General features: G+C 35.6%; 3 protein-coding genes across 3 annotated transcripts; all 3 read left to right on the top strand.

Moving 5' to 3' along the window:
* The first annotated feature begins 19,572 nt into the window (after window positions 1–19,572).
* Window positions 19,573–27,949, top strand: LOC129271414 (intraflagellar transport protein 25 homolog). Its single transcript, XM_054908775.2, has 4 exons — window positions 19,573–19,866; window positions 22,822–22,928; window positions 24,127–24,239; window positions 24,748–27,949. Exons 1-4 carry the CDS (start codon window positions 19,775–19,777, stop codon window positions 24,853–24,855), a joined length of 420 nt encoding a protein of 139 aa, XP_054764750.1. The 5' UTR covers window positions 19,573–19,774; the 3' UTR covers window positions 24,856–27,949.
* Window positions 27,950–29,928: 1,979 nt separating this feature from the next.
* On the top strand, window positions 29,929–39,233 carry LOC129271416 (recQ-mediated genome instability protein 2-like). The gene is made up of 4 exons (XM_064106533.1): window positions 29,929–30,067; window positions 31,303–31,445; window positions 32,360–32,500; window positions 34,363–39,233. Exons 2-4 carry the CDS (start codon window positions 31,355–31,357, stop codon window positions 34,578–34,580), a joined length of 450 nt encoding a protein of 149 aa, XP_063962603.1. The 5' UTR covers window positions 29,929–30,067; window positions 31,303–31,354; the 3' UTR covers window positions 34,581–39,233.
* Window positions 39,234–41,965: 2,732 nt separating this feature from the next.
* LOC135155974 (uncharacterized) lies at window positions 41,966–46,727 on the top strand. Its single transcript, XM_064106619.1, has 4 exons — window positions 41,966–42,382; window positions 43,085–43,386; window positions 46,166–46,236; window positions 46,637–46,727. Exons 2-4 carry the CDS (start codon window positions 43,117–43,119, stop codon window positions 46,710–46,712), a joined length of 417 nt encoding a protein of 138 aa, XP_063962689.1. The 5' UTR covers window positions 41,966–42,382; window positions 43,085–43,116; the 3' UTR covers window positions 46,713–46,727.
* The last annotated feature ends 13,277 nt before the right edge of the window (window positions 46,728–60,004 follow it).

Below are 60,004 nucleotides of genomic sequence, written 5' to 3'. Positions count from 1 at the left end.
TCCTGCTTCGTGAACCAACACTAGTTTCAATTTCTTCAAAATAACAACATTTTTAGTTTCTTTATTGGTAATTGAACAATATACAGGTACCTTTTCCTAACAATACAAACTGTACATATACATGTACTGTACTTTAATACTGAGCAGATGACATACTAATTTCACATTCAAACAAGAGTACAATAACTTCAAAAAGTAACAAACTTAACAAAATATACAGAGTCCTATTTATTATTTTTTTATCATCATTATTTTTGTTCTTTATTTTTGCTGCTTATTATTTTTTTTTTACATGTATGCTGATTTGTTGTTTGTAAACCTTTGAAAATTAATAAAACATATTAAAAATATACACTGTATATATATTCTTACATGTATAATATCACATTTGTCTATTAACATCCATCAAGGATTTTGTAAGGGTAGATATTTCATTAAAGAAAAAAAGCAATTATACAATTTTTTATTCATGACAAAAATTGAAGACTCACTGCATCTACATGTACAGCTGATAGGGATGATATAAGAAATTCATTGAGATGTTACACAGCCTTTTCTTTAATCAGAGTACACTAATATCAAAAAGTAAACAAACTGAACAAAATATACAGAGTGGTACAGTACAATAAGAACTAATAGGCCTACATGAGGAAGAAGAAAAAAACAATCCTAGACAAATTAGACAGTATGTTAAATCTGAAAATAAAGGTTCAAAAGCATATTCATCATAATTCCTAGTACTGTAAATATACCAATACAGTATTGTGTATTAACATCCATCAAGGATTTTGTACTAAATAGGGGTAGGTATTTCATTGAAGAAAAACAAATCAATTCCTGATAAAAATTGAAGACTCGCTGCACGATTAACAGATGATAGGGATGATCTAAGAAATTCATTGAGATGTTACACAGCCTTTTCTTTATACATGTAGTCCACACTAATTCGTATTCAGGGGGTCTATCTGTAAAATAGAAAACGGAAATGCTCTTGGCAGGGGACGAACACATGGACTCATTGGTGTGTCACAAACCATCAAACACTTCTTCTTGCTCACATACAGAATAATTGGAATGCCTCTGCGATTAGTTTGAAATATGGATAATAACAGATGACAGGAAATTGAATGTGGGATGCTGTCATACTCCTGAACTGTCACATCGACCATGGGAATATCAATGCATCAACAGTCTACATGTACATGTATGGCTTTTTGGCAAAGGTGTTCTGTAACAAACCAATTGTATTAACTTGATTATTTCAATTTTGAATTTCAATTTACCTTTATTCTATTCTCAAAAAATGTACATAATACAAGATATTAAAAACTATATTTACAAGCAAAAGTAAAAATGAAAGTGAAATGGGGAATTTTGTGCAGGAATAAAGCCAAGGGTCCCTGTAAAAGCACAGTTCCCAGAATCTTGAAACAAATATCCATTGATAGTAATTTATTACATGTACAATGTGAATGACTTGGTAATTTTTTCGCAAGCATTGTCACTAATGACCAATATTATAAGCCAAATTCATTTCCTGAAGCAGAAAACCTTCAAAATCTACCACACATAATGATAAACAAAGCGTTGTATCCCTTTGAAGATCCATGATGAATGATGACCGAAAACAACAAAAAAAGAGGTTTTTCCTATGGCTTCCTGTTTGTGTAAGGTTTCATTATAAAGGCCAATAGTTCTTCTACATGTACATGTATTTGGACATCATTTTCAAGCTCTAAGAGCTTGGTGACAATATAGTCTCATACTGATTCTTTGAATTCATCTAAACTATGTTGGAAAATCTTACATGATCTGTAATGTTCATACTAATACTACACACACACAAAATAGAAAAATCCCTAAAATCAAATCAAGATTTTAGGTTGATAAAAAATATATAAATTTATTTCATACTAAGATCTAGCCTTTTTATTGTATGTCTATAGGTAGGCCTACATTGAAGTGCATTCAAGCATAATAGAGAGCATTGTTATTAAAGACATTGACAAATTTGTGCAAATCATGGGGTAATATTTACATGTACCATCACTGCCAGGCACTAGTTACATGTAATAAAAAAAAAATCCATAAAAGCAAATCAAATCAAAATTTCAGCAATACAAATAAAGTTGATCTCAAACGCAAGATCTATCAATTTTTACTGTAGATAGGCCTACATTGAAGTGCATTCTAGCATAGGGAAGGCGGGGTAAGTTGAGCCTATGGGCCCGGGGGGGGGGGGGGGGACCACTTCCATTGACGAGTGGATACCATGCGCGACCATGGGGTTTCGAAAAGCACCCTAAACAAGTATTTTCCATATTTTGAAAATGCACCCCTTAACAAGTATTGGCGTGTGAAACCCGATACCCTTGGCAAGTATTCCCTGAATTGAACCCCTACACAAGTACAGCGATATTTTAATTGTCATATGTCAGGGACGTCGGTTTTTACCTTTACCTACATCATTGGGTTTAGTATGGCCCCACCTCCCACAAATCGGACTCAAAACACGTAGTGTTGACTGTTGGGGCAAAAAGTACATCCTTTATAGAACATTTTAGTCTTTATACCCTCGCAAATGTGACCCTAAACATGGACCTTTCCTAGCGAAATAGATACACTTTTTTCGTTATTTTAGTGTTTTTGACACCCTTATTACGTTACGTACGTAACGTGCCCTATCTTGAAAAAGACATCCTTTCTACGTGTTGTTTTGGTCCCGCATGGTTTCCACTCGTCAATGTAAGTGGCCCCCAGAAGGGACCAAATTCATTGACAGTTGTTATACTTTTAGAGGATGTTATATTATAATTATAGTATAATTAGTATAATTATAGAGAGTTAGCAAGTTAAATTGATTATATTGTACTTGTTTAATTCACGTTCTGTTTAAATTGTAAAGCGCTTAGAAACTGTCGCGCTATATAAAAGCTCCATATTATTATTATTATTAAAAGACTTTTGAATAAAAAGTTGTCATGCTGGTTCTTGCCCTATAATAGCTTTTGTGGCTCAACTTACCCCAGAAGGTGGCTCAACTTACCCCATGGGTGGGGCAAGTTGAGCCATTTGACATCTTTTGTTTCAAAGGTGACAGTGACTTTCAGCGTGGGGATAGGAAGTTTCATATAGGTTAAAAAAATCCCCAAGAATCAAATGTTATTATAAGGCAAGGTACATACCAGACCAGTACTTATTTCTACAATATTATCAGTCATATCAGTCCTACATGCAAAAAGTAAAAAAATGGCTCATCTCACCCCGCCTTCCCCTGATAGAGCGTTGTTATTAGGCCAACGGTATATAAAGACATTGACAAATTAATGCAAGTCATGGGGTAATACAGTAGGCTACATGTGCCATCACTGCCAGGCACTACCATATATCGAAATGAACTTGATGAATTGAGGTTTGAATTTTTCTATACAAACCTGAAACATGACTCATGATTTACATTTGTCGACTTGCAAAAGCGCAAAAAAAAACATGAATCATGATTTACATTTGTGTGGGCTTGCAAAAGCAAATTCATATATTTTGTGATTCTGCAGATTTCTAGCTTTTCTTTATCAGCGTTTTATAGTTTGTCTGATTTAGAGGTCAAGCAAGGGTCAAATTTTCATACACATATGTTCCAATAGAGGTCTGTCAGAGGCAGGCATTGATTGAGTACATTGAAATTGAGATCATAATTCAGACAAAATTGTGGTTTGAAATTCATTTTCATGTTTGCATTCTCCATCATTTTTAGTTTTTTCTTTTCTAATGTGACAAGATTCAATAGTGCATTGATTTCTTTTCCAGCCAAAATCAGTATGCTTAAAGGGGAATCCAGCCTTGGCCATAAAATATTGTGATGGGAAGGAGAAAAATAAATTAAACAGAATGGTGAAAGTTTGAAAGAAATCGGACAAGTAATAAGAAAGTTATAGCTGCTTTAAAATTGAGATCACTAATACTATGTAGATTTCAAATTGGCAACTGGGTAAGTAAATTATGACAAGGGGCAAGGACAACTTCCCCATAGGCCATGTACTTTATTATAAGGGATTTGTGGTTTTCTCCTAAGTACCCATTCCCCTGGGGCAGTAATCTAAATATAACACAGGTAGTATATTGTTTTATGTCCTCATGAAAGAAAAATATAATTTGAAATAAAACTTTTGGGGAAAATGACATTCTAGCCATAATATGTATTGGAGTACATGGAAGAGTAGACCTTGCCTTACATCACTATGACATCCCATATGCGGCCAATTTGAAGTCTCCATGGGTATAGTGATTACCAATATTTACAACTTTTCAAAATTCATAACTTTCTTGTTGTTTGTCCAATATTGTTCAAACTTTCACCTATCAACTTGGCTGATTTTTCTTTTCCTTATAAAAACAAGTTTTTATTTGGGTTGGATTCCCCTTTAAAAGTAAAGTACCAAATATCAATACATTTCATTTTCAGTCAAGCAAGATCAATTAAAGGGATGGTCCAGGCTGGAGATATTTATATCTCAATAAATAGAGTAAAATTCACAGATAAAAATGCTGAAAATTTGATCAAAATTGGGTAACACAATAACGAAGTTGTCAAATTTTACAGATTTGCATTATTCCGGTGAAACAGTTCTAGGTATGTCTTTATGAATATTCATTAAGTGGGCTGAGTGATGATGTCATATCCCCACTTGTTCTTTTGTATTTTATCATATGAAATTAGGTTTATTCAATTTTTCTACCAAGAACTAAAACAATTAGATTGAAAACTGATTAAGTACATTATTTATTTATTGCTGTAACTTATTTTATCATAATAGAGACAAATCATTTTAATGTATGAAAAATGAAACATGATTTTATGTAGGATGTGACATCATCAGCCCACCTAATGAATATTCATGACCATGTGCATATAACTGTTTTCACAAAATATTGATAAATTTTAAACTTTAAAATTCAATAACTTCGTTATTTGTTATCCGATTTTGATGAAATTTTCAGCATTTCGCTCTGTGAATTTTACTCTATTTTATTCAGCCCGAACCATCCCTTTAATTGAAAATAGGTTCTAGGGAAGTGCCTTTGCAAGGGATCATTTTTCATATTGTTGACTTTAATATAATGATATAAAATTTCAGATTTCAATTGCGTTAGATGTAATAGATGATTCAATCATGGTGAAATGTTCTCAAAGTCAAACCATGCATGACATTAAAGAAATATTTCATAGTTTTCATAAATAACAAATTACAAAATGTAAAAAAAAAATGTGAATTCATGTGTGATGTCAATCAGTTCCCCCATCCAGTCAATTGCAAACTGCCTGGAGCACCTGCATTTAACTATTTTGTCAAACTATAAAAAAAAATGAAATGTCATGAGACTTCTATTTTCTAGATAGATCTGGGTTTAAAGAAATTTTCAACACTTTGCTTGTTTTATTTCTTTCTTTATACAAATCAATACATTCTTCGGGCAGACTTGGCTAGGCCTTAAACCAGATCTTACAGTATATTTGCGAAGCTACAGTAGGGCAACTCCATAAAATAATCAACCTTTTTGTACATAAACGTCCGACGGTACCCCCATGTTTCTCATGTTGAACTTCACTTCATAAACTGACCAAGTCATGGTCGTTTGAGAGCATTACAGACTATCAAAAGAACAAAAAATCAGAGACAGAAAATTTCATGAAGGTCCACATAGAGGGTCGGATGTACATAATTTATGGAATTGCCCAGTAGTGTACAGAGTACATGAACAGTAATAACATTCGGGAGTAATCTGCCAATTATAACAATTTGAGAGTATCTCTGCCTGGCACTAACCAAACCAAATCAAACATTCTCAAGTGTGTATGATGCACAATGGTTTTGTTGACATACATGAAAATATCTGAGATGTGCTTATGTTTGAAATGACAAGACAAACACAGTGGTCCTCGAACGTCTGTGAACCCCACCAGAAAAAATAACATTAAAAAAGTGTTCAAGTTCTGTCATATTTTAATTGTGAGGTCAAGTGATTAAATATTACATGTACAATGTACATTCAGTAAGGTTTCTTTCTCTGGGCTTGCCGAAAATTGTAGTGTTATTGTTTACATTCAACACTCGGCATGAAGGAGTGCATGTTGTGGTGGGGTTCACAAACTTTTGAGCACGACTGTACATGTGATCAAGTGCATGATCATCACTCGTGTGACTTTTGAGATTTTGTTTGAAATACATTGATGATACTGGGTGTGTTTCAAATAAAGGGGAACAAAACTTTTGGGACAAGTAGGCTTGTGTCGAAACATAAAAATCAAAGAATAAGATCAAAGAAAGTTTGAGAAAAATCGGACAAATAATGAGAAAGTTATGAGCATTCGAATTTTGCAATCACTAATGCCATGGAGATCCTCCCATTGGCAATGCGACAAGGATGTGTGATGTCACATGTGAACAACTTTCCCTTTAATGGACTATAAAATACCCCCAAATTGTATCTTTTTGCTTTTTCTTATGGTGATACAAACTCTTTATCCATGATGTATTCTTTAAAAATCTGTTTTACATGCCCTCCTATAGAAAGAACACACAATCTACTGGTAGATGTGATAAAAGAGGCATTTTAAGTGAAATATATACTAAAGTAATGGGGAGAGTTGTTCACAAGTGACATCACACATCTTTGTCGCATTGCCAATGTACATGTACAGTACAACATGTATTTAAGATGACCCAGTATAAACACAAAAGTTAGTGATTAATCATACATGTATGCTTGATTTTTACGATTGATTGTACATTGTAGTCAATGGAATCAATCGTACAAAAATGTTCTACGATGATTGTTAAGCTTTGTGATACCGGCCACAGTATACTTTGATCTGCATAAGAATTCTATTTTTAAAATACATGTATATATGGCTTTTAATAGACAGAATAGATGTAGGGACACGTGGCCAGTATTCTATAAATTGTTAGATTAAAGATTAAACTTTTCTAAAGTACACGTACATGTATGTACATGTATGTGGCTAAAAATCATTTTCAATTCATTATACAGATGTATGGTTAATTCTAAAGGATATGTGCAGGACATGAATAATGCTGACTCATGAGGCAGTCTCTCTCAATGTTATCTTTTTCCTACCAAAGTTCATCCATATCTACGGGCATGGGCACAGATTGATTCCCCCCATTAAATTAGTTGCTTTCCTTGCATTGTTATTAAGTAATGAAATACAAATTTATGCTCCCCTCATCTACCACCATGCAAAACTTGCCAGTTGATGTTACATAATTGCTAATTACTGGTAAATGAAGTAATCTCAGGTATTTCTTTTTCTTTCAAGTAATTGGTATAAAGATTCCCTTTGATGTGATACCAAATATACCCATGTAGCACATATGTATATCAAGTTTTATACCATTAATCATTTCTGTGCTTGTCGCGCAAATGTAACGATACCACATATTTGCGGGCCCAACATAAAACGCATGGCCATGTATAAGGGTGAATTTAAATCACACATTATTACACTGTATTTTTTTCAATGCACTACATGTACCTGCCTACATTCACATACATACATGGCTAGATAAATACAGAAGAATGCATGAACATGAAATAAATGAATAAATATGTAATACCCAGTACTTGGAATCCAAACCATTGTTCAAGGTTTCATTGGATATGAGGTGACACAACTGATACTGAAATTAACCAAATTAAAACAAACAGAGCAAATCCAAATATATGTACTTACCAAATCAAATAAATTTTCTAACAATACAACTGACCTTCAATGGTAAGGAAATCAATGATGGTTGTGAGAAAAAAAAAAAGATGAATAGAATTTCTTAACAATAACAGACAACTGGGCAGCCATAAGGGTGGTACATGTACAGTAAAATGAGGTCAGTCACTAACAACATAAAGTGGGTGTGTCCACTTCACTCATCTTAAATTTACACTGTCTCTCCACAACTAACTTGGAGCTAAATAGTAATCCTCTGTGCAAATAGCAAACAAATCATGCTTTTGTTTAACAGAAAGCACAGCTCTCAACTGTGCACACACAACGGTGTACCAAGAAGGGAATGGTTCAATATGTATGGTCTGGACTGTAAACGACTGGACACTTTTAATAGACAAGTAACTAAAAGTCATAAGGGCCCATATTCTGAACTCGGTTTTATTTGAAACACCAGTCTACAGTTGTGGGTTACATGGATTTGGTACATGTTCCATTTTATAATGCACAGATCATCTGTTGTATGTACAGAACTATCTGTGAATAACAACAGAAAATTTTAGTTTTCTTCCGCAATATAGCACAACGAAACATAAAGTGAACATACATTGTAATTTGTAAGAAACATGCAATGTTCACAAAATTTGACATTTTTGGCTTCCTAAAATGTTAGCAAAGAGTTTATATACCATGGCTTAACCTAAACCAGACTTCAGAATATGGGCCAAGGTAAAGAAAATGAAATGAAAGGGGTTAAGGTACACCAGAGAAGAGCAGGGGGGGGACTAAAGATCAAAGTTCCACATAGTAATTTTATCTTGTACCTGTACATGTAGATGTACTTAAAGGTCAAGTCCACCTCATGAAAATGTTAATTTGAATCAATAAAAAAAAATCAGACAAGCATAATGCTGAAAATTTCATCAAAATCGGATGTAAAATAAGAAAGTTATGACATTTTAAAGTTTCGCTTATTTTTCACAAAATAGTTATGTGCACAATTTAGTCGCATGCAAATGAGATAATCGATGATGTCCCTCACTCACTATTTCTTTTGTTTTTTATTGTTCGAATTATACATTATTTCAATTTTTGCAGATTTGACAATAAGGACCAACTTGACTGGACCATAAAATGTTAAGCAATGGTAATTCAACATGTTCAGGGAGAAATAATACTTTGTTTCACAGGACAATGAGGAGAAAATTAGAATAATTCATATTTCACATAATAAAATACAAAAGAAATAGTGAGTGAGTGATGTCATCAGTTCCCTCATTTGCATACCGACCAGGATGTGAATATAACTGTTTTGTGAAATTAAGCGAAACTTTAAAATGTCATAATTTTCTTATTTTACATCCGATTTTGATGAAATTTTCAGTGTTATGCTTGTTGGATTTTTCTCTTTTTATTCAAATCAAATTTTTGTTGGGGTGGACTTGTCCTTTAATGCAGTGTGAACAAAGAGTACACATTTGCTTTCATTTTTGCAAGTAACAAACATGGACGGAAATCCCAGGGAGAGGCGTCCCCCTTACCCAAAATAGTAGGGGGGACACAATATCAAATGTCCCCCCCCCCCTACTATTTTTGGTCTTCGACTATGATGGTAAGAAATACATCATTCAAACTCAAAATAAAACATGTATTTATTTTGGACGAGATGACCTTACTTTTGGGGTGATAGCCTTTTTTTTTTCTTTATCTTTTTTTCTTTGCTTGTCAATTTTTTTTTGGTGGAAATAACCTTACATTTTGGGTGATAACCTTTTTTTTGCTTGGATCAAATTTTCCAGCCCCTTGTCCCACCTACCTTTGGGGAGAGATTTCCGCCCTTGGTAACAAATACACTACATGCATTTCCACTTAATAAAGCTTTATGACAGCATGTTTGTTCTTTCTAAAAATAAAAAGAAGCTGCATCACTAGGCCTCAAGCATCAAAGCATTCTGCATTGCAAAAAAATTGTATATAATCAATCCACAAACACAAAAAGTTGATTAATACTGGCAACTGAAGATTGACTTGACCTTCTGAAGATTTTTTTTCCCTGCCAAGTATTTTCTGATCAGTAAATTTGCCACGATCTATAGTGTACCCCAAGAACAAATTCCAGGTAATTTTGGCAGTGTGAAAGTAAATTATGTGTGTATTAAATCTCCCCCCCCAAAAAAAAAAAAACACAAAAAAACCCACTAAATAGTAGATACTTGTCAAACTTGTGTGGGGATTTTTCCATGGTCGCAGGTATTTTGGCAGTGTGAAAGCAAATTACTGGAACTTCAAGCCAAGCGAGTAGTTGGGCGCGAGTGGCTGCTGAGCTTGCAATTTTGAATCTCACGCCTTGCTTGCTTATCAGATCATACTGCGCATGTTCTTACATGTAGAAACTTATCCCGAAGGGTGTTTGGGGGCAGTGTGAAAGCAATAATATATTTAGCCTGTAAAAGTTCTCGTAAATTAACAGGGATTCTTGTGATCGAGGTGCTTTGAAACCACCTTTTAAAGAATTGGTGTTAACATGCATACTGTATTGAAGTTGTGACTCCTGCATGTGCATACATGTAGGACCAACATTAGTGTCCCTTTCAATGCCACAGACAGAAAGTTTTCAAACCGCACCCACACTTGCACTGAATACAGCAGGGCGGGAAGGCACGCTTTGCACTTAATGCTACATGTGTCCTCAGCTATCGCATCGTCTTTTTTCACATCTTTCTGCACGAGTGGAACTTACTTCAACCAACCCACTATGTTGAGATCACATGATCTTATCTGAAACAGGCTCTCTTAAACTGACAGAGCTACGCTGTCTCTCTACCTGCACTTTCAATGATTATTCAAATTAAGTTTACATTTGTACAAATACAATATTAGAATTTTACTTTACATATTAGACTACGGAACAGAGTACAATTTGACAATGACTTTCATTCAAACCTGTGACAATCTTCTGAAAATCTGAATCTGTTGGGAGGTTATGATTTTATTTCAGTCTTTTTTATTCAAAACATTTTAAATAGCTTTAACATAGTTAAATTAATTCAAAACAGGTTTCATTTTAAAAAGTGTTACTGTGCGTCACGTGTGACTGGCCAAGGTTTTTCCCAAGCAAAACATATATTTCAATCAATTTTTGGCACACTTATTCATAAGAATAAAAGGAACATTATCAACTGAAAATTTTAGGGCAAAAATAATAAATAGTTCAATCTTAAAATTTAAATTTCAGGTGCGCAGCCTGGGCAGCGCAGCGCAGCTCAATCGCTATAGAGTATGGCAGCAGAGCACGGAGATCACTGGGTGTGAGTTGGTTGCTAGTTAACCCAGGGAGCGCCTGCCTTTCGCGGGCCGGCGCCCAGGAGCTCACCATGTATTTACCCATACTCACGGGACAAGGGTAGATTATGGTCAAAATATCTAGCAAGATAAATTGTGAAAACAGAAATTATGCACTTACCACAATTAATATAATATATGGATGAAGGTCTATCGAGTGGTAGAATCCTGACATCGAGGCACAGACTGGAACCTCAAAAAACGAAAAGTTCTCTCCTTCTACCCCAGTCTCGATCGGCCATTGTTGTTATGAATCATAACAAAATGGCCGATCGCGACTGGGGTAGAACTAGAACTTTGAAAATGAGTTAGAAGGAGAGAACTTTTCACTTTTCATTTTTTTGAGGTTCCAGTCTGTGCCTCGATGTCAGGATTCTACCACTCGATAGACCTTCATCCATATAATCGTGGTAAGTGCATAATTTCTGTTTTCACAATTTATCTTGCTAGATATTTTGACCATAATCTATCCTTGTCCCGTGAGTATGGGTAAATACACGGTGAGCTCCTGGGCGCCGGCCCGCTTCGCGGGCCGGCGCATCCTATTGCCCAGCGGCGTGAATGCGTTGCACTCGTATAAATTTATTAATCAATTAAAAACTTTCTAAAATTGTGAAATGAAAAAAAAGGACACAAACCTAAAACCAAATATAATGTTTTCCACAGCTTTCACTTCACACTGGAGAGGCGGCAGTACCAGAATTCTGTTGAGCTCAACCCGTCCGTGAGATCACAGTCACACTGCAGGCTCAAAATCCTCAAAGTCCAACTACTTCAATACTCAGATTTATAGCGCTGATATACGAGCTACACTGCTGCCACGAACGCGCGCAGGTAGTACGCGCAGTATCAAACGAGTTAGAAGTGTAAATTAGATCAAAGCACACACATCCGATTACAAAGCTTTTGCGCTAGTATATCTCACTCTCCTTCTTCCAATTCCACTCTCACGGTCGACCACGCCCATCAACCACAACTTCAGATCGAATTCGGATTGATTGATTGATTGATTGATTTTATTTGGCAAGTCACCATAACATATATACAGTAGCATTAAAACAACAGGCTTGCACAGGATGACCCACAAAAGCTCGAAAGCTTATTTCCAGTGGGGTCCTCGACATACAGAATTAAGATAATAAAATGGTAAAATTATACTATTTACATATTAAAAAGAGAAGAAAAAAAATCAGAATTTACTATTACCAATAAATAAGATATATCGATAATATTATTATATACAAGAATATAACGAAGAAGAAGAAGAAAAGAAGGAGAAGAAGGAGGAGGAATAGAAGAAGAAAGGGGAGGAGGAGGAGAAGGAGACGGAAGAAAAGGAAGAGGAAGAAAAATAATAAGGAGAAGAACAACAGCAAAAACGGCGACAACAATAACAACACGAAGAGGAGAATAGAAGGAAGAGATCAAAGAAATAGAAAGAATAGAAGAAAGGACATATCGAAGCTTCAATCAAACTATGTAAAATAAATAATAATACCTGGTAGAGAAGAGAAAAGAACGTGGTCAGTATTCAGGCTAAATCAACCGTATAACATATCATTTGCATCTTCTCTTTGACTCTCAAGTGAAAGATATTCTGTCAATTTCCTCTTAAAATGCAAAAAGTTTCCTATTTCCTTTATATCGTTGGGAAGGGAATTCCAATGTTTTATAGCATTGTAATAAAAGGAGTTACCAATACTACCTACCCTTTCTGGTAAGCAAAAGTTGAAATGGCTGTTTCTGGTATTATAGTTATGTAATTCGGTAACTAGATTAAAGTTTGATCCAATGTAATGATTCGATCTATTGTGATAGATTTTATGCACGTGGTTCAAAATAAGCTGTTTTGATCTTTTGTTGACTTCAAGAAAACCTGCTCCAGAGAGTTCGGTGTAGCCAACATGGGTTCTGGGACCAGAACAGTTAATGAATCTTACCATTTTATTCTGTATAATTTTCAACTTCTTTTTATCGAGTTCGCTTATGCCACTAAACCAAGCAGGGTTAGCATAGTCAAATAAACTCTGAATAAGAGCAAAACAGAGAATACGCCTTGCCTTTTGATCCATACAACTTTGATACCTGTACAGAAATTTCAAACGGGCATTCGCCTTTTTCACGATTGATTCTACTAAAGATGAAAATGAAAGGGATCTAGTCAATTCAATGCCTAAATACTTTACAGATTCTTTCCTCTGAATTATCTTATTATTGTATGATACTTCAAATTCAAATGAAGTATTATAATTACTTTTAGAACAAAACAGAATGCTCTCGGTTTTGCCTAAACGATAATCTATTACCAGTCATCCAATCGACACATGTAGACAGCTGTTCGCTAAGTGTTTCCTCAACAAATTTTGGGTTGGAATTTGAACAAAGTAGTACGCTATCATCTGCATACAATAATAATTTACAGTCAGCTTTTATACAAATAGACATGTCATTGATATAAGTTGAAAATAGAATTGGGCCTAAAATACTTCCCTGTGGAACTCCACACGTTATAGGCACTAGCGTACCTACGGGGGGGGCAGGGGGGCACTCTGCCCCCCCTGACGAGTCACAACCCATACAAAAACGTATCTTTGCCCCCCCTGACGGGCTTGAAAAACCTTTTTTGCCCCCCCTGACGAGCTTTAAGACCTCTAATGCCCCCCTGACGAGCTTGAAGACCTTTTTTTTTTTTTTTTTGCTTGTAAATTTTTTTTTCTGGAACGAAATCCTTCAAGACCTTTTTTTTTTTTTTTTTTTTTTTTTTTGCTTGTCAATTTTTTCCTGGAACGAAATCCTTTATTTGTGATCGAAGACCTTTTTTTTTTTTTTTTTTTTTTTTTTTTTTGCTTGTCAAATTTTTGGGCGGACGGTTTTGCCCCCCCTGTGGAAAATCCTAGGTACGCCACTGGTTATAGGCATAATTTTGGAACGAATATCGCGAATAGCTACTACTTGATGTCGACTCGACAAGTAGGATTTGAACCATGCTACAGTAGCCTGGTTAAAACCCATTATTTGTATTTTTTTCAATAAGATGCCATGATTAACTGTATCAAATGCTTTTTGAAGATATAGGATAGTTGATCCAACAAGTTTTTGAAGGATATTCGATCAACTCTCGCCCCTCTGCCATGGGCGGAAATCTGTATCCAAAGGTAGGGGGGACCAGCTAGAGGCTGTAAATTTCGGGGGAAATTTGACAACCAAAAAAAAAAAAAAGTTAGCACCCAAAATGTAAGGTCATTTTAACAAACAAAGATTAGACAAGCAAAAAAAAAAGGGGAAAAGAAAGGTTTTCACCAAAAATGCAATGTCACTTAGTCCACTAAGTCCAAAATACATGTATTATTTTGATTGTGAATGATGTGTTTTTCCCATAAAGACCAAAAATAGTAGGGGACATTTGATGTGTCCCCCTAAACTATTTTTGGTAGGGGGGACGCGTCCCCCTGTCCCCGCCCTCTGCCAATTCTATCAAGAAGTTATAAGCTAAAGCCTAGACGGCAGTGTTAATAAAGATTATTCAACAAATTAATGTTTTTGCTCACTGCTGACTGGATATAATTATAATTTTGTGGTTTTAGTGGTTAAACATGTACTAATTATAAGTAATACCAGTGGCGGATATCCAAGGGCGGGGAGCACTGTATAGGCCCATAATATATATAATATCATACATAATATATATTTTTAAGACGAGATCCGGTGCCCAAACCTTGACCGAAGTAGGTCCATGGTGGGAGGAAACAGTTAGCTAGGAAAAGGATCGACAGGGATAAAAGGAGAGCCTGAGAGGGGACCAGGAATTGCGTAATTTCGTCTTCTGGAAATAAAAATTTAAATTAAATTTCCATGCTTGATCGCTTTAAATTTATTCCCCTCCCCGTTTACCACAGTGGAAATAATCTGGGCCGCGCCGTGCATTAACACCATGCTGGACCTTTACATGCCAACAGGAACCTTTTTTGAATTTTCAATAATGCAGTGGCGTTATGAATAAACTTAAATTTCAAATTAATCATAAAATTCTTGATGACAAAAAATAAGTTTTCAGCTTCCCCTAGATTAAGTTCTGTATATTTCTTAAACATTGTAGGCCGGAGACCGGGGTGAACTGGGACGCGGGAGAAGTGGGACACCTCCTATATCTAGAAAAGTTTTCAACTAATCAGCTATCTGTTCTTATCCCCTGATAGACATTAGGTATTAGAGTAAAACCACATGGAAGCAACAGCGCAAGAACTCCCCTGCATGGTAAGTGTAATTTTAAATTTTATTTTTTCACACTTTTTTTGTAGTTTTTTGCAGTCAGTGTGAAGTACTTTTTGAATTTATTCTTATAGCTTTAGCAGACACTTAGCATGCTTTATCTAGGCCTTGTTAGTCCTAATAATTTGCATACTAAGTTTTTGCAAAAATGTGCAAATTTGAAAAGTTATCCGCCATTTAGATTTTTTGTGTTTGTTGGGATAAACTGGGACATGACTGTCCCACCTCTCCCTTTACTGTCCCACTTCTCCCAACTGTGTCCCACCTTACCCCATAGTCATACAATATGGTCCTCACACCAATGACATTCATATCACTTTAAATCAATATGGCATAATCATGTCGGTAGTAGTTCTTGAAGCTTGTGTTCATATAATTGTAGGCCTTGTATAAGTATGGCAAATTGATTCAAACACAATCTATTCAGGAACATGTAGTCTATCAATTAAATTAAAGCAGTAGGCCTACACTTTTACATCACCTTCATCAATACTCTGTTAGAGAACCTACTTGTCAAGTCATATGTTGTGGTACTGTCAACAGTTCATCCCATTTTTATACTTTTGCAGATAACATGCCAAGGAACTACAAACGAAAAACTCGCATGGGACTAACGTCCCATGCAGAAATGTTGGAGGCTGTTCAAGCAGTGGTGAGAGATGGGAAATCGATTCGAGATGCTGCCCAAGAAGCAGACGTAAAAAAGTCAACTCTCGGGAGATATGTTGCCAAGTTTCGCGCAAACCAAGATGCAAGACTAGCTCCTAAATATCAGCATTCCTTGGTGATCTCTCCAGAAAAACTAGAATGTTGAAAAAGTTGATCAAGTTTTGCACATATCTCAGTGTGAAGGATATTGCCCAAACTGTTATGGTTTAAGAATTTTTGTTTTACGTTGACAGGATTTTTACTGTAGCATGTGCAGATTAGGAATTTTCAGAAAATAGATGGGGAATATGTACCATATTTCATGAGTAAAAATACTCTACACAAAAGACTTTAAGGTATCGTGAAACAATATGAGCAACATTTGAAACATATCATCTGTTTTTTACGGTTGCAATATATGCTCAGTTTTAGACGGCTATTCCCATCTACACAATTTGTTGTTTCCCATATTGAATTAAGGAAACTTATGTTCGGTGTTTGTTATTTGCTTCCCCCATGCACAGTAGGTCTAATGTTTAGCGTTGACAGATTAGCTCAAAGCTTATGGCGGGATGGGCAAGTTGAATTAGATTTTAATAAATGTTCTAATTGTTGATGATAGAGTTACAGTTATAAAGTCTGACATTTTTTTCCTGAAACTACTTACACTAATTGTATGTGACAACATGTCCCCAGACCAATGAAAGGTATTAGCTTGTGGCCTTGTGCCACATCAGAGAATTATTGTAACTAATACTCTTGAAATATTTTAACTTCGTTTTTGAAAGGTACCCTAATTTTACATTTGAAAGAGCATCCAGTTTCAAAATCGCTTACAACAGTATAGCCTTACTTGTTACAAAATTTGAACTTCTAAAGGTTGATTATGATTTATTTCCCAAAATAATGACACCAAATTGGTGTGAAGTGTGGAAGGGAAGCATTCACCAACATACTTTTGGTGAAAACAAATTGCTTTGCTCAATTTAATGAACACCTGATCCTTCATTGTTAACTTAGACAAATATCTGCATATGAAGAAAGCAACAATCAACAATACCTGAAGGGCTGAAAATGCCAATACAGGGATATGTTGCCAACATTTGCATTTTCAGCCCTTCGGATATACTTTTATATCTTACTTGTAACTTGTACATGTAAGAGGATGTCACACAAATTTAAAGTACAAATATACATGTGTTTTTAAAAACAGCTGAAAAAAAATAAACCACAAATACATCTATTCATCCACAAGTTTTGATACTTATGAAGGAACAAAAAGGATGAACATCCCACAGCACTGTCAAGGAATGCCATAATTTTTATTGTATCAGTTTGAATTACAAATAATGTTGTTTTCAGCATTAAAAGTTAAAACCAGTTTACTTGAGGAGCATTTACATGTGTCTTGATCTAATGCATTATTTTCTCTGAGGTGTGTGCGTTGATCATGATTGATTTTTGATTGAGATTACAATGGCATTCATCAGCAATTAGGATTTTCTCATAAGTAATATGGTTTACATTGACTCTGATATAATAACTGGCTTTGGTGGATGGCTGATTCATGATTACGTCAAAGTAAGGGCATTGAATAACCTGACATTTATCGATAGTTACATTTTCTTTCGATATGTCTAAGATAACATATTAATAAAAGTATTCTGGGGGCATATCCATTTCATATCTGGTAAGTCATAAATACACATAAATACACACACACCCATTCACACTCACAGGCACGCACACATGAAAAGCACATATATATTCATAATATATATACATATATGCGCAATGTGATATTCTCAACCTTATTAGTAGGCCTATTTATTGTTTGTCTCACTTCTCCCTAGCCATCCCACTTTACCCCAGCCGATGTCCCAATTCTCCCAGAGGTGGCCCACTTCTCCCCGTTCAGAAGCTTTTTACTAATCAATGATTACACAAATATGAGACTTGCAGCAATATGAACCAACGTTCCATCATGTGGCCTAGCATCGGTTGTCTTAAGGTACAAAACACAAGTTCCCAATTCTGAATAAAAGAAAAGTTATAAGAGAAAATTCATCAACTTGTATTTTTTGTCCCACTTCACCCCGGTCTCCCCTATTGCTAAAAGTAATGATGGTAAATATAAATATTTTATGTGTAAATCAATTGTAAAAAGTCTATGGCTAGCTTTTTTGCAGTGACTCATGAATATGATACATATTTCACTAATCAAATAATGATTTAGGATGCAGGATGTGTATACCAAAAACAATTCGTGCTATGAGCTGATTACACTGACCTGTCAATGACTGTTTGCAGTGTCTCGTGATAGAAAAATCTCTCTTGACAACTGGCATACAGTGCTAAGCCCATTTCAGATTAAAGTAGGCCTACAAGAAATGTATCTCAAGGGATTTCAATATACAATTGTTACGAGCGCGAAGCGTGAGCTTATTTTTGTTTGCGACCTAAAACCGGGACATTCTAGTCAGCTACTGACGTTCGCATTGCGAAAAAAATATCTTGAAAATTTGCGAATAAAGATGGTGGAACTAAATGCCCTATTATTTCAGTCTAAATTGCGTACTGACAATGTGAAAGCAATTTACGGGAACTTTTAGCCCAGCGTGTCGTTGGGCGCGGGCGCTGTGGGTGGCTGCTGGGCTAGTGGTTTTGAATCTCGCGCCTTGCCTGCTTATTAGACCATACTGCCGCTGCGCGCGCATGCTCCTAACTTTAGGAATTTATCCCGAAGGGTATGTTTCGGGGCGATGTGAATGCAGGAATAATTAATGGGTATTTTTTAGCCTAAAAATGTTCTCGTAATTTAACGGGGATTCTTGTGATCGAGGCGGTTTGAAACCGCCTCTTTTTTCTCAACGGAAAACACGTACGTATATAAGACTCCGCATAACCTGCATCACACACAATGCATTACAAAGATAATGAAAGAAGTCGAGACGTTTGGAAAATATGCTGGGCCAAAAATCAATTGGACTAAATCAAATCTTATGAAAATGAATATAAACAACGGTGAAACTAACAATCTTTTTACTGAAGATCCTATAAAATGTCTTGGCAGACTTGGTGTCCTCCCCAAATAAAACTGAATTTTTTTTTCTATTTCCTTAAAAACGTCTTTTGGGACTATCATCAGGAAAGAAACATAGTTTAATTTTGAAAATGCATACACATTCAAAAGTTTTATTTTACCATAATATTGTAAGATCTCTTGCTTCCACCAACCAATAAGTCTTTTAATTTTACTCAAGATTTCCTTATAGTTCAAAATCATCTTTGACTTTAGAATCCCGTGCGAAATATACCCCTAAGATTTTAATATGTTGTAACCAATGTCCAAAAAGTGGTAAACTAGGTCTATCTCTTTCTTCTCCCAACCACAAAAAAGTTTGTTTTATTAATCTTCAATCCACTTAAATTTTTTTTACTCTATGGATCGAATCCATATCTTTTAGAAACAATGTAATGTCATCTGCATACAGAACTTCTTTTATTTCCCGTTTCCCAAATCCTATCCCTTTACTTTCATCATCTCTCCTGATATAATGAGCTAATAGTTCAATCGCTATGATAAATAAATGTGGAGAGAGTGGATCTCCCTGCCTTACTCCTCTATTAACTTCAAAATATCTCACTTCACTGCACTAAAAGTGAAGTGGAAGAACGCCATCTCGTGCTCAAACACCGTGGTTACGGGTGACGCATATTTTCTGGGATTAAATAAAAACACCTGATAAATTTCGGTAAATCATCACGGTCATCATGTTTGACGTAGCGCTAGCAGAAGCAGGGGCTCAAGTGCCTATTTCAACGTCAAGTGATGAAAATTTTCCTCCCGAGAATATAATTGATGGGTAAGATAGCCCTGATTGGGCTTGCACTATTCATTTTATTCTATACTTAGTCCCAGGTGTCCAATACCGTGTCAGTTTTACCCACTGAACTACAAGTTCAACTAAAAAAAAGAGTATTGCCGGACACCTTTAATTTTTTATTTCAGTGCTTTAAAAATGACAACTAGAGGAAATGCAATGAAGAAAATTTCGCACTTGCTGTGCCAAATATTATGAAAATTATGAATATGATGAAATTATTTAATATTTACCTAGGCCTACCATTTTCTTTGCATCGCACTTGCCGCAGGCCGCATTCGCATAGGCCTACCCCTCCACGGCCACGAAAAACAAATATTTTCGTGCGTGACAAATTACATCATGATTCCAGACGTGCGCCGGGCGGGTTAAGAATATATTCTTTGTTATAATGATGTAAAGAAGAATTGGTGTGATTTTGTTCTTAATATATCATATCATGAGTAAATTTGTTTGCTTTTTTTTATATCGAATCTGAGCAGATGTTGGAAATATAATTTGTGTTGCTAACTAATTTTATGTTTTCTTTTTAACTGCATATTCCAGGGCACTTTCCAATATTATGCTCGTTTGTATATCGTGATGCTCATCAAGTTCTATCGATGCGCTGCCGATCGTCGACTAAAATAAAGCTCTAGTCACGGTAAACCTTGCGCACGGGTACCTTGAGAACTAGCCGTCGACGATCACCCACAATACACCGCACCTCAACATTCGATCAAAGGAGCGGACGAGAAAGAAATTCGGCAAATCAGGCCTTATTTCTGTCAGAAAATATATCAATTGTTATTGCAAAACTATGTTATATGATATTTTAAGCATTTTCTGTCATTTTAGAGATAAATAAGGTAAACTAAAAGTTGGATTTTTTGCCTTGTTTTTGCAATCTTGTTCTATGTATTGCTCTGTGAAATTAAACTGCGGAAGTCTTACGGTACAAAATTGTTTTCGTACGTAGTAATATGCGCGTCCGGAATCATGATACTGTCCGGTAATACAATATGTGACTGTACAATAGTGGTTCTACCAAGTAACGTTTGACCTCTAACGCTACTACATGTTACGTTGGAGGGGTGGACATGGTGGAGGCACAAACAGGATGGGGGGGGGGTAGCCTGGAGGTAATTGGAGAGTAACTAAAACAAGTTGTAGTATATTGCTGTAGACTTATACAAGCTTAAATGGTAATGAATGCAATGCCTAACTGCCTAACATTAGCCCTAGCCTAGGGCCTAGCCACCAGCCTAGCCGCCATTGAATTCAAACAGTGCGCTAGTCGATGTCAACATAATATCAGGTTTCATAACAAGATTATTGCAAGTTGTGAAAAATAGACGGTGAACTGGGGGAAATTGAGGTCACTGAATCTATTTTTAGCACTCTCAAGCCTCGTAATTGCCGTCTCTATGTCCTGCAGTGGTATTAACCTGTCCCCATAAACAAGGATAGTCTCAATTCATCAAGACATGATTTGTCTTGGTTTATGATGATATCCTTATTTTCTGGGACAATCCCAATTTTTGGACCGGCGCCTCAGACTCTGAGGCACCAGTCCAAAAATTGGGATTGGGATGGGTTGAAAAAAATCTGGAAAAGGGGTGGGGGAAAAGAGGGAGAATTGTGACTGTGAGAAAATAAAAGAAAACATATTAAAAACAATTATTTATTACCCGTAGCAGTTGAAATAACAGCCCCCATCTAAAAAATAACTTGGCGCCATCCCTGATAAAATGCATCAGAGTGCAATCAAACGACCCCAAAAAATGTTAAATGTTGATATGTCACGCATTTTCTATCAATGCTGACGGTGGCGGGCGGTGTGCAAAGAAGATCATGCCTACGTAGGACATGTCTGGAGGTGTCTTTCCAAGGACCATTCTTCGTATCGCCCAAATCGGCTTTGTGAAACAGTTGAGTGATATCTCGTTCTACGTAGAACGGTTCTACCAAGACCATTTCCTGAAACAATCCCCAGGATTCCGTTCCAAGCTTGTGCTGTTACAGCAGTGCAGCATTAGAGACCTGGCCATGGGTAATTATTAGCCTTGAGGACTCCGTGATGATAATTATTTTTATATACTTTTTCATCAGGGAGCCTTGAAATGGTTGCCATATATGCATAAGCGAGACTTGTCAACAAGGATGGATTTCCCTAGGAAATCCATAATTAGAGGGTGAAATCAGTTTGTTTCTCTTGATTTTATTCATCTATGAACCTTCATACACCTAATGCGTACATGAAGGGATTAAAAATATTTTAGTATAAATACGAAAAAGGAGAGGTTTCTTACCAGACCGATCTTGTGTAGATCCCTCGATCCATTTGTAAACACCAAAAATACAATAGGCTTCACCCTTGAACCGCTTCGTTATGACGTAGCTTCGATAAGCGATGTTACAAAATGCCGTTTCAAAGAACAATTTATAGATGAAAATTATTATTTAACAAATAATAAAATTTGAAACTTGATTATAAATAACTATTATTAAATAAAATCAAGAGAAACAAACCGATTTCACCCTCTAATTATGGATTTCCTAGGGAAAGCCATCCTTGTTGACAAGTCTCGCTTATGCATATATGGCAACCATTTCAAGGCTCTGTGATGAAAAAGTGTATGTAAAAATATTTAAAAATATCATCATGGCTAGGTAATTATTGTTTTGTTACTGGGGTGCTGAGAATTGTCAGAGTACCCCAGTACAGAGTACCCCAGTAACAAAAGATAATCCTCCATTGCCAGGTAATTGTTGTGCAGAATAGAGCTTTAACACTTGACTTTGATTTGACTTTCAAGTATTCTACCATAGAATGAAAAGTTAATGGTAATTATAGGTTGACATTGCTAGATGTATGGGTAGTCTACTCATGTGTTTTTTACTTTTCAGTGCTATAATGTGAGAGCTTTTTTCCCTGTGTTTTACCTATTTCTCCAGCAAATCAGAGACATTCTGGGCCACCACGGGATTGTTCCCACAGGAGTTCATCATCTCATTTACGTCTTTGATGTCACTGGAACAGATTAAAATCAACTGTTATCAGGGTAGGTTGCATTGCACACTCCCTAGGGCCGTCTGCACCAGCCCGAGTTTTCAAATTAGCGTGCTATTTCTGATCCGGCAAATTATCCCGATCTGAACAATCTCGAGATTATTTGTAATGGAGACGCAATTATCGTGCTAGTTCGCAGGATTAATCTCGAGATTGCAATCCCAAGTCAACTTGGGAATATGTGCAAAATAGCGCGCTATTTTACAATTATCCCGCTAATTCGCAGGTTCAGATGCACTCGGGATTATTTATTCACGGCGTCAGACCATAATCCATCGATGCCTCGCTAAGGCAGGAATCACTCTTCTTGCGATGGTGGAGACGGGGTTTCTTGAATCTCGAGATTAATCGCGAAGAGGGCCGATCGGGCTAAAATCTCGAGATTGAGCAAACTCGGGCTGGTGCAGCACCGCCTCCTGACGTAATAGCACATTTTAACATTCATTTTGCAGACGCTTTCTGCACTTTCTGCAATGTTTAAAATCTATTGAAACTTCCTGTCAAATCATAAAGGACAGATTAGAGGTCATTGTCGAAAGTTGTTGGACCAGGACAGCACATCTTCTTAAAGATTACGGACCGGACAAAATATTGCAAGTATGTCGTTTGTTCAGAGTCCAGGACAACACTGCTGTTTTGATACACCGATTTTCGACAAAGACTGCTTTGTTATGAATGGCTCTTGGTAAAAGATTCTCTGTGTCATAGAAAGTGTCTGTGAAGTGCTTGCGAAAATGCTCTGATGTACCAACAAGGAAGCCATGGTACAAACACAAGAGCTTGTTTGTATTACTAATGATTCTTTTTTAGATAAAGCATAAGAGCCAAACTTTAAGATGTGATCTTTTTCTTTTCTGTCCATATGCCTTGCTAAATATTGAATCATGTTTTTGAATATTATCTACCACATGTATGCATATTGAATTAAAAGAAAGACTTGGCTGTGGCCACGTTCATAAAAGTATGGGGACTTTTGTCGTTTTGGTAATTACCAGTGTAACGGCTCAGCAGCCAATCCCAATCAAGTTTTCTGTGGTAGTTACAATACTTTCAGAGTTGCCATCTATAACTAGGAATAAAATGAAGGATGTTGAGTTTATAGACTATTGCAGCTACCTGCATGCACTGATTAGAAAATGTACTATGTGAAAAAGTGTGTAGTAACTCTCTTCTCTTTTCTTGATTCACAGTGAAAGGTTTAGCCATAGAACGCAGTGTGGAGAATGAACCTGTCAACTTTGAGCAGTTTTGTGAAAAAGATTTGGGTCCATCCGATGCTTCATTACAAACAGAGGAATTTCCTGTGAGTGGAATTTCTCAAAGTGACTTTAAACAATTATTGTCTGATTTTTATTGTGTTGATAAAGTGTTCTGATTTTCATGTACACAAGTTTTTGTTCTCTTCTTAAGTTGCAAAGTACAAGATCTGAGTGTTTCTCAGTCAATAACATTTATTATTTATTATTAATTATTTATATATCCTTTTATCTTATTGTTGATTGATTGATCAATTTATTTATTCATTTTTTATTGATTCATATTATTAATTTATTTATCTATTGAATAATTTAATATATGAATGTATTTATTCCTACATTTATTCAATATTATACATTTGTCATTCAACACTTATAAAAACACATGTTTAATGATATCAAATTACGTGTTTTCATATTTGAAAATAAAGAGTAATAAATAAATCAGTAAAGATATTCATCATAAAGCAAGATCAAATTAGCATCAATTATAGCAGCAAAAGGAAAATTTAAGTCAATTAACCACCATTTATTTATCCATCATTTCTCTTTCAGGGGGAGAATTCAAGTGCAAGGCACCTCAAGTTCGTTATTAAGTCTGGGTATGACCACTTTGTCTTTGTAAATAAAGTTTGTGTGAACGGCATGGCATCCAGGGAATAAATTGACTGTTTCGAATACTACAAGCTCCTTCAGACACGAGGAAAATGATGTGAGACCATCATGTCTCTCAGAGAGAGGGTGACATTACCATTTATCACTATAAGAATTCTTATACAAAACTGGGCCCCGTCTAACAAAGAGTTGAGATTGATCTGATGAATCACAACTATGGACGGCCAGCAACGTCAACATCTATTATGCATGTTTGTTCAAAATAATTTCAAACTATGATGTATATTCATGCATTTATTGTTTTCTTGAAAATTCACTGTGCTTCTCTTTGTTTACAAGCGACATTGTGCAAATTTTCTGTAGAAAAAATTATGACTCTGATGGATTTCCATAGTTACAATTGATTGGATCAATCGTAACTCTTTGTAAGACTGGGCCCAGGAATACCTTAACCCTAAACAGGCCAGGGGGGGTTGAATCAACCCTCCCTCAACATTTTCTGCAATCATTCCGCCGCACGAAATTTTTTGACCGCGCCACTCGCAGAGTTTATACTTGTAAGTCTCGCGCATCTTTTGAGACCAAATTTACGACGCCCGGGTACGCGGTTCTGAAATTACGCAACATTTTATAAGTGCATGTCAGACCAAAAATTGTTCCAAAACGTGATTTTGTGTACAAAGTCAATGCAAATTGAGTTTTCTCATCTTATTCATAAAGATATGATTATTTTTACTTTAAACAGCTGAAATCAATTGATTTTAGCATAATTTTCCTTAAAAAAGGTTATGCAATAAATCTGGTGAAAAAACAAAGAAAAACAAAAGGTTGAAAAACAAAGAAATACATAAGAAATTCATAAAACAATAAAATACATAAGAAATTGATTTCCAAACCAAAGTTTTTTTCAATTGCGATTGTTAAGAATGCTACAAAGAATATCTTTACCAAAAATTAGCATTCTAGGAGCTTTATTTAGTGAATTAGAGCAAAAAGTATGATTTATGCATAAATTAGCATAATTAATTCAAATAAAATCAAATCTCATTATTTTGGAAAATTTTACCATACAGCCTTGTAGATTACAAAATTTTTGCGGCGCTCGCACGATCAGCGGCCGAGATCTCAGGGGGGGGGGGTGAATCAACCCCCCCCCCCCCCCCAGCCACAGAACAGCCAAAAAAGCCCGGCCTAGTTCGGGTTAAGGTCCACCTGTTTATAAAGACCACATGTTGGTTTCCCTAGAATCATTTTTCACATTCTTTTGTCTGCCTTGGATTATGACAACCATATGCCTAGACCAAAAGCTTCAGTCTCTGTTTTGGTTGTTCCGCTGAACTGCGTTGGCTCCACTCAATGGGGATTATAGTAAAATGTCAGAAATTGTTAAATAAATCCCCAGAAACGACGGTTATTCCTGTCTGCTGCAGAGCTTTTGTGTATGGTATGGCTACCTCAGGTGGTCTTTATAAACAGGCTTGACTTTATACATACTTATGGAAATATCATATTGTTCAATATGTTGCCAAGCTTCACATCAAATTTGTCTGTATAACTCAAGTACTCAATTGATGAATGTCCTGGATTGTAGAAGACGAATGAGAAGGACAGCATCATAAATAGTATCCTTGAAAATGAATCATCCTTGTTCGACTATCATCTGGATCAGGGGCGGATCCAGGATTTTTCAAGCTAGAGGGGGGGGGGGGCTCATTTTCCTGAGGAAAAATTTGACAAGAAAAAAAGAAAAGAAAGGGTTTTAACCAAAAATTAAGGGTTTTTCGTCGAGGAAAAAATTGACAAGCAAAAGAAAATAAAGGTCTTCACTTTCAAAAGGGGGAGGGCACACTTCTGTTTTAACAGCATTTTTACATTACAAATTTTGATTGTGCCTCTCAAAGGGGGGGGGGGGGGCATGGGCCGGCTGTGCCCCCCTGGATCCGCCAGTGATCTGGATAAAACCTCAAGTCAATGCTACTATGTGACTATAAAGTGTAGCTTTGAGACACTTATGGATACAAAATAATGAATTTATAGGAAGATTTTTTGTAGATGATTATTCCTCGAGTTATGTCAAAGACCACTTGTTTATGTAAATCCTCAAATTGAATGGAGTGGATTTTAGAAAATAGCAAAGGAATTGAGTTTTTTCAAAGTAAGTCTCTGAAACATTGATAGTCTTTATTACTACTTTAATTTATGATCTTGAGTCTAGACTTCATAAAGATATTCTTATTGAATCTTTGTAACTGTGCTAGTAGGCCTACTGATTTAATCACTGAGAAAATATTGTCGCATGGAGTTGATCCTGGGAACCGTTTCATCAACATTTTGTCCAAAAAGTCACATCTGACATCTTTCCTTGATTCTGAGTGGCTGAGAAGTACTGCTACTATGGTAACTGTCGGATAAAATGAGACTAGTCAGATAAAACGTCTGACAAGTCCTTTCATGAAATGCTCCCTAGCTAGGTCAGGACATAATTTTTTTTTTTTGGGGGGGAGGCATTGTGTAAATTTCTTCAAGATTTTCTGATGAAAAAGTATTTTGTTCCAAAAAAGGATGCAGCTGTGTAAAAAAGAAATATGAGAAAAAAAAAGGTATTCACACAAAAAGATCGAAGGAGGTACTCTAAGAAAGAGCAGGCATAAGACAATTTGGGATGAAAAGGTGGAAGAGGGTATGTTCCCCAAGTAACCCCTTGATCTGTTTTGGTCCAGTACATTGACATCATTTTGAGTTTATCATGAAGACGGTAAACCACTTTGTTTTTTAGTTTGAATATTGGGTTTAAACAAGAAGTTTCTGGCATGTATTTTATAAACTTCCCCCCAAATCCATGGTTTGAATATATGCATGTTAGATTTTTTTTTCAAGTTTCATTGCTCCTTGTATGTAACCATGGACCTGGAACATTCTAAACAATTTAATGTTCATTTGAAATGACCTTTGTTTGATTTTTTATTCTCTTTTATACAAACATAATACTTAGTACTAGGGTTACTGTTCCAAATACATGTTGGTAATTTCTATAGATTTTGTTCTCTTCAAATTGATCACATTGTGTTGTACATAGGTGTTCTAGCTAAAGTGTATATATTGTATGAAATAAAGAATATATGTAATGTGTTTGTATAGATTATATGTAAGCAGTTCATTTATTTATTTCTTTATTTGATGTGTCATTGTGATCCTTGTAGATGTGGACGTTAAAGTGACAAATCATATTTTACCTTATCAAATGATTTTTTAATAGTAAAGAAAGAAGTTATCAAGAAAGAGTCAAGATAATAGAGAGAGAGAGGGGGGGAGCATGATCAAAGAGAAGGAGAGGGGGGAGTGACTGAGAGATAGATAAAAGATGTATATAGGAAGAGGGAGAAAGGGGAAAAATTAAAGCTAAATGAACGTAGTTGCAGTAAAACACTGATTTCGTGAGAAAGTCTGTAAAACCAAGGTAAAGTATTGATATATCATCGTGGATCTAGATCTGGTACAGTTACATAAACTGAACTTTGTGAAATCCTAATATCTAGCTAAAAAACGATCACACTGAAGATCGCCAACACAGATAGGCACACGTGGGACAGTGTATTTTTATTGCTGGAATAAAGACCCGACGGAAGTGACCGAATCTGCGCTTATTTTGCTTATTTCTCAGCAATTACACAATTTCTTCCAGAATCCTTTGGCACATATTTTTTATTCATACAAACAGACACTTTGGTGATAATTATATTAAATTCTGTAAAGTCATTTTGAGATCGTTCCCAAAACTGGAATTTACCTTTAAGTTGGGTGAATGTGTATAAGCTTAGTATCGCAGAAATGCTTAAATGTTGAAATCTTTATTTAATTTTGAAATGTGTAGTTGTAAGGGAAAATAGCTCCAGGATTGGGGCGATTAAGACCCGGGGATTAAGATTCTTGATTTCAAAATTCATATTTTTTTCAAACAGATGGAAATCATGATAGCATCGATAATCAAAATGCACAGACAGATTATTTTGTTTTAATTCAGGGAAAGTGGCTTTTGTCCTGGGAAATGGTTTCATACAAAAACAAAAGGGACAACAAATCGGGGTTTAATTATTCAAAATTGTAACTTCCCCCCCCCCCCACATTGGTAAGTTTTATTAATTGCATTGATTGGATGATATAATTATACTAAAGTCAAACCTATTTCAGCACTTAAATTTGGTCTGCCATTGGAGCCTATCCGTGAAAGACCTCTTTTCTTGCCTCCCTTAGGAAATTTTTATTTACACTCTTTTTTTTGTCTGTACCGTACTTTGACTTTTAAAACTTGGCATAGCCGAGCAGACACAAGAACAGATCGACGTGGAAATTTTCATTTAGGCCCATATATATATTAAAACCGCAAAAATTCAATGAACCTTGGTCAATAAAAGATGTCATATTATTAATTTATTTTTAAAAATTGGTAGTGACAATCAATAAGAGCTCATTTAGGAGAGAGAGCAAGAGGAAGAAAGGCAGAGGTGGGGAGGAGGAGGGGCGGTGTAGCGGCCGGCTGCGGGCCGGGGACGTGCTTGTCATCGTGAGGAGGGGTACGTGGCGAAGAGTCGGTGGGTCGGGAACATAGAGTTATATAAATACGTATTTAACTCTATTATGGTCGAGAATAAAAGGGATAATTTTAGTCTGCCACCACAGACTCGTATTTGACAATTATACCATGTCTAGAGTAAAGACTAGACTCAGGGGTGGAAATCTCCCAAAAGGTAGGGGGGACATGGGGCTGGAAATTTGACAAGCAAAAAAAAAAAGGGTTATCACCCCCAAATTTAAGGTAATTTCGACGAAAATAAATGTTTTATTTCGATTTTGAATGATGTATTTCTTACCATCATAAAAGACCACAAATAGTAGGGGGGACATTTGATATTGTGTCCCCCCTACTATTTTGAGTAGGGGGGACACGTCCCCCCTGTCCCCCCTGGGATTTCCGCCCATGACTAGACTCCAAACTTTCTGCCTATCAAATTGGTAGAGACAGCCACAGTGAATCTAGTCTCACTATCTCAGACTCTACATTATGCACTATGCGAATTGCCAAAAAACGAGTGTCTGTACCGGTACTACTACCGTACAATGGCTGCAGACGTAGACTAAGCTGGTATAGCGCTGAATTTCGACGTCGCGATGGGCTCGGGATCGAATGCGACGAGGGGACCTGACCTCCACCCGATAAAGTAGCAGTAATTCAACACATATAGTGACATACTAGTACCTACCTGTAAGTAACCAAAATGAACATGTCAATGAACCAAAATGAAACATTTTTCCTACGGCTGGCGGCTTGTCAGTAGACGTTCAATTCCAGGGAGCTTCGCTGTGGCTCGCCCCGGGCCCCGCCAAGCCCCGGAGGAGCTCCCGGGAAGTCTGGCCAGTCGGTGCGGTGCCGTGTTTTCTTCAACCAACATGCGTCTAGTCATACCACGCACGTGGCGTCTTCATCATGGCATTTTAAAGCAGTTCAACTTTGAAAAGTTTGTCCACACAGTCTGGGAAAAATAATTCCCGCTGGCAGATTGTAAATTATCCTGGTTGAAACAATTCTTAAGTTAACTCATGTAACTTGTAAAATAAAACACATAGGGCCTACATAAAATAATGAAATTGTCTAACTTTGTCATGTTTGTTAGATCTGAATTTAGCGATTTTAGTTTTACTAAAAATACTAGGAATCGAATTGTCTGTCACCGTGACCCGCATCATCATGACATGAGAAATCAAATGTGGCAGTGTAACTGTAAGTTGTTATAAGCAATTTTGATGAATAATAACTTACACACTGCCATGGCATTGCCATGATGGAAAGCAGTTGTAGTGTTGGCCGATTCAACCAGACAATTGCATTCGACATGATCGAATGTTGTTTCACTTTCATTTTTCATTCCAATTATCTGGATGGCACGGTGATTGGCCCAGTGATTTCGCAGTATATTTTCGTAACAAAATTTTAAAGCAAAGATAGGGCCATAACCATCATCATTGTCAAATTTTTCTCCTGGTTCTTAAAAAAACATTATGAAACTTTGCAATGCCATGTTGTACATCAAACGATAATGAAATTCTCAGCAATAGGAGACATGATAGAGTTATATTTTTCTTCTCTGATTTCCAAAGTCCAAACATTTTGTTTGAGTGGACTTTGGTTTTAATGTGAAGTAAAGGAAGGGGTGGTGTGACTGAAAATAATTTTAGCGATTTTCTTTTCATATTTCTAGCAATGTGTTTGATAAGATTAATGCGATACACTTTGACTTGAGTCGTACCGTTAATGAACAAATTATGGACATTTACTTTGGGGCATGTAGGGGCAAAAACTCATAACAGTTTGGATTATTTGGCAAAACCTGTCCTACATTCTTGAGGGGGGATGGGTGTCTAGCAATAATTTTGAGTGCCCCCCCTGTACCCCTAGAATGTTAACTTTAATAATATGTTATCTTTAAATTCCCTATTCAGGTATTGTTTGATCTTCATCCCTTGAAGATCAGTATCTCTTCAGAATTCCAAGATGGCCCAAGGCAGACTGAACAAAGCTGCTGTGAAGATATTCATTCGTATGCTTGGAGAGAAAGATGTCTTATCTACCATCGACCCTGAAGGTCAGAGAAAGCTCTCTCATTTTTTTTTTATTGAAATTTGTTTTTCCATAAATTTGTTTTCCTATTGACTGCCAACAATTAAAGACATTGTGGAGGGCATTGAAGACCTTAAGATGATTTTGATGACAAAATACGGTAAATACCCCAAAAGAGAAGGAATTTTCTACTGTGTTAGTCTGTTAGATATTAATGACACATGAGATCAAATCTTGCAGCATTTGTTCTTCAAATTGGAAACACTAGTAAATTGAGTATGCATTCTCTTCAGAAAACAGTACGCATTTATGGGTGATCTTATATAAGTTTGAAAGAAATGCCAATTTTGAGAGATAAATTTGAACATCTTTGTGATTGGTGAGCGATTTCAGAATTTGAATTCTTTGATCTTGTTGAACTACTGGCATTATTTTCTTTAATGGCCAAGCAAACAGTAAATACAGCATTATATTGAAAGCTGTAGAGGTTCAGTCTTTTGCTAGTTGTTTCACATGACTATGTCTTGCTCCATTACGCCTCTCCATAGGAGGAGAAAGTAAAAAAGTATTTTTTTTAATGTTTAAAAACTCCAAACAGACTGATTTCAGCTGTGTGATACAACCCGGTAGGAAGAAATTCCTTGAATGCTCGAGCGCCCGATCAAGGTAGCCGTGCTAAAGCCGGGTAATAATAACATCATGTTAAGCAGGGCCCGCTGGGAGAACAGTTTTCAGAATTGAAGTGGCTACCCTGGGTAAAATATGACATAATTTGGCATGGTTTTTGCTCTGTCATCTGAACTCAGGCACATCATTTTATTCTGGAGGGCCTTGAATCAATGCAAACAACAAAATGTGAATGGATACATCTTCTTCATAAATTGACCTATCACTATCAGAAGAGATGAATAATTAGTGTTTGTTCTCCTACCCCTACAGGCCTTGTTTGGCTCGAGGGAAGACTCGTAAGTGTTGACGAGGCAAAGTACATTGCCGTTCTCTTTGACTCGACGGGTAAAGCCAGAATAGACTACAGCAGTGTCAGGAAGCTTCGGTCACAAAAAGATGGTCTTATTTCGGGTGAGAAATCTGTTTGTTATTCATTTGTCCAAGAATATGTATCCAGTTTCAGCAGTAAAATATTGAAAATAAAATTGATCGACTTGTTGAGGGGTGCTTGTAAAAATATGAAGAAAACTGGATGGTCTTACTCACAGCTTTCTTTTAGTTTGTAAGAAAAAAGGGGAATTTCGCTGGTTAAAGTTTGGATATGTGTATTGCATGTTTAGGGTGTTAGAAAATCCAAAAGATAAGATGCAAAACAAAATCAAAGGAAAATGATATGCTTCTGGAGTTCATTCATGTTCATTTTGGGTATTTCCCCCATGTTGATCTGGACTTTTGTGTGTTACTTCTATAACTCCTTATTAGCGGCATGTTTGAATGAAATTGTGATATTGATCTTACTAAAATTATCACTGAAATCTGTCATGTGACCAGTCATTTATTTTAGCTAACACAAACATTTGCTATTGACTGGCACTAATTACTAGTTCTTTTGACCGATAGTGGTTATGAGATGAGGATGCTTTATCATATTTAAGCGTTGTGGCCCAGTGGATTAGTCTTCTGACTTTGAAACAGAGGGACGTGGTGGCCGTGGGTCCCAATCCCAGCCATGGCGTATTTTCCTTCAGCAAGAAATTTATCCACAATGTGCTGCACTCAACCCAGGTGAGGTGAATGGGTACCAGGCAGGATTAATTCCTTGAATGCACTGAGCGCTGAAAGGCAGCTCGAGCTTAAGCCAGGATAATAATAATAAACAATGCGCCTCAGAATAGATTATTTCTAGATAGATGGCGCTCTGTAAATGCCTATTATTATTATTATAACAAGGATCCACATCACCATTTTATTAGAAAGCAATACACATCATTCACTCAGGCATTAAAATTATTACACACACTTGTGACCTTTGAAAGATTCAAAACACCCTTGGCTCTGCCGATGTGTTAAAATTGTCCCAAAGTTACTTTATGTGTTATTCTTAGTACTAAAGCCTTCCATGGTGTGTAGTATTTGTTTACAATTCATGTTTATAGATGGTTTTGAAAACCTGTGGCCGTGCTAGGAGGAGTTTTTTTTTTTTTTTTAAGGGATGGTCCGGGCTGAAAGTATTTATAGCTTAATAAATAGAGTAAAATTCACTGAGCAAAATGCCGAAAATTTCATCAAAATCGGATAATAAATAACAAAGTTATTGAATTCTAAAGTTTAGCAATATTTTGTGAAATCAGTCGTCATGAATATTCATTAGGTGGGCTGATGATGTCACATCTCCACTTGTTCTTTTGTATTTTATTATATGAAATTAGGTTTATTCAAATTTTTCCCTGCAAGAACTAGACAAATTGGATTGACAACTGATGTAGTGCATTAGATATTTATTGCTGCAATTTATTTCATTATAAGGGAGACATATTATTCACACAAGTATGAAATAATGAAAAAATTGTGATTTTATGTAATAGCATAAGAAAACGGAAAGTTGGGATGTGACATCATCAGCCCACCTAATGAATATTCATGATAACTGTTTTCACAAAATATGGCTAAACTTTAAACTTCAATAACTTTATTATTTGTTATCCGATTTTGATGAAATTTTCGGCATTTTGCTCAGTGAATTCTACTCCATGTATTAGAATATAAATATTTCCAGGCTGGACCATCCCTTTAATGTCAACATCTAAGGAAAAGCCTATGTTGATGTTTTACATACTTTTGTTTAAAATGTCGCTAGGTGCTCAGGTGTTCTCAAGTTAAAAAGAAATAATCAAAGGGTTTAACTAGTATTGATTTCATATACACTGTACATGTCTATGCTATGACGGCCCAGCCACTGATAACCACTAATATCATCATGTGTTTTCTTTCAGTTGATTCTTATGTGATGATCGTGGGTAAGGTAGAGTCCTACCCCCCGGACCCTCTCATCAAGGCGATCAAGATTTCACCCATCAGTAGTTCTGAGGTCGAGGAGGTCATGTGGGGAATGGAGGTGGAGGACCAACACAGGGAGGTCTACAGGAAGCGGTACCTGGAACGGATCAAGAAGTATGGAGATCCCATGGCCCACTATCCGCTGGGTTACTAGGATCGAAGGAATGGACCGCTTCCTCGGACTTACCTTTCAGAAGAGAGATGGGACACTATCTTTCCAATGGACCAGGAATATGGAGTAATCCTGCAGGAGGTGAAGGAACTTTGGCAAATTCGTCTAGGTCCACAAGGATCCTATAAAAGAAGGAAAGGTTCTAAGTTGGGACTAGTCACTAGTCCTGTCTTACAGGTATCACATGGACCAATGGAGTAGTTCTGCAAGAGGCGAAGGAACTTTAGCAAACTCATTGTCTAGGTCCACAAGGATCCTCCAAAAGAAGGAAAGGTTCTAAGTTGGGACTAGTCACGAGTCGTGTCTCACAAGTATCCCATGGACCAGTTATATGGAGTAGTCCTACAAGAGGAGGAGAGACTTTAACCATCGTATGGACTGTTTCTCTGGAGTTATCCTATCCAAGAAGGATAGACTTGAGCTATTTCATGGACCTGTCTTGTCTAGTAGTCCAACAAGTAAACGTTAAGCTACCTCATGGACTAGGACCATGTCGATCACACAAGAGAATACTGTGAACTATACAGTTTTATGAAGCATTCCCACACTACAGGAAGAGGAGAGACTTAATCCCATTGGCTAGTTTCATGGAGTAGTCTTATATGAGAGGAAGAGACTTAAACTGTCCCATGGGCTGGATCTATGGAGAAGTTTTTTAGTCTTACAATAGAGAGAGAGAAACAGACTCTTACTACATATGCCCTTCTGATAGGCCTTTATGGTAGTGTTGTTGCCTTGGAAAACTGATTTGCCCTTATAGCTTTCTCTGATTGTCTTGTATAGAAAATTGTAGAATGTAGATTAGTGACATGGAAATGCCCAGTAGATTGTAGTATTCGGGTAGAAATGCACGTTGTTAAAGGAAAATGAAACTTTTGCAACAAGATAGCTTGTGTGAAAACAGAAAAATCAAAGAAACAGATCAACGAAAGTTTGAGAAAAATCTGACAAATAATGAGAAAGTTATGAGCATTTGAATGTGCGATCACTAATGCTATGGAGATCCTCAAATTGGCAATGCGACAAAGATGTGTGATGTCACTTGTGAACAACTCTCCCCATTACTTTAGTATATATATCACTTAAATTGCCTCTTATCACATCTATCAGTAGATCATGTGTTCTTTCTATAGGAGGGCATGTAATACAGATTTTTAAAGAATACATCATGGATAAAGAGTTTGTATCACCACAAGAAAAAGCAGAAAGAGACATTTTGAGGGTATTTTATAGTCCATCAAAGGGAAAGTTGTTCACATGTGACATCACTCATCCTTGTCGCATTGCCAATGGGAGGATCTCCATAGCATTAGTGATTGCATTATTCAAATGCTTATAACTTTCTCATTATTTGTCCGATTTTTCTCAAACTTTCTTTGTTCTTATTCTTTGATTTTTCTGTTTCGACACAAGCCTACTTATTCCAAAGGTTTCATTCCCCTTTAAGATAAGGATATGAGACACTTCTCATTCTGTGCTGGAAATTGTCATGAAATTAGTGAACAATCTGAAACATTTTTGGTGATGCATATCTTTGTTCTCTTGTACTAGCATTTTCATTTAGTGCCCTAGAAAGCAGAGTGTGAAAAAGTTGGTTAAAACATTTCAGTATTCACAACATGTCATATAATCTTTTGTTTTTGCACTTGCTTGAGAAAACAGTGACTGTCATTGTAATACCATCCCATTTTAGGTTCGCCAAACTCAACAATTTGATCATCGCCCAATACAATTGATTCTACAACTAAAATTTACTGTAACTAAGGTAATGGCTAATTATGTATCCAAAATGACGATTGATAGTATCTCATTATGTTACACCCTTGGAAAAAATAAAACTGTAGTGTCTATTAATAGAGTGGTGCTGTTGTATCTCATTAAGTGACACCCTTTGACAAAAATTAATTTGTTGTGTCTATTAAGAGTGGTGCTAACTCTAAGAGAATCATTCGTATCATATAAAGTGTGTTACATTTTCAGTATTGTCAAAAGAAGACTCCACAGTGCCTTACCCCCATACCAGTCTGTATTAGTTATCACCCTGTTCCATACAATGCATTGATATGCAGCTGTTCCTGTGTAAATAACACAATGTAAAACTTATCTAAACTTGTGTGATCTTACAGGTATTTGAACTTATGATGTGATTTATATTGAAAAGAAAATATGAATGCCAAAAATATGTGTCTGAGAAGGTATTATGCATGACATGTACCACAGGACCAACTTGACTTAATGACACATCTATTTTCTTTGCATGTCTATAAGGGGGATGCCAGTTTATATGATGTGCTTCTGTTTTTCAGATTTTAATATGAACATAACAATTTATTGCATTGTTGTATTATTCTGATGCATGTGATAATGCAAATTTCTCAAGGAAAATGTTCTATTGCTTTTTAAAAATGGATTTAGGGGTGTTTTACAAAGAGTCATGAGTGATGAAAGTCATGCTTAAATGCTGACGCACACATGATACGTAATGCACGATCTTATTGATTAATGCGCAGTATTGTGTGTCCTACTTTATAGCATGATTTGAACAGTGTGGTGGTGCCTTATATACTGGATGCAATTGGAAATTTAAGTGCGACTTCACACTTAAATCTTTTTTTAAATATCCCAATGATGGATACGGATTACTCAGGGATTATCATTCCATTCTTTTCAAATATGTTGGAAGTCATGTCTTGGAGAATTATATGTAGAAGTAAGGAGTTAAATTAAGGTCTCGGTTTTCAGTTTGCAGACCTTTTGCAACTCGGGGCCTGTTACATGAAGCTTAGTAATAGATCATGCAATTGATTGCATATCCATTCCATTGTGTATTTTGGTATAGCACCTTTTCCTAGTGGTTACCAAATGCTCCACAAAAATTTGTTCCACTAGATTCACAAGTTGGCCACTCAACAGCATTACCATCTTAAAAGAGACTAGTTAAAGGAGAATGAAACCCTTGAAACCAGCTGAATCCATATCAAAGAGAAAAATCAAAGAAACATATTGTTGAAAGTTTGAGGAAGATTGAATGAATAATAAGAAAGTTATGAGCATTCGAATATTGAGATCACTAGTGCCATGTAGATCCTCCCAACGGCAATGCGACCAAGATCTGTGATATCACACACGTACAACTCCCTCATTACTTTAGTACTTATTTCACTTATATTCTCACTTTTATAGAGTCTATCACAAGGTGAGGTGTTCTCTTTATGAGATGACAAGTACAGAGGTTTCACAACATTATATCATTGATGAATCGTTTGTCATATGATTAGAATGAGCAAAAAGAGATGTTTTGGGGTATATTTTCAGTGTCCAAATGGGAGAGTTGTACGTGTGTGACATCACAGATCTTGGTCGCATTGCCAATGGGAGGATCTCCATAGCATTAGTGATCTCGACATTCAAATGCTCATAACTCTTTTATTGCTAGTCCTATTTTACTCAAAGTTTTGTTGATCTTATTCTTTGATTTTTCTGCTTTCACAAAAGCTAACTTGCTCCAAGAGTTTCATTCTCCTTTAAGCAATAAAAATAGTCCATGCAATAATAACAATAATCAATATTAATGCAATAGCTAAATACTGAATATAAGTCTTGTGATAAATTTGTAAGAACTAAGTTACAGGGACTGGGGGATGTGTAAAGCTGTTTGTAATGCTATGCATGTCTTCCAATGGACTGCAATGTGATCTGCCAAATCTATGCCCAAAGGCAAAATTTGTTCCTAGTTCAACTACAGGGTGAACTTGTCTTAAAGGGGAAGTTCACCCAGACAAAAATTTGAAATAGCAGAAGGAAAATAAAGTAAATTGGCGAGGGTTTGAGAAAATTCCAAAGAATAATGAAGTTATTAAAATTTTAATTTTGATTTGTGACGTCATGCAAGCAGCTTTCCTACATATCGTATGGTAAAAGAAAAATCAATGAAACGTCATTTTCTCAGAAAATTGAAAATGGTTTTTACTGTACCTTCAGTATGTACTCAACAAACAAATCATTTCATACCCTTTCATAAAAAGAAAACAAGACAGTATAAGTCATCACAAATGATCAAAATATTGAAATTTAAGTATTTTATATTACATAACATGTGGAGCAGCTGCTCGTTTATGGCATCAAAAATCCAAAATTTGAAATTATAATACCAGTTTTTTTCTTAATCTTTAACGGATTTTCCTCAAACCTTCACCAATATTTTTTTATTATTCTGCTGTTTTTACAACAAAATTTTCTTCAAGGTGAACTTCCCCTTTAAATGAAGGGTAAGTGTATTTCAATAAGCTCATCTAATATGTGTCAAAATGTATACTGTACATTGCCCTTTCAACATTCTTGAAATTGTTAATAAATGATGGGAAATGATGAGAGAACAGTTTAATAGGCTTGTCATATCAAGTCTAGTAAGATTGTGCCTAACTTTGAGAACAGCTTTCTGATACATCCCCGAGGCTGGTCTCAATTTCAGTATTACTATATTTTGTCAGTAAGTTGTATCTATTCTTGACAGTACTTTTAAGTGGAAAAAAGTACTATTCTTGCCAATGTTGGAACAAATGGTGGGTTTTATATGATTCACTGTGCATTTGCATGGCTTCATGGCAAATATATGTATTTTTTAGTTTTTAGAAACGTTATTTACTATCGTCTCCTTATTTGTGTCTGCCTTAAATGATCTTGACTGTTCATTGTATAATTGATAATAATTATTACAAACATTGGTGTTATTTGGCCCAGAACATGTTTTGTTTGGTGTAAGAATGGCAGAGGTAAAAGTATTTATATATCAATTACACCACGTTAATTTCCAGTCAAGTCCATTGTAACATGCTTATAACTATTTTCTTTTACATACCACACATCAACCAATTAGGATATATAAACATTCTTTTGGCAGAGTGAATTTCAAAGAGAGAATCACAGGTCTCAAAGGTTGCATATCTGCTCTTTGATACAATACCTGCTCAATAGAAATAATGTACCTAGGTTAATCAATGTACTGCTTTAGACAGTGCTTAATACCTCAGTCACATTTCCCCTACGGCAGCCGTATGGCGAGTCCAAACGGCCATTTGAGCATTTTTTACCAGCTACGTATATGTGGTTTAAATCCAGGGGAGCCGCCAGCCGGTGCCCCCCCCCCCCCATTGAAAGGCACAATTAAAATTTGTGATGTAAAAATGCCATTAAAACAGAAGTGCACCCCCCCCCTTTGAGAGTGAAGACTTTTATTTGCTTGCTTGCTTGTCAAATATTTTCATGGACGAAATGTGCTTATATTTGTTAAAAACCCTTATTTTTCTTTTTTTTTGCTTGACAAAGTTTTCCTCAGGAAAATGTGCCCCCCCCATTTGGAAAATCCTGGATCCGCCCCTGATCTGCCACACACACTTTTGTTATTCATTCTACAAATTAGTTTTACCCACTTATGCATTATCAGAGTTACATGAGATGAAAGAGGAGAATAGGCTTTACATGATTTGTCATCAATTATCAATTTCATTAAACTTGCGTCAAAGCTTGATTATAAATTAAGGTGTGTAAGAGAGGAAAAAACAAGAATGATTAAAATTTTAAAGAAATTATCATAAAAGGAAAAAAAGTTGTATCTTTTACAAAATGAGATCACTTAGTAAATTTTATTTGTAATCTCTCCTGAGTCATCAATATTGTCTTAGTTTCCTCATAAAATAAAATATGATTTGGAGTGAGAGAAAAAAACAATGCTAGCCATTTTGTGTATTTGGAGTCGTCTATCGAAATGATATCGCTGATGTGGGGGAAATTGGAAGTCTGATGAATACAACTTTTTACAATAAAAATTTCATTTTTTCTTTCTATTTGTCTGATATTGTTCAAAGTTTTACCTGTCAAATCTGTTTATTTTAAATAGGTTTACTGCCAATTCGTTCAATTATAAACTTGTCTTCTATCATTTGGTCCGCCATGAGTTTGTCCACTATCCACATGGTCTAATTTCCATTTTGTCTTTTAGCTAGTTGGTCATTTAGCCATGTAGTCCATATACCTTTTGGTCTAAGTAGACTAAGTGTGAATTGGGCGAAATGAAGTAAAATTAGACCAACTGGTTATGAGATAAAATGATCATAGACGAACTGGCGATTAATTGGACCAAACAGTAATTGGAACAAATGGGTGTTAGATGAAATGTTGGACAGAATGGCATTAAGACTTATGAAGATAGAACATGTGATGAGGGGACGAGTTGGCAATAGACAAATTGGCAATTTACCATCCAATTGTCTGATTTTTTTTTTTTTGGGGGGGGGGGGACGCACTGTGTAATGCTCATGCAGTGAGCTGTTGATAACTCCCATTTAAGTCTGATCTTGTTAGTTTGTGTCATTTTTTTAACAAGTGCACACATAGTTACCAATAATGCATATAACATTCCCATTTATTTTAAAGCAGGATAAAAGAGCATTGTAGATTAAGTGCCTTGCTCACGGGCAGAGTTGCCACGGCCGGGGATCGAACCCCGGACTTTCCATATATAGCCAGGCGCCTTAGACCACTCGGCCACACACACGCACCAGTTTGTGTCATTGCGTTGAATTCCTTTGCTCTCATTACTTATTTATAATTAAACAAACTTTGCTGTTCTTAATTCACCATCTTTTATTTATAGTTTCACATGTGGGTCTTTTTTATTTCTCAAAAAATGACTCAAATGTCATGTCAGTATCATGGGAGAATTTACTTGGAATATGCCTCTAAATGGGCTCACTAATGTTGCTGCAAAAGTACTACACCCTGATTCTCTCACTTTTCAGATTTGTAAGGTGAAAACAAACAATAGAGACATCGACACGCATTTTCCGCCTTTCTCCTTTACCAGGATGAAGAACCTCGGAAATGATTTGACAAAAAAATCGCGGATAAAAGCATTCCGATAACATTCACAAATAAAACATTAGTTTCGGAGAAAAACGTAAACATTGCCACGTGCTTATCAAAATGGGTGTTGTCTCGGCGGACCAATCACAAGCAAGAGATTTGCATAAAAGGCGGTGCCGTTCTCATTACCCAATGACGTACAAATAGGGAAGGAAATCTGGAAATAGTTGTAGTCTATTTTTGTAACGATTTGTAAAAAACAAAATACTAGTAAGATGTGTTAATTCACAATAACTACTAAGCTTTTGACTTAAAGATGAAAATCAAGATTTTTCATTCATGTCCAACGTATTGAAAAATAATAACAATGAAATATAACTGACAAGTTTTGAAATTTTAACGTCCAATAACACTCAAAAGTCTGTTTTGTGCTCCTGAGAGAAATGCCATGTTTTGGCTAGCGCCGGTTGGAACCGGTTGACAACAATACAGCCGACGCATTCATTCGTGTACGTACGTGTACGGCGGCATGTGACGGAGATGCCGGTAGTGTCAGTACACACTACCTTGTCGAACATAAACAGAATATTTTGAGCACATCGATTTTACTCGATATTTTTTCAATTGGAAACTGGCCTTCGGTTTTTCACGTCCTAACTTTTTGAGGAAGCAGAAAAAATTGGAGATTGTTTTACGACAGGATCACGATCCGTTTCTAACATTAAGAAATATCAGATTCTGTCTCCGTCAGAGAAAAAAACACTGTCATTTACAGACTGGATCATCGATCTGAATCTCATCTGTCCTCGACCTCGTCTATCGCCACTGCGATTCCAACACCAACTAAGTTACTATTCGAGCTCTGCACATGCACCTGTGTTTTGCGTGATATTTCGTCTGGTTTTTATACAAGTTAATCTTAGGTAAGGTTAGAATCCAATCGTGACCATTATAATATTATTTCAGTTTTTGAATTGTTGGTTCCAGAAAAGACTGAGTACCGGTACCGGTACTGTAACTTAGTCTTTTTTGGCTTAAGTTTCTTTGCACTTTCTGTGAAGGAAATGAAACTCATTGAAAGTGAAAGTGAAACTGAAATTGAAAAAAAAATAGGTCTAATAAATAATAAATGGGGACAGCTGAAATCCGTCAGTAGTATTACTGTTAATTCTTAGCCTTAGAAGGAGTTTTTAAACAACCTTTTTTACTTTATGAAATTTCTAATCCTATAATATATGGAGGAGCCATGCCAGTGGACCAAGATTAGCCAGGCGGCTTCTTGAGACTATGCGAGAGTGAAAATAATTTACTAACGTAGGCTTACTCTAAGCCTACGTTAGTAAATGATTTTTACTCTCAAGAAGCTGCCTGGCTAACCAAGATGAAACGGTTAGTGCAGTGGAGCACTGATGAACAGGGACTGAACAAAGCTTTCATTTTGGTTAGATCTACTGCTACTAGGCATGGTAAAAATTATAAAAAAGTGTTAACTTATTAAGTTATACATGTAATATGCTTAAGTTGAAACTCACAAATTCTAAAATTTTTAGTTCAGTTGTATTCTATAATGAGCATTCATTCATTAACTTGCATTTTGCAACATTTTTTTTTTCAATCCACTTCAGGTTTAATAAAAAAATTGAAAAATTCTTGATTTATGATGCCCTCTGAGCTTCCACAAGATCAAGGACAGGTTTCTGAAGACGAGGGCGTCGCCATGGAATCGCACAAACAAGCCTTGGTCAACGGACTTGATAAATGCACCACGACCTTGGAAGAGGATGCTCAGATCGACATCAGCGAGATCGGAGAGGAATACCAACACGATCCACACTGCGACCCCGACAACCCAATCCAGGTCAAATTCCAGGACGTGAGCGCAGCAGCTTACAAGATCAAAAGCGGGGTGTTTCGGTCACCATGTTCGGTAAGTTAAGAAACATGTACATGTACACTTGGTATTAATTCAATTTTCATTAATTTGATGTCATTCTCTTACTTTCAATAATTTGTTTGGATTAAATAGTTGAATGATGTACAAATATATGTATGTGCAAGACAAATTTGCCTTCACAGCTCATTTTTGAAGTAAACTGGAAAAGATGTATGGATTTAAGTTTTGTCTTCAAAGCATTCCCTCATTCCATTAAAATTAAAATACTTAACAAAAAAGAGTGAAATACAGTAACAGATTACAGTAGATACAAATATAATTAAAATGAGATTTGAATTAAATGACTCAATATTTCTTGAAAGTCGAACTTACATGCAACAGCAGGGGTCAATATTAACTTTCCAGGATAATTTACAATCAATTTTAATATTTTATTTTCAATGTTTGATAATGGTTTTCGAATCTTAATTTTTTTTTTTGGGGGGGAAGGCATGAGGTTAAGCTGAAAAAAAAACTCCTATCATACGTGTAACTTATCCCCATTTAAAATTTTTAAGATTTTTAGAAGTAGGTCACTTGTACACTGTCGTTTTGAATTCGATTCTTGGTTCATCTGGATCCCTGTTCTCTCTCTCTCTCTCTCTTCACCCCCCTGTATTTGTCTAAATCTTCTCTCTCTTTCTCTCTTGCCCTATGTCCCAGTTTCTATCACATCTTCATTTTTCTCACCGATCAACTGAATATCTTACAAGGTCACCTCAGCTAGGTCAACAGTCATAATGGGTGCGCCTACAAAGATGAATAGACTCTGTCTGTTTAGTGAATGCACTTTCACAATAAGCTTCAGAATTAAATGGAATTGGGGTTAATCATGCAAATCACAACAAACAGAGATTGGTGTGACGTCATTGGTCACCTATACATGCACTGTGATGCACACTAGGTACTCTTAAATAGACACACATCAAATTGTATTGTTGGATTACAATACTGGGCAACTAGAAAAGCATTTAAAAATGTATCGGGGACTTTGCACGTTCCTCCTCCTTTCTTGACATTACAAATGCAAAGCGATAAACAAATTATGATCCATTTACATATATGCACCGTACCGGTATATACTTTATAAAAGCTTTGCATTTGTAATGTTGGTTTAAAGTTTAAACTCATTGTTGCAGAAAGAAATCAGCAATCAAGTGCACACTTGTAATTTATTGAGATACGATTGATTTTGGGGGCGCAGAAATGATGTGCAATTGATTGCACGTTTCTTGCAATTCCCTCTTTAATAGTCTCTTACTAAAACCTTCGAGAGAGGCCTTAGTACTGCCAAATTTGGGGGTGTGAAAATCCCACCAACACAGTGCAAATTTTCATTCCATTGTCCTCAGTGACGTTTGATGATTGAGATCCTCTGAGGCTTATAATGCAGTCTTGGTGCTGTAGCATAACAATTGTATGATTAGGAGTAACAAGGTCTACATACATGGTCAATCACATGTACAGAACTTGCAATCAATTTTAAATCTCTTTATGACCCCTGTTGTGAAATTATCACACCAACAACTTGCAATGGAAAATGCCACACTTCATGTACAGTGTAGTATAAAAAGGGTTATCTATGGAATGATATTTTTTCATTTAATGATTGAAGTATGTATCTATGATCTAGTATATAGGTCATTAATTTCTTCAGAATGCTGATAGATAAGTTCTGATGTGTGACTTCAGTGTGAAATTGTTGGTAAAGTTAATCAATACAAGTCTATCTAGCAAAAGAAAAGTCCATACTTAATGCGTAGTTGTAAATCATTTTATTATCTGAGGTTGGATTCATCTGTACTGTTGGTCATTACTTTCTCTTGAATGTTGATAGATTGAATGTGTGACTTCAGTCTAGAGCTTGTTGCTATTTTAAAGTCACTTTCAGACTCAGTAAGGCTTTCAAATCACAATATATGCACAGCTGCAGGTTCCTGAAGATTCTCATAAAATTCTCAATTAGGAAATAATAACAGGATTAATTTTGAGGGCTCAGTTAGTTCAGGTGGCATATATACATATACCTGCAAATTGTATGTACTTAAAACTTCAAATTCTGAGTTGGTTCTTTGAATTTGACATTGACTCTGAAAAGAAAAGTTGCTTTAAATTTCTTTTAATCTCCATGTTTATGGAAAACATGAAAACTCCTGTAAATATAATTTCAATTGCGATCAAAAGGGTATGTAGGCCTATTAGAAATTGCATTTAGTTCTACAAAGAACAAGGGATGTACCATACTTTTATAGATATAATTTTTAATCGTGGTTTATATAAGATTGATTAAAAATTTAGCTGGAAAAGAGTCTTAAAGGAATAATAAAGAATGATTCATATTTTGTTTTACCTTTTGAGTTAATTGTTTACAGAAAGAGGGAAATGTCGAATCCAGAAAGCCTTGATTTTCCATTCAGAAATGGAGGCAAACATTAAGGCTGTGCTTATATTTTGAGTTAAGACCAGCATCCAGCATTGGTTATCCCCTAAAAAATATAAGCTGCTGTGTATTCTGACTATTCTCTTAAATATTATAATAATAATAATAATAATAATAGGCATTTATATAGCGCCATCTATCTAGAAGTAGAAATATATTATATTCCGAGGCGCGTTGTTATTATTATTATTACCCCGGCTTTAGCTTGAGCTGACTTTCAGCGCTCATGCATTCAAGGAATGAATCCTGCCGGGTACCCATTATGTAAAATCATTTCTGCAAACCACTCTCACCTGTAATCTCAATCAACCTTTCTCATAATTTTCTTCCTAGAAATCTAATCTGTCAACAATGGTGGGAATGGATTTGTACTTGAAGAAAGACTACTTACAGACCACAGGAAGGTAAGTTTGTTGGAGCAGTCACAATTTCTTTTCAGCCGTTAGTTTTATAGTTTTAAGCATTATCATAAAATAATGAGGCCGAGAATAGTATTCTTTATTAAGTAAAACGGGAGCATTTCATCAACATTTTTGTCTGACATTCCTTGATTTTTATTTGCTGAGGAGCACTGTTACTATGGTAACTGTCGGATAAAACAGGACTTGTCAGATAAAATGTCTGACAAGTCCTTTCATGAAACGCTCCCCAGCTAATGTATTTTTAGGTGATGCAACTTCCTGGGGATTTTGACGCTGGATAAATTGTTCACCTCAAATCGTTGTAACTTGAAGATCTATCATTAACTATTCTTAACACCACCAGAATGTAAATATTCATAATTCCCTTTTGTTGTTGTTGCAGTTTCAAAGAGAGAGGGGCTCGTAATACGCTTCTAATGCTTCCAGAGGTAAGAAATCTTCTTTGTAAACTTGAGTGATATTTAGACAAACTTGTATTCTGTATGCAGATGTAGAATGAATTCTTTTCAAAGTCATCACCAGTGTTTGCTTGAATATTGATTATGTGTGATTTGGTAGATAATGGGATACAGTGTTGATTCCGAATACTGGTGTACATGTATGTGATTGATACTTCATGATGGAATTAATGGCCCGAATTCACAAAGGTGGTTTTGAAAACCCACGGTCGAGTCCATGGTTTATGCAGAATTCCTGTATAAATTACGCTTATTTTACCGCGTATATTAAACAATGTCCAATGCTGATGCGCGATTTTGTCCCAGTGCGCCAAATTGACGCCTGTTGCCGTGGTTATCCACGCTATTTTATTCATGAGTCCACTGTTTTGAATTAATGAGTCCACCCTTCTAACCATGGCAACAGGCGTCAATTTGGCGCACTGACAAAAGTGCGCATAAGCTTTGGACATTTTTATACACGCGCCCAGTACACGCTTAAAGGGTAATTTATACAGGAAATCTGCATAAACCATGGATTCAACCGTGGGTTTTCAAAACCACCTTTGTGAATTCGGGCCAATAAGTTCAAGCAATTATCATCGATCTTGTTTCAAGATCATTTTTAATTTATTATCTGCCAATTATTGACGTTGAGGGAGAGTTAAAGTAAAGTTTTGTCATTTCACAATCAAATTTGAAATTACCAATACCACGTGAGCATTTGCTACTGACTACATTTACATCACACGTACAATATAGTTTTAAGACATCTATTTGCATTTGCCACTCTCCACCAATGTTAAAGGGATTGTTTCACTTTGTGAGCAATTGAAAAAATTATCATATTGCTTTTTGAAAATGGTATGAACATTTGACTAACAGCTCAAAAATACCCATGTGAAAGTTTGGGATCATAACATGTTCGGGAAGTGTTTTTAAAAACTGAAAATCTGAGGCAATGTTTGAAGAGAAAAATGCACTTCTCGACGGTTGATTCATGATTCTGTTTCCAATTTAAATCGATATTATATAGCGCCACCTTGTGATGTATGCAAGAAAGTAGGCGGAGCTTACCACGGAATTTCGCTTCTTGCGTGATCTGTGGGCGAAGTTAGCTTGTTTTGGGTTTTTTCTGTGTCTCTGCTCGGTGTGTGCGATAAGCGATCGATGCATGTGCGTTGCTTATTGCCTGTGTGAAAGGGTGTAGATGTGTGTGTCGCTTATGCATAACATTGGGGGAATATCATAGGACCATGATCATACTGTCAAACTGTGTCGAACTCGTGAATGTCCATTCCGTCTGTGGTCTGTACATTTGAATATGCTACATGTATGCCTCATAATGAACTTTGTAGACTTACAGACCATGGGATTTTGATGAATTTATATTTTGGCGACGTAAATTAGTAGCAAATAAAACGACAACAACATAAAAGAACGCGACAAACCGGGGCTACAAATACAATCTCGGATCTACAGTGTAGAGTAATAGTAGTTTTTTGTGGATCATGGGGGCTGGGGATGGAGCGTGATTTTCCAGAAGCTATATTGTGCCCCCCCCCCCAAAAAAAAAAAATTCCCTCTGTTCTTTTCTTTAGTTTACCTTTGCATGCACTACAAGATATATCCTTGTGGTTGTTGATAATTCTCTTTTACCTGGTCACGATATAGCAAACGTCCGTCGACTGATTCGAGAAGAGAATGCAATATAGCTCCATGTAATGCAATATCATGGAGCTGTAATATATGTATCCGAACTCCACTCTGGTCATGTTACGTCCACGTAGTCACAGGCCTTCGTGTGTCATGTACATGTTTACATACACGGTATGAGGCGCCGAATGTACCAATATTATATAGAACAATTATTTGTTATATAATCATTATTTATTAAATAATAACTATTATTTATATATAATTTACATTTTATTTGTAAATAACTACTATTATATAAAATATCATTTCTAATTATTTATATATAATTCCAAGTAATACTTCATTATTTGTAAATAATAATAGTTCGACATTCCATTATTTATAAATAATGATTATTTGTTTTTCATTATTTATAAATAATGATTATTTGTTTTTCATTATTTATAAATAATGATTACTTGTTTTTCATTATTTACAAATAATGATTATTTGTTTTTCATTATTTATAAATAATTATTATTTGTTTTTCATTATTTACAAATAATGATCATTTGTTTTTCATTATTTATAAATAATGATTATTTGTTTTTCATTATTTATAAATAATGATTATTTGTTTTTCATTATTTACAAATAATGATTATTTGTTTTTCATTATTTATAAATAATGATTATTTGTTTTTCATTATTTATAAATAATGATTATTTGTTTTTCATTATTTATAAATAATGATTATTTGTTTTTCATTATTTACAAATAATGATTATTTGTTTTTCATTATTTATAAATAATGATTATTTGTTTTTCATTATTTATAAATAATTTGTTGAGTTTTCCATTATTTATAAATAATGATTATTTGTTAAATAATGAAAACGTCTACTTCATTATTTATAAATAATCATTATTTAATGTTCGAGTTTTCCATTATTTATAAATAAAGATTATTTGTTAAATAATGAAATATCTACTTCATTATTTATAAATAATAATTTTGTTTCAATATCCCATTATTTATAAATAATCATTATTTATAAACAATTTTTACAGTTTGCCATTATATACAAATAACCATTGTTTATTAAATAATGCCATTATTTATTAAATAATGCCATTATTTATTAAATAATGCCATTATTTATTAAATAATGGAAAACTCGCTATAACATGCAAATGTGGGACCGCCCATGATATGAATATTCATGATGCGATTTCCTTTTTCGTGATTTTTCTTCACAAATTTTTGTCCATTTCCTCTTCATAATGACATTTCTTGAAGCAATTTTCTAGGGATATGGTCTGATTGTAATATTCTTCATTTTCTATATAACTTCGTCTTCGTAGAAATATCAAAAAGTGTAATTTTATACGATTTTTCCTACAGTTCACAATCCCCATAGGCGCGCGTGTACTGTAGGGACAACCGGTGAATCGACGGAGTGCTCTTCATCGAAATACTACGTTGGTTGGTCCCCGGAAGTGGCGGGCGGAATTTAGCCCGAATCCTCGATGGAAGTCGATCAAGTGCATATGAGCTGAGAGAGTGAAATATCAGTGTACTTGTACAGGCCCTTCTACTTTTTATAAATATTTCTTGTTGCTTTTTTTAAAGTTAATTTTTCCTGGTGTAGAGATAAGTTTCAGTTCTAATAATGCACTTCAAATACATTTTGGAGTGTCTGTTTGAGGCGTTTGGGGCGATTTCACCCTGGCCCCAAAATGCTCGCAACGACAATACGGGGGCATGATGACCCCTAAATTTTTTAAAACTTATTTTTCTATTGAAAATTATCACAAAATTCACCAAAAGTGTGCACGAAAGCCTTCGTATTTCACTTTTAAAACTCCAAAAAGTGCCCAAATGACAAGCTTGGTCGCTTCGCTGTGTCGCTTTCAACTTGAGAACGTTTACGCGTCTGCTTCCCCCCCCCCCCTCCTCCGAAAGAAATTCTGTATACGGCCATGCTCTAAAGAGCCCGGCACATTGATTTATGTATACTTCCATTTTCATTATTTTTATCTCATTATCAACATGGCCTTACGCAGAATTTTTTCCAGGGGGGCCGGGGCCGGAGCATGACGCGCGTAAACTTTCTCAAAAAAATCTTGAAAGCGAGACAGCCACGGGACCAAGCCCAAATGACAAGCTTGGTCGCTTCGCTGTCTCGCTTTCAACTTGAGAACGTTTACGCGCGTCTGCCCCCACCCCCCGAAAGAAATTCTGTGAACGGCCATGCTCAAAATCGCATATGGCACATTGATTTATATGTACTTTTCATTTTCATTATTTTTATCACATTATCATCATGGCCTTACACAGAATTTTTACCGGGGGGGGGGGGGGGGGAGCAGCTAGGACGCGCGTAAAGTTTCTCAAAAAAATCTTGAAAGCGAGACAGCGACGCGACCAAGCTCAAATGACAAGCTTGGTCGCTTCGCTTTTTCAAGATTTTTATGAGAAAGTTTACGCGCGTTCTAGCTGCTCCCCCCCCCCCCCCAGTAAAAATTCTGTGTAAGGCCATGATGATAATGTGATAAAAATAATGAAAATGAAAAGTACATATAAATCAATGTGCCATATGCGATTTTGAGCATGGCCGTTCACAGAATTTCTTTCGGGGGGTGGGGGCAGACGCGCGTAAACGTTCTCAAGTTGAAAGCGAGACAGCGAAGCGACCAAGCTTGTCATTTGGGCTTGGTCCCGTGGCTGTCTCGCTTTCAAGATTTTTTTGAGAAAGTTTACGCGCGTCATGCTCCGGCCCCGGCCCCCCTGGAAAAAATTCTGCGTAAGGCCATGTTGATAATGAGATAAAAATAATGAAAATGGAAGTATACATAAATCAATGTGCCGGGCTCTTTAGAGCATGGCCGTATACAGAATTTCTTTCGGAGGAGGGGGGGGGGGAAGCAGACGCGTAAACGTTCTCAAGTTGAAAGCGACACAGCGAAGCGACCAAGCTTGTCATTTGGGCACTTTTTGGAGTTTTAAAAGTGAAATACGAAGGCTTTCGTGCACACTTTTGGTGAATTTTGTGATAATTTTCAATAGAAAAATAAGTTTTAAAAAATTTAGGGGTCATCATGCCCCCGTATTGTCGTTGCGAGCATTTTGGGGCCAGGGTGAAATCGCCCCAAACGCCTCAAACAGACACTCCAAAATGTATTTGAAGTGCATTATTAGAACTGAAACTTATCTCTACACCAGGAAAAATTAACTTAAAAAAAAGCAACAAGAAATATTTATAAAAAGTAGAAGGGCCTGTACAAGTACACTGATATTTCACTCTCTCAGCTCATATGCACTTGATCGACTTCCATCGAGGATTCGGGCTAAATTCCGCCCGCCACTTCCGGGGACCAACCAACGTAGTATTTCGATGAAGAGCACTCCGTCGATTCACCGGTTGTCCCTACAGTACACGCGCGCCTATGGGGATTGTGAACTGTAGGAAAAATCGTATAAAATTACACTTTTTGATATTTCTACGAAGACGAAGTTATATAGAAAATGAAGAATATTACAATCAGACCATATCCCTAGAAAATTGCTTCAAGAAATGTCATTATGAAGAGGAAATGGACAAAAATTTGTGAAGAAAAATCACGAAAAAGGAAATCGCATCATGAATATTCATATCATGGGCGGTCCCACATTTGCATGTTATAGCGAGTTTTCCATTATTTAATAAATAATGGCATTATTTAATAAATAATGGCATTATTTAATAAATAATGGCATTATTTAATAAATAATGGTTATTTGTATATAATGGCAAACTGTAAAAATTGTTTATAAATAATGATTATTTATAAATAATGGGATATTGAAACAAAATTATTATTTATAAATAATGAAGTAGATATTTCATTATTTAACAAATAATCTTTATTTATAAATAATGGAAAACTCGAACATTAAATAATGATTATTTATAAATAATGAAGTAGACGTTTTCATTATTTAACAAATAATCATTATTTATAAATAATGGAAAACTCAACAAATTATTTATAAATAATGAAAAACAAATAATCATTATTTATAAATAATGAAAAACAAATAATCATTATTTGTAAATAATGAAAAACAAATAATCATTATTTATAAATAATGAAAAACAAATAATCATTATTTATAAATAATGAAAAACAAATACTCATTATTTATAAATAATGAAAAACAAATAATCATTATTTGTAAATAATGAAAAACAAATAATCATTATTTATAAATAATGAAAAACAAATAATAATTATTTATAAATAATGAAAAACAAATAATCATTATTTGTAAATAATGAAAAACAAATAATAATTATTTATAAATAATGAAAAACAAATAATCATTATTTGTAAATAATGAAAAACAAGTAATCATTATTTATAAATAATGAAAAACAAATAATCATTATTTATAAATAATGAAAAACAAATAATCATTATTTATAAATAATGGAATGTCGAACTATTATTATTTACAAATAATGAAGTATAACTTGGAATTATATATAAATAATTAGAAATGATATTTTATATAATAGTAGTTATTTACAAATAAAATGTAAATTATATATAAATAATAGTTATTATTTAATAAATAATGATTATATAACAAATAATTGTTCTATATAATATTGGTACATTCGGCGCCTCATAACACGGGGCATAGCTGGGTAGGAACTCGGAATAAAGGCAGTGACCTCTCCTTCTCCCCCCCCCCCCCCTGGCATGGAAACATCCACCATCGTGGGGTTTTTTTTTTGTGTGTGTGTGTGTGTGTTTTTACGTTCTCCACGAGCTCCCCCAACAAAGATATTCCCATCCCGGATTTCCCATCCCATCAAAATCTTCGGTAGGCCTATCTTCACGTAAGATGCTTATGAGAAACTCCCGGGGAAAAACTATATGATCATGATCAACGTATTGCCCCCCCCCCCCCCTCCGATCGATCGGGGCCTATCCGTTTTGGACTTTATTTTGGAACGTGGTAGATAGGGTAGTTGCAAACCCAAAACATCTCAACTCCTAGACCCCGGACTATAATGACTATTAGACCTACAAATTATTATCCATAAACTTTGTTGGTTTTTTATTTTTTTTATTTGATTGGTTTTTTTGTAAGGGGTAGGAATCGTATTTAATTTTATCCATGATTGGGGTCAATAATTCTTTCAGTTTCTCCGCCATATAATCCGCTCATGACATCTTTCAAATCATATCACTTTTCTTTTACATTTTTCCATTTCTTTCGGCCGCTCTTTTCTTTTCTTCTGCTTCCCCTCTCTCGATCCTCCTTCCGTAAATTCTTTACAGTAAAAAAGAAGTCTGATTTTTTTTACACATCCCTGATTACTATATGAACCTTACGTGAAAATAGTGTTTTGTGTTCTTTTCTAGCTCGTTTACCTGAAAACCTGTAAATTGGTTATTGATTTTCTTCATACAATTTATATGAAACCTCAGCGTATATGAAGCATCCTTTATCTTCGATCTGGTATTGTTTATATTGGTTGGTTATATTCACGATTAAAAAAATGCATAAATATAAACAAAATAACATTACATAATCAAATAATAAAAAAAAAACAATATAACAAATTAACAATATAACAGTAATGAAGCTTACAATGCATGTAATACAGAATCGTAGGGATAGACCCGTTTCAGATTGGCTATTGATAGCCAACCTGTTCTTCCCCGGGGTCCCTAAAAATAAATTAATTAAATTAGCATTACAATATGAAAATTTCTAATAAATACGAGTATAACAAATCAATATAAAACAAATGTAAAATAATATATCCTCATGATATCATTCATTTGGGGAAAATAATGAAAAATGAAATAGTGTAATTATTCACACGTTATCAATCACGAAAGTTCCCTTTTCTGCTCGATCCAATCACTGAAACATTCAAATTCCATGGAACAATTAGTCATACATCATCACCACAACTATCACATAACAATACACTTAAATTCGTGTATTTTAAAACAAATTCTTGTGAATGAGCATAATTGTATTTCCGTCGATATTGAAAGGCCGTCTCTAACAGGGTATGACCCCCCCCCCTTCCCATGTCGGGGTAAGGGGGAGAGGGGGAAAATAGAAGTGAGGATGGGGAAGAAGAGAAAGAAGAAAAGTGGAAGAAGGAAATTAAAAAAAATGAAAAGAAAAGAGGCTGTCGGACTGACGCCTACCGGAAAAATGATATAACTGTTGGGTCACGAAGGAATGTTCCATTACTCCGTGTATATATATGCTATACCGACAGTGATTAGAATATACTGTCACACAGGGCGGTTCTAATTAATTGCTTCATGTTCCGAGAGAGATTTGAATGTATATAGGTTTTAGGTCTAAATCGCCTTACAATCAAGCCCATTCTTTTTTACGTACAGTGATTAAAATTGCCCGGCCATATGTCCCAGTCGCCAAAATTGTTAGCTCGCGCTTCGCGCTCGCATCATTCAGACTGTTCCATTATCATCTTCACAAGTTTCTTACGTGTTGGGCAGCGCTTTTAAGATATTCACTTTTATGTCAGTAAATTTAGTTCGCGCTACAAACAGCTTGTCCTTTATTGTTTTACAACGTCCAGTCATGATCAATTATATATAAAAAAATATATATTGTTGAGCATGATATACCCTTCGTATTCATTATTACAAGAAGTGCAAAAGGAATGTCTAGTTTTTATGTCTACATGTAAAAAATAGCTTATTGTGCTTCGCGCTTGCAATTATTGTTTACTGAGGTACATATAATTTGATATTTACATTTAAAAAACCTGCTTAGAATGTCCAGTTGTCGGGCCATAATAATATTCAGCTCGCGCTTTTCGCTCGCATTGTTTAATTTAATGTCCACCATGTCCACAGTGGCGTATCTAGAACAAACGAGGCCCGGGCAAGTGCTAAAATCGCACCCCTTTCAAAATATAGGTCTATTGTGTATATACTCTGCACTCGACCAGTCAAAATAAAACATAATATTCTAGTCCGGGGTTTTTTATCATGAAAATGATGCGTATCTAACGAAAACAACGTATGCGAGCGCTAATAAAGCACGTGCCTATTATTTTCAGTATTAAGATCTTAAAAAGGAATATTCTAAGCACTTTTTGTAATAATTAACATGATGCATATCCAGACAATGAACGCATTCGCGAAGCGCGAGCCGAAAATTATTGATATTGAGACCTACAATCGGGACATATCGATGCTTGTCTAATTAAGCATTTCATGCAAGCACGAGGGGCGAGCTGAAAAATTAATATTGAGGGGAAATCTTAATAATAATGATGATAATGATAATAATTATAATAATAATAATGACAATAATAATATTGGTGGCTTCTTATATAGCGCACGCGTCCACCTTTCGGTGCTCATGGCGCTTGTAGAAAAATAAACACAACACCCAACAACAATAGAAAACGAAAAAGAATAGAATTTGAATTCTCCTGAATGTTAATGGGAGATCAAAATTTAGTTTTCACTGGGACTTGAATGTTTCTGTTGATGAAAATTATATATATATATATATATATATATATATATATATATATATATATATAGCCATTCTGTTCATGGTTCCATTGCTTTTTATGTCTTGTTTTAGGTCTAAATCTAGGGGGAAAATCACCTCGCGTCTAATTCTCTAATATGGCGTTTCTTCTTTAAATAAAAAACGGACTTGAACTTTCCAGTTTTTAGATCTGAATTAAAAAAAAATAATAATCAGCTCGCGCTTCGCGCTCGCATTAATTGTTTGATTACATACTCATCCTGGTTATGATTTCAAAACGTGGTTAACATGTTCAGTTCTCAATAATACTCATATTGTACATGACAGAAAAAGTGCTTAGATTGTCCGAGTTTCGGGCGGAAAATTAGAATTTCTGTTCGCGCTTCATGCACGCTCGCATCATAAAGTTATGCTTATATATCCATCCAATTTATGGTTGAAAATGTGATTCGAATATACATTTTTTAGTCCCAGATATTGAAAATGTACAACTCGCTCTCGCATTTTATTGATTGGTGAGATTTGTATTACATGTACATTCATGAGTCACTGCAAAACGAATACTTTTGTAGGTGAGTATATTAAAAATTACTTCTGTGTTTCGCGCTCGCACGAATCTTTTCGTTAGATACGCATCTTCTTCATGATTACAATAACTGCCCAGAATATTCAATTCTCAGTTCTAAATAAAAATATACAATAAATTTAGCTTGCATGTGATATATTTAGACCTCATGAGATAAGGTAAGATAAGACTGTATTAGAACTTCGATCTTTAGTTAGGTCAAGCCCTCTAATATATAAATGAATAAATAAATAAATAATAACGTGAATAATGCCCCCCCCCCAAAACAAAACAAAAACCAAAAAAAAATGATTTTGGCAGCCTATCGGGAAAGTGTGAATGATAATTCCCACCCCTACCTTTAACTGATGAAAGCCTGTACTGCCCTGGGTATGGTGGAAGAAAATGTGACTGAGGAGAGTGTTGAACACTTCCAAGACTCATGGTCGTATAGCTGACGTCGGTACACGTTACCGATATACATTTGTAGAATCAAGGGCTATACCGACAAACATTTTGAACATTTACGATGCGGGAGTGTAGCTCGTGAGCAAAAAATAAAATAATATAATCACTTTTGAAAATGAACACCACTTCTCCCCCCCCCCCTCTCCCTTGCATGGTTGTGGAAGTTCGTAGTCTTTTTCGTTTGCGCGGGGGAGGGGCTCAAATAAAGGATTATAGGTATGTTCGTTTTGATCACACGAATCAAGCAGTGATAATAATACATGGGCACCTTGAGCACCTAACAAGATGGACACGTGTGCTATATAAATATTATATTATTTTATTACTATTATTATCATTACTTAGAACTTATACGCTACTCGCCCCTTCCACTTCCCTCGTCTCCATTTTTTTTTTTGAGGGGGCCGCAGGTATAGGCATAATCTATAGCGTTCCCGCTCCCCCTTTCAATAATTTTAATTTTTTTTCATCGTCCATTCTGAAGATATAATGATTTCAACTCTCCGATCCGCCTCGTCAGTGTGTAAATGCGCCAGCGTGAAGGGAGGGGGTCGCTAGCAACCAACCTCCAACCTTGGACAACACAAGAAATAGGAGAAAAAATAAAGGACATTTTAATATTAGAAACGAAAATGTCTGCTATGTTCTTGTTTGTCTTTTCCCCTGTTTATATTCCATAATGATGTAATGATTTTCATTTCAAGATTTCAAAAATCACATGTTCAGACCCCCCATTCCTCCATGTCCAGGGTTGCACTTTGTGAATAAGAGAATTCAACCTGGTCACACGTCGTTTTCAGATCCTTTCATTTTACTTCTCTCTCCCAATTTTCTTTCTTTAGTCATGTTCGTTGTGTTGTAGAACAATAGAGTGGACACTTTGACGTCGAAATAAGGTTACCAGACTAACGAAGGGAATGGGAAAGGTAGCGATAAATGGAAGCGAGGGGAAGGGGCACGCCCTCCTAAATTTTAGATAAGTGGGGTAGTTACCCCCTTAAAAGGAAGAGGGAAAGAAAGAAAGAAAAAAAAAAGAAAAGAAAGGAAAAATGTGAAAATAAAAATAAGAAAAAGATGAATATCACATGTTTACTAAAACCAATAATACCAAAATAGCAGTTTTGACAAAGGAAAATACTTAAAATTTAAAGCAAAATAATCATACAATCAAAAATAAAAAGTTTGTTTTCCGCACCAAAATGAAGGTGTTTGGATCAAACCTGTACATCACCCCCATATAAATCTTGGAGGTGATTTAGCACCCCCGCTTACAAAGGCCATGTGCATCGGTGTTTCCACAGATCCAAAACAAATTTCTCGAATTTATAGACATTTCCTAGAATTTTTAGTTTGATTTTAACAAAAATTGTACAAAAATGTAGCCAGCCGAAACTTTCAGCAAACAATTTTTAAAATATAACATGAATGTTGACAGTTGCTATGTTTAATTATTGTTTACTTGTAATAAGGCTTTGGATTTCCCGAAATTTCCTGCATGGATTTGTTTCATTCGGAACCTTTCCTGGAAAAGGTAAAATTTCCCGAAATTTCACCTTTCCTGGAAAAGGTAAAATTTCCCGAAATTTCGGGAGGAGTGGAAACACTGATGTGCATCACGGGAATATCTATATATAACCCTTCATAATGCAATGTTATAAGGGGTTATAAGTAATATCACGAACATGCTATTGAAATAAAAATGTAGGATTTTAATATAAAATCGAAAAACTTTTCAAATTCAACTCTTTGCGTTTACTCGCATTTCTCTATTTTATTACTAAACTTTATATGCCCTGTCGCCGAACCCTGCATGTGTCTTTCCACATTTTTTAAAATCGGATTAAAGTGACATTTTTAGATTGGTGACTTCATTTTTTTGTACAAAATACCATCTGGACGTCTCAGGATTCTGGAGTTTCTTGGGGCTTTGCTATCTATGCCTAGAGAAAGCGGAAATAGAGAGGAACGATAAGAAAGGATATAAGAATATATATATAAGAAAAGAGGAACGATTTGAAAACAGAAAAAGTAGAAATCATTATACAAAAAAAATCAATCGCGAATATACTTTTTAAAAAATCAGCTTGCGTTTTACATGCGCTCTTATCATTATTCAGGAAAATATGCAGCAATATTCCAAAACAGTTTATACAATGTTTCGTATTAAGATCTTAATTTCAACAAATATCAGCTCGCTTGGCGTATAAACTTTATACTTACCATAAGACCGTATTTGATTAGAATGACCCGATTCAGCTCTTCATGTCAAAATATTAATAATTTTCAACTCGTTCTTCGTGCTCCGCGCTCGCACCATTCTGTTGTATAATCAATGCAATTTAATAAGTTTGAATCTCGGGTTTTCAGTTATTTTTTTCCAAGCAATGTGCTTATAATGACAATCCTCGATCCTGCTAATTGTTAATATCATAATATGTTGGGTGTGGATCATTTGGTGTGTGTGGGTTGAATCATATTTTTAATAAGTACACTCTATTATTCATGCCAAAATTTTAAACGATATTATGTTTCTTTTGTTATGAAAATGCTAATACGCATTTACGAGAACAATAAATCAAATCGAATTGTTTAAGATGAACATACCCTGCGTGATTACCAAAAGTGAGTAGAATGACCCGTTTAAGATGTTCATGTTCATAAAAAAGTTCGCGCTCCTATATTTCTTTTCAAGGCGAAATATAAAAATAAACATTACCTTGCGCGCTTCGCGCTCGCATCATTAATTTAGGCCATAGTAGGTCCATGATTGTAAGAATAAAGCTACGATGTACTTAAAAATTCAGACTTTAGTTGCATGGGACACCCCCCCTAAATGATAATAATTAAGCATTTATCAGCCGATGTGGAAGAAATGTGGATGGAAATATTTCCCCCCCCCCCCCGAAGTACGTAAAAATATACATTCTGGCACTGGCGGCGGAAGATCATGCTTCAATACCGCCGGAACACCGCCAATCCAGAATCTAATATTTTTATGCTTTCGCCGCCGGCCACAGAATAATGCAATTATTTTTATGTCCTTTTTATCCCCAGCATATACCTTTATATTTTATATATTTTATGCTGCA

This window comes from Lytechinus pictus, chromosome 11 (assembly GCF_037042905.1).
Source record: "Lytechinus pictus isolate F3 Inbred chromosome 11, Lp3.0, whole genome shotgun sequence".
Classification (NCBI taxonomy): Eukaryota; Metazoa; Echinodermata; class Echinoidea; order Temnopleuroida; family Toxopneustidae; genus Lytechinus; species Lytechinus pictus.
Note: the sequence above shows the minus strand (reverse complement) of the source record. Positions and strands in the feature narration are given on the sequence as shown.

Excerpts from the sequence above, each read along its gene's own strand:
- LOC129271414 (XM_054908775.2), top strand. The coding sequence starts at position 19,775 with ATGTTTGACGTAGCGCTAGCAGAAGCAGGGGCTCAAGTGCCTATTTCA. Across the intron at positions 19,867-22,821 it reads CCCGAGAATATAATTGATGG|CAAATCAGAGACATTCTGGG; the intron begins GTAAGATAGCCC and ends CTATTTCTCCAG. Across the intron at positions 22,929-24,126 it reads TAAAATCAACTGTTATCAGG|TGAAAGGTTTAGCCATAGAA; the intron begins GTAGGTTGCATT and ends CTTGATTCACAG.
- LOC129271416 (XM_064106533.1), top strand. The coding sequence starts at position 31,355 with ATGGCCCAAGGCAGACTGAACAAAGCTGCTGTGAAGATATTCATTCGT. Across the intron at positions 31,446-32,359 it reads ATCTACCATCGACCCTGAAG|GCCTTGTTTGGCTCGAGGGA; the intron begins GTCAGAGAAAGC and ends CTACCCCTACAG. Across the intron at positions 32,501-34,362 it reads AAAAGATGGTCTTATTTCGG|TTGATTCTTATGTGATGATC; the intron begins GTGAGAAATCTG and ends GTTTTCTTTCAG.
- LOC135155974 (XM_064106619.1), top strand. The coding sequence starts at position 43,117 with ATGATGCCCTCTGAGCTTCCACAAGATCAAGGACAGGTTTCTGAAGAC. Across the intron at positions 43,387-46,165 it reads TGTTTCGGTCACCATGTTCG|AAATCTAATCTGTCAACAAT; the intron begins GTAAGTTAAGAA and ends TTTTCTTCCTAG. Across the intron at positions 46,237-46,636 it reads TACTTACAGACCACAGGAAG|TTTCAAAGAGAGAGGGGCTC; the intron begins GTAAGTTTGTTG and ends TTGTTGTTGCAG.